We start from the raw sequence: 72,089 nt of genomic DNA, 5'->3' as shown, positions 1-72,089 counted from the left end.
ACATAGCAGCATTCCTCCCCCTGCAGGGACTACTAAAGATGAGTGCATTAACAACAAACAACAACAAAGCCTTATTCCCAAAATTTTGGGGTTGCTATGGATCCTCAACAAATTAGTTAGGGTTGGCCACAAGTATTCTTATCCTTTGTTCCATTTTATCTAAAGTCATACTCTCTATTGCTTTCTTGATTGTTAGTCTTTTTCTACCTTTTTTTTTTGTTCTCTCAACTTGGATCACTTACTCTTTCTTACTGGTGCATTAATTGTTCTCCTCTGAGACCGAACCATCTCAAGCGACTCCTCCTCATCTTTTCATCAATAGGGGTTACTCCTATCTTTTAAATGGATTTCCTCAACTTACTCTTTCTTATCTACATTCACTTTATGAATAGGTCACTTTATAAAAATTTTCCCTTTAACTTAATAGATATTCTACAATCAAAAAAAATTCCTAATGCACCTCTCCACTTCATCCACCCCACTCTTATCCTATAATTCACATCATCTTCAATCTCTCCGTCTTTATGAATTAGTGATTCAAGATATTGAAAGCTCTTACTCTTTACCATCTCTTGATCATCAAGTCTTACCACCCCCTTCGACTCTATAGCTACTCACTCAAAAGCCTACAAATTCTCTTTTAGTCTTTCTTAATTGAAAGCCTAAAAAGAAAGTCTTTCTAAGGGCTGCACACACAACAACAACAAATAAAAAAACCTGGTGGACCAAATGATCTGACCAACCCAGACTAGTTTAGCCAATTTTTATCCCCAATCAGTTTTGTTGAAAAGACAACTGAGATGGACCCTTTTTGCTATTTCTATGCGTTTGGCTAGTGATTAATTGTTGGGCTGGGGTGGGTTTTCTTTCTAGGTTTCTAAGGAAACTCTAGAGGTGAAAAAAGGAGCTTGTCGTTAAATAAGAAGAGTTTCTCCAGTCCAGTAGAATTATACTCTTTGAGTTTCGCTATCTCATTTGAGTCTGTCCTGCTCACCTCCACCTCGATTGGTAGCTTTACCCTATGGAGGAGCTCTCGAAGCGATGTGAGAAGCTACAACTCATGGAAAATGAAGCAGAATAGGTGGAGTTAGACGATGAGGAGGTGGCAGAGAGATGGGTCCTGGCGGGTAAATTTCCGTAAAAAATACGTATCAACTTGGAGGCACTAGTGAAGGCACTGAAGCCGATATGGAAGACAACAGAGAACTTTGAGGTCCAGGATGCCGGAGACAACACAACACTCTTCCTGTTCCAAAAAGAAGAGGATATGAACCGAGTGTTGTGGGCGAGCCCGTGGTCTTTTGATAAATACCTTCTTGTCCTCCACAAGTTTGGCAACGGGGACGTGGTTTCCACGTTAAGTTTTGACAGGACCCCCTTCTGGACTAAGCTACATGGCTTGCCTATGAGAAAGCAAACAAAAGAGGTAGCAGAAAAGATTGCAGGTCCAATAGGGATGATAGAGAAGGTGGATGTAGGATCCAAAGGATTTAGCATGGGTAAGTACTTAAGGATACGAGTAACTATTGACATCTCAAAACCTCTGTGTAGAGGTAGAGTGGTTCGCATGGGTGCCTTAGAGAAAGGATGGGTGGATTTTCGTTACGAACGCCTTCCCATTTTCTGCTACTAGTGTGGCAAATTGGACCATGATGACAGATATTGCCCACTTTGGATTGATAGCAATGAGTCCCTAGAGATTGAAGAGAGGCAGTATGGACCCTGGCTTCGAGCATACACAGAATGGCTCCAAAGGCTGTAGGTGGCGGAAGTCCCTACTCGAAAGAAAGGAGGTGAAGGAAAAAGCAAAGGGTGTGGACAACGTTGTAACAACCAGACCATGAGAAATAACCCAAGGATGCCAGGGGTGGTGCCTTTGGCCGACAATGGAGAAATCCTCCCTCCACCTAAAATGGCAACCACGATGTCAGGCTTGGTCATGGTGGATGTGACGCACTAGGAGAGTAAGCCAAAAGATTTTGAGGAGCAATTGAGGGAGATTGACTGCGCCATAAATGTAGCTGATATGCTACAGGAACTAATGGGAAATCATGCGCCAAAGAAGGAAAATAGAGTTGGCTCAAGCTTTTCAAACTTTGGCCACCCCGAGGTGTTGGGGATTGGAGTAGAAGAAAAAGCCAATATGACCCAACTACCAGCCCAGGTCCAATAGCTACCTCAGATGGCCTATATGGGCTTGCATGAAACCAAGATGAGGCCCAAAAATACCAAATACATATGGACTCGAAAGTAAAAGAAGGGGGCCGAGTTTTAAGAAGTAAGGGAAGTGAAGCAATACTAAAGGACCAAATACAAGTCCCACAACTAAAGTGTGAGAGCTTAGGTCAAAAAACGAGTACTCCCAAGAAACTTCCAAAGAAAAAGAAATTCTCAGAAAGCAGGGGAAAGGAAAATGAGCCACCCTCAGGGGCGAAAGAGATTCAGAATCAGGAAGTGAAAAGGCGGGTCAACCAAGGTATGTGGAAGTGAATCCAACAAGATGGCGATGAAGCAACAAGCTACATCGCCGCTGTGCCTGAAACTGGGTTGAAAAGGAAGGGGACAATGCCGCTTAAAGAAGTCCAGGACAAAACCGAATCAGGAAAATGGAGTAAGAAGGAGGAAGAAGTGGTTGTGGTAGGTCAACTTATGGCAAAGCACTTGGGATCAGCGGAGGCTACGGCACAGCCCCATCGTTATCAATGAGTACAATGGCTTGGAATTGTAGGGGGCTTGGGAACCAGCGTACAATTCGTGCTCTCGAGAAGGTAGTGTCTTTTGAAGATCCCAATTTTATTTTTTTTAATGGAAACAAAACTCAATTCGTGTAATCTTCGCGATTTGGGTTATAAGGGTCAGGATTATACTTGGAGTAGACGGTTGGGAAACAGAGGATGGGTCAGGGAAAGGCTAGATAGAGCATTAGTCTCAACAAATTGGGCGACTAGATTTCTCCAAATGTAGCTTCATCATAAGCCCAATTCCTCCTCTGATCACTGTGTACTGATTCTTAAGGATGTCCAGAATAACAAAAAGAAACGCCGTCAGAAAAAACTCTTCCGCTTCGAAGAAATGTGGCTAAAGGAAGAATCCTGTGCTGGGGTGGTGGAAGATGCTTGGGTTAGAGGAACGGTAAGGAAACTGAATCTCCTTTATTTACCTGTTTGGATGAGTGTAGAGCTTCCCTGACATCCTGGAATAATAATTCTTTTGGGCATGTGGGTAAAAAACTAGCGGCAATGCAAGCTAGGCTTAAGGTTTTAGAATGCAAAAAGGGGTCCACAGCCACCTTGGAGGAAATTGAATGCACAAGAATGGAGATAAACAAGCTATTGGATGTGGAGGAGGTCATGTGGCGTCTGTCGGGGGCGAAAAAGTTTCCTTCTCGACAAATAAGATTTAAGTTGGGTCGGAGGGTCTAAACCGAAACTTGACGATGGGCTTGATGCACGGCCTAAAGGCTATCGGTGAAGATCCAAGAAGTCCACTATATTTTATGCCTTGGGCTTAGATTGGAACTGTCATGAGTGGCCCATGAACAGTTCCTACAGCGAACACGTTAGCATAGTTGAAAAACATACTGTAAGAAATAAACCAGCAGTAAAGTATTTCTGCAGGAAATAGCCCAAAGGTAAAAATGTTTCTGCAGAAAAAGGCCTAGTTGTTAAGGTATTCTTGTAGAAAATAGCCCAGCAGTAAAGTAAAAAGAAACAAAATAAGTCTCCAGCCGTTAGTTACTTTACAGACTAAGGGAAATATCTATGTTTTCAGACTCATCATCCGTTAGCTCTGGAAAGGAGCCTTCTAATACAACAATATGATGGAAAAACTTTATAGTAATAGTCACATCATAACCATTGATAGTAAATGAGTAGATCCTGTATTTAGTCGATTTTGACAACCTCACGCAACTTTGTTTCTTTCTATTTTTCTTTGCTTCTTATATTCTTTTCTTTCTATCTATTTTTTATTTTTTAAATTGGAGGAGGTTGAATGGTCCGCATTTATGTGAATGTGGATGGAGAAGGTTTTTCTTCGACATTACAATGGGAGGCGAAGGGCCAATTTCTCACTAATTTTTATTTTTCCCCCTAATCAGCTTTTTACTTTTCTTCCATTTATCTATATATATAATAATAGATGAAACTGAGAGAAACTCAAATTAAAATTCCAAATTAGAGTTCCAATTTTGCGCCATTTGTCCTAAATTATTTATTCTTAAAGAGTTTTATTTCTTAATTTTAGAATAAAATGTGGGATCACATTATAAATATTCATCCAAGTGAGTTATTAAGTACAAAAACCAAAGAGTCTAAAATAAATAAATCAGAAAAAAAAAAAAAGTGCTTCACAATAATTTTAAAAAATGGACAATTTATATTTTATACCTAATAATATCCTTACAAAATTTTTTAAAGAGTTAACAAAATATAAAAATGATTATCAATAATATTTAAATTATATATATATAAGAATTATATTATGCATCTTATTGTATATCTTTAGGTGTATCCATGCATATGCATGGGATTACAAGTTAGTGTAGATTATAGGGAGAATTATCTCTAGTATTAGTATGGAACATTAGAAATTAATGTAGATAGAATGTGGATATTCCTAAAATTTCTTCTTGTGAAATAAGATATTAGAATTCAATTCTTGTCTACACATAAAATTAATTGGTGTTTTAACCTAATGTTAAAGAGCAATTATCAATAATGGACACCATAAATTAAAACTCTATTCTCTAATAAATACTCTAAATAAAACCAAAAAAAAGAGTAGAGGGAGGTGGACCAAATATCATAAATAGTAGTAGGTGTGATTATCAAAGTTAGGTATTTGTTAACACAAAATTTAATGCGACTACAAGTCTTTCCTTTGTAGATGAGATCCCTCATCATGGAGTTATTAAAATTTATGATCCTCGCAAAGGTTAGCATCAAAATTTTGTGCGAATGTTAAAAGTTTGTATTAGCTCACGTCCATGTCTGTTGTGGGATAGTAAACGACTATGATATTTATATATTAATTCTAGTTGTTACATATAAAATTTCTAGAACGTATTTAATCACTCACTCCAATGTATTAATCAATTAAAATTCCAAATCAAATAAGATTTGTGTCCCTAATAATCCTATTTATTCTTTGTATATTTACTCAAACAGTTTCAATCTATATATTACTAAAAACTGAAGCGTAGCGTTTAATACTATTATGCTCACGTTGAGCCACATCAGCATCCACATCATTATCCTTTTTCTTTTCAATTTTCCTATAATTGTACTTTCTCCAATCTTTCTCATGCATTTACCTTTTCATCTCCCTACTACCCTCAACCTTAATATCACTTTTCATCTTTCTTTATTTTGTCTCTTCATTTTTCCTCCCTTACCTTTTCATCTCCCCACTACCCTTAACCTTAATGTCACTATTCATCTTTTCATTTGTTTTCATTTATTTTGTCTCTTCATATTCACACTATCTTCTATAAATTTGTTATTCTCTCTTCCATTTTTTGCATAGTTTTCCATCACAAAAAGGTTGTTTCTCCCTCTCTCTCTCTCTCTCTCTCTCTCACATAATAATTTTTGGATTTTTTTTTCCTACATCTCTGCTAAAGTTGATAAATTTTTGTGTTTGTTATAACTTTACGTTGGGTTGATATGATTTAGTTTTGTGTTTTAAGTTTTTTTTTTTGGTTCTCTTTGATTGTTAAATATTATACTACTGTGTAATAAAAAAAATTAATTTATATATTATTAAAAGCTGAAGCATAGCGTTTAATGTTACTGTACTCACGTTGAGCCACATCAGCATTCACGTCATTATCCTTTCTCTTTTCAATTTTCCTATAATTTTTTTTTAACATTTATTTTTTTTTGAAATAATTTCACTTTCTCCTACCTTTCTCACGCCTTTACTTTTTCATCTCCCCACTACCCTCAACCTTAATATCACATTTCATCTTTCTTAATTTTGTCTCTTCGTCTTTCCTTTCCTTACCTTTTCATCTTCCCACTACCCTCAACCTTAATGTAACTATTCATCTTTCCATTCATTTTCTTTTATTTTGTCTCTTCATATTCACACCATCTTCTATAAATTTGTTATTTTCTCTTCCATTTTTTGCATAGTTTTCCATTACAGAAAGGTTGTTTCTCTCTCTCTCTCTCTCTCTCTCTCTCTCTCTCTCAATTATTTTTTCTTGCATCTCTGCTTAAGTTGATAAATTTTTGTGTTTGTTATAACTCTACGTTGAGTTGGTACGATTTAGTTTTATGTTTTAAGTTTTTTTTTGCTCTCTATGATTGTTAAATATTATACTATTACATTATAAAAAAAATTAAAAAAGATAATATATAAGAATATAATATATATTATTCTATTACATAACATAATTTGGGTAATTTGGTATTTATTGTTTTATATATATATATATATTATATTTTTACTTTTTTAATCTTTTCATCTTATTTTAGTCAATATTTAAACTCAGTCACATCCTCCATATAATTAAATTATTTATATTTTTTAATTAAACATATAATATTTTATGTAAATTTAAATAAATGAAATTGTACTCACTTTTTTTAACATTTATACTTTCTCCAACCTTTCTCTTTCTCTTTACATTTTCATCTCCTCACCACCCTCTCTCTTAATATCACTCTTCATATTTCCCTTTATTTTGTTTCTTCTTATTGTTATCCTTTTAGTATAAATTTGGCATTCTCTTTTCCATTATATGCATAATTTTTCTTCACAAAAAAATTTATTTCTCTCTCTTTCTCTCTCAATTTTTGGTGATATATATATATATATATATAATTTGCATCTCTTCTTTAGGTTGAGAATTTTTTGTATTTTTTAGAACACTACTTTAGGTTGATCCAATTTAATTGTGTTTTAATTTTTTTTTTTTTTTTTTGGTTGTTAGATTTTATCATATTGCATTGTAAAGAATTAAAGATAGTATATAAGAATGTAATATTTTAATATTACACAATATGATTTAAATAATTTGGCATTTATTGTTATATTTTTTATTTTTATTTTTTTCTTCTCATATTATTTTATTCAACATTATTATTGTTGTTGAATTAATATATTAGATTGTATATTTTTTAAAAGTCAATAGTATATAAGAATGTAAAATTTTAATATTACAAAATATGATTTAAATAATTTGGTATTTATTTAGAGATAATTAATCTGGCATTTATTGTTATATCTTTTATTTTTATTTTTTTCTTCTCATATTATTTTATTCAACATTATTATTATTATTGTTGTTGTTGTTGTTGTTGAATTAATATATTAGATTCTATATTTTTTAAAAGTCAATATATTAACTTGAAAGAAAATGAAAAACCAACTATCAACCAATAATAACCCAAACAATAATATTATCACGCGCAACGTGCGGGTTTACGACTAGTTATAATTAACCACTGCAACATATCTATTTTTGTTAAGACTAGCGAGGCTCAGATTGAGATTCTTGAGTATCCGTAAGAGGATTTATACTTCTAAGCAAAAGTAGATATACTATGGATCAAGTTTTAAGATATATTTGAACAAAGACCCTATATATTTAGAACTAAAAATTCGAAGACAAAACTGTCATAACAAGGGGCATCACAATGCGTCTCTTCCACAAAATTTTTGAAAAGTATAAAAGAGGCCAAATGGGCCTCCAATCGGATCTAATGAGCTCGGACGAGTGTGAAGTAAAAAAAAAAAATAAATAACAAGAGCTTGAATGGAATAGAAGATAGCACTCGTGACTCAAATATAAATGGGATGGGGCATTTGGTTCACTATGTTGTACTCTTGATGTAATGTACATTACGATGATGTGACATTAAGGTTTTGGTTTATTTTATTTTTTCTAACTTACCAATAATCTAAAATTACAAAATATATCACATCACTTTAATCTCATCATATTCCTAAATAATGTAATGTTGTATTTTTGTATTGAAATTACATTAATGTAAGTTTACAATAATGTAAATATTTACGGTATAACGTAACATCACGGCAAACCAGACGTCCCCATATAAGAATGTTTACAATTAATTTCGAAAATCAATAGTGAAAAAGCAAAATTTATGGAAAGTATATTATGAATAATACTTTGTAATACTATCATTATTCTTATGCTATATGAAATGAAGACTTGCAATTAATATGTTCATTAATACTACTGTATATCTTTGGTGTGATGGTCACTCTACAAGTATAAGTGCTTATGGAGTGTGGAGGGCAAGGATCGAGATTCAAGTCTTTAGGAAGGAGTTTCATACACACATACACTTAGATTAGATTAGAGTAGAATTTCTATCTTGTATAATATATTATACGGGAATTGGGCCCCTGATACAGGGTTTAGGCCCTTGAACCCGTGTTCCTCAGGCCCAAGCCCCACAGCACGTCATACAACCATCCTCGCACTTGGACCTTAAGCCTTGGCCCAGAGTCCTTCGAGCACAATTTGGGCCCGGGAACCCGAAATAAGACCGCAGTGAACACCTTAAGCATACCCCCCCCCCCAATCATTTCTGACCTAGATGGGAGAGTTCTTGCTCGGAGGTGCACCGTGCCTAGTTGCTCGGCTGTGCATTTAACAACGTCACTACCGAGCAAATGGCGGAAGTGGGAATCAGTTCCAATGCCACTCCCACCTTTCTGACGAAACGCCCACTTTGAGATGATGGAATTGGACCTCCATTCGCACTAAGAAGGAGAAGTAATCATAACTCCTCCACTCATCCTAGCCTATAAATAGGAGGAGAGAATGAGGAAAAAGGGGTTGGCAATTTTGGAAAGAATACTAAGGAAAAGAGTAAAACACTCAGCGAGAGCAAATGAGTGATTCTGTGAGAAAGAGAGAAAGGCTTAGGAAGATAGGAGTGTATTTGAGTATGCCGAGCATAGAACCACCCATAGTAGGAAACACGAAAGCCCACAAAACAAATAGATTATGAGCTCAAGAAGAGGTTAAGCCTAATAGCCAAATATTTTGGGTTCGAACAATTGGCGCCGTCTGTGGGAATCTCCTACGTAGCTGTGGTTCTGTCAAAACGTGCACGGGAGAATGTCTAAGTGTCAACCAGGGAGTTATGCTAAAAGTGGCTCTGGGAGGTCTTCACGGGGATCCACATGGCGGGAAAGAAGGCAAAAAAGGCGCGAAGATAGGGAGCATGAGGAGGAAGGTCAGTCTAACCTGGGAGAAGGGTCATTTCAAACGTACCAGACAACATCCGGTGCTTCGAGGCATAACCGTTTTGACAGAAGGGATGAAGAGCTTGAGCAAAGGGATGAGGAACTAGAGCGCCTATGAAGGTTGGTCAGGGATTTGGAATTGCAAGCAAGAGGTAGGCGTAAGAGAATGGACCACGGGGAGCGGAGGGAAAGGTCGGATAGTGTCGGGAACCACCATGGAACAGGGTCTCATTAATCTAGGTTTCATTGGCATCGGGACCGTTCACGGGAATATGCAGATCAGGACTCGATTTCTCCAGAGGAGAGGCGACCTCGGAATGTGGCCATGGACGCTTTGAGTCGTGCATTACGCCGAGGTTCCCGATCACCATTAAGAGGGACATTGAGAGGGCACCTATGCCAAGCAGATTTACACGGCCCCCGTTCAATTCTTACGATGGGAAGACGGAGCCAATGGAACATGTAAGCCATTACATTCAAATGATGTCTTTGCACACTCATAATGATGCACTAATGTGTAAGTGTTTCCCTTGAGTCTCGGCCCCATTGCTTTGAGATGGTTTAATGGGTTGAAGAAAGGCTTGATTCATAGTTTTTCCGAATTGATTCAAGAGTTTGGTGTATGGTTCATGACCTGTAGTCAAGTTCCACAACCCGTGGACGTGTTGCTTTAAATGAAATGGGGGCTGGGGAAACCCTTCACAGCTACACTAGCCGATACTGGGAACTGTACAACGAGATTAGCGAAGGTAATGAAAAGATCGCGACGAGTACTTTTCGGATGGGGTTGCCTGAGGATTCCGAACTATAGGAATTGTTGACGAGGAGGCCTCCCGAGGTTATGAGGTAGTTGATGAGGCGTATTGAGGAGTATAAGCGGTTGGAAGATGATCGGTTATGATAGGCCACAAACTAAATGACCCATTGTGATAGAAATTAATTAATTAATTAGCCAAGTTATTAATTAATCAATTTATCATGCAAGTGTGTGGTAGCACAAACAAATTACCAATAAACTAATTATGCAGCAGAAAATAAGTAACATGGTGATTTGTTTACGAATGGGGAAAACCTAACGGCAAAAACCCCACCGGGTGATTTTCAGGTCACCACTCCCGAAACTCCATTATTATCATAACAAGCGGTTACAAGTAAAGGAATCCAAGTACCTTACCAACTTACAGTTGAACCCTTACCCCAATACCCAATTGGACTTGTTCTATAGTGACAGTTCCCTTTTCAGATGCACGACTCCCAGTACGTGACTAATCAATTGCACGGATCCCAGTACGCGACTTTAATCACCAACTAAGAAGGTTGTTGGTTGCAAAGTTCTTCAATTCATCCACACGATGAAGATCAAGAAGATGCTTGGTTACAAAACCCTACGGTGCACATATACAACAACTTCTTTAAGAGAAAGAGATGAACTAGGGCAAGAAATTTGTCTCCGGTCACAATTTACTTGAACAGAGTTTGCTCAAAACTTGTGCAACTTATGAACTCTTTGACGGCCCTTAAACTGATCCTTTTATATGTCTAGGGTTAGGAGAAAAGAAAGCCCAAGGACACATTTACGAATCCCAAGAAAATCAGATTAGAATTCTGAGAATCTTAAACCTCAACAGATAGCAGGTGTTGAGCAGCTATCGAGCAAGTGTTGAGCACATCGAATGTAGAACAGCTTCCTTAAGCTTGATAGATGCAGTTGTCGAGCTTTAATGATTTTGCACTCTAAACTTGTTTTCTTGAACAGATTTGAAGGCTTCAATATTTGATCTTGAAACAAGGTTTCTTGAAGTATTTAAAGACATCCTAAATCTACCTAAATACAAGTAAAGTGCGTTTTGTCAAAGGATAAGCCAATTACATCAAATCATGATATATGTTCTTAACATGTGAAACACATATGTCCTAACAGGTTACAGAATAAGGGCAAAACCCCGGTCACAAATCATCCTCGGTATATCAGCTTCTAATCTAGACTCCGGAAGGATTTGAGGATTCAAGAGCCGGGGCCACAGATGGGAGAGGTGAATGTGGCCTTTAAGGAACCAGTGTACAGGATTGTGGATCGAATTAAGAATGAACCATATTTTCGATGGCCAAACAAGATGGGAGGAGACCCATCCAGGAGAAATCAAAACTTGTATTGCATTTACCATAGAGATAGGGGGCATACTACTGAGCAATGTAGGGTGTTAAAGGATCATTTAGAGCAGTTGGTGAAGGCGGGGTACCTGAAGGAATTTGTGATGGATCCGAGGAATCAAGAGTTCGGGCAGGGCACACGGCTGCGAGGGAATCCTCTCCCACCCCCGTTGGGAGTGATAGAAGTCATCCATGCAGCTCCAAGAAGCACCCAAGGGTCTAGAAGAAGGGGGGGTACTGGCCGTAGCACCGGGGGGGGAGTTACACAGGCGAGCAACCTTTCGAGAAGAAGTTGAAGTATACTTGGGAGCCCATTGCTTTTAACGACGATGATCTAGAAGGCACGATTGAACCGCACGATGATAGATTAGGGGAGTGGCGCCGAGGTGATGTATTCCGACCTGTACAGGGGGCTTGGTCTGAAGAAGGAAGACCTATCCAAGTATGATACGCCCTTGATGGGGTTTGACGGCCGGATGGTGATCCTAGAAGGGCAGATCTCGCTTCCCGTGAACATGGAAGGTAAGGAGACGATGGTAATATTCATAGTGGTCGCCTCGTTTTCTCCATACACGGCGATTCTTGGAAGGTCATGGATTCACGCAATAGGGGCAGTACCATCCACCCTGCATATGAAGGTCAAGTTCCACATCGAGCAAGGTATTGCCATAGTAAGAGGTAATCAGCAAGTGGCCAGGCAGTGCTTGGTAGCCGCGGTTGACCAGGGAGTTAAACCAAAGGAGTCGACTGAGAAGAGTCCCTTGTAGCAATTACAGGAGCCCCAAGACGAAGTAGGGGCTAGCCGTGTCGAGGATTTAGTCAAAGTAAGGATATTACCGTATGAGGATAGAAATTTTCTAATAGGATTAAGTGTAGCCGAGGAAGAGAGGGTAGAGATGCTGTTGTTTCTCCTATAGAACATAGACGTGTTTGCTTGGAACCCGTATGAGGTGCCTGGGGTGAACCTTGAGTTCATAGTTCACAAGCTTAATGTGGATCCGTTGTGCCCTCCCAAAAAGCAGAAACCGAGGAAAGTGGTTAAGGAGCATGTTGAAGCTGTTAGGTAAGAGGTTAAGAAACTGAAAGAAGCTGGAGCTATAAAGGAGATATTTTTCTTGGGGTGGCTTGCAAATACCGTAGTGGTAAAAAAGAAGAATGACAAATGCAGGGTCTGTGTTAACTTTACCGACCTTAACCGAGCATGTTCGAAGGACCCGTTTCCTATGCCAAAAATTGATTAGCTGGTAGATGCCACATATGGGCACCCGAGGGTGAGCTTTCTTGACGCTTTTCAGGATTATCATAAGATCGCCTTGGCTGTCGAGGACCAGGAGAAGAAGGCGTTTATCTCGCCCGACGCTAAGTACCATTACACCGTGATGCCATTTGGGTTGAAGAATGTTGGTGCCACATATCAGCGGATGATAACCAGAATGTTTATAGATAAAATTAGGCACATCGTTGAGGTCTACATCGATGATATGGTGGTAAAGAGCAAGTAGAAAATGCAGCATATTGGCGACCTCAAAGAAGTGTTTGAAGTACTTTGATGGCACAAAGTATGACTCAATGCCGAGAAGTGTGCTTTCGGAGTGAGGGCTGGCAAATTCCTGGGGTATTTGATCACTAACCAAGGAATAGAGATTAATCGCGACTAGATTGAAGCAGTGAAACGCCTTAAATTGTCGAGCAATCCAAAGGAAGTTCAAGTACTGATCGGCATGTTGGTCGCCCTTAATCGGTTCATTTCCAAGTTCGCCAACCACTGCCAACCATTCTACTAGCTTTTAAAGAAATGGAAGGGATTCCAATGGAGTGAAAAGTGTGTGAGAGCCTTTCAGGAGCTGAAAGAATATCTGGTGCGGGCACCAATGTTGATAGCCCCAGAACTCGGGGAGGATTTATTCATGTAGCTTTCAGTATCCGAACACGCTATAAGCGCCGTACTCCTGAGAGACCAAGGAGTACAACAACCAATTTACTACATCAATAAAACCCTAGTTGATGCCGAGACAAGATATTTGACTATGGAGAAATTGGTGCTAGCACTAGTGCATGCTATGCAGAAGTTACCCCATTACTTTCAAGCTCACACCGTTTACGTGTTGACCAAATACCCCCTGCAGTCATTGTTGAAAAGATCTTATTTCACGGGAAGAATAGTGAAGTGGGGGACTTGGCTGGGTTCTTTTGATATTAGCCATAGGCTAAGGAGCTCGGTGAAAGGCAAGGTCCTAGCTGATTTTGTTGCAGAGTTTACAAAATTAATTGCTTTATCATTTTTCTATAAAATATTTTTAAAGATAGTTCATAACCCAATACTCTTAGGACATTTGTTAACCTTTCCCTTTTAAATATTACACACTTCATAAAAAATTCTTAAAATCTTCTTGCATTAGCTCCTGTTTATCAAGTGATCCCAGATCACTCTCTCTCAAACAATTAAAGAATAAAACATGTAATAGTGATTGCGTCATTCTCACAATCACAAACATACAACTATCTCACCAACTTGCCATTAATTAGTTCATTAGCATAGTTGTCAGTATCGTATCGTGTATAAAAAGTTTTGTATCGTATCGATGTATCGTAAGTACTCATGAATCGTATGATGCAGTATGTGTATCGTATGAATCATATCTGTGGGAACCAGGTATGAGGCTGTTGGGCCTTAACTCACTTGGGCTCACAATTTATTTGTAGTGAGCTTGAGGATTTCCTACTCTAGGTCGTTCTCGGCAGAGAGACTCAAAACAACACTCAGTTTCTTCTTCTCACTTGACTGTTTTCTCTCTATTTTTCTGAACCCCTTCTTCCTCCCAAACTTCTACTATTTATAGCCAAGGTTAGTGGTGAGATTACGATTTTAGCCTCTGTTAGTGCTATTGAAGGTCCAATATTATCTGATTTAAGTGGATTTTTAGGTGAGAGTGGGGTGCAACAATTATGGCCTTGGAACTTGGTTTCAGCTTAGTCGATAGTGCTCGGTAACACAGTTTACCGAGCATATCATGATTTACCCGGACATGGTTAATGCGCTTGTTCGAGAAAGCTTATGCCGAGCACATATCAGAATTCAAGGCCCAAGATTAGTTTTTACGCTAAGGCAGATCCAAGAAGGGCTTAGGATAATGGGGCTGTTCCCGTTGGGCCTGGGTCCAAGGGCATATATGGGTCTTGGGATCTCGGTGCCATATATTAGCCCCCCCTTGATTCATACCCAGTTGCCGGGAAGAATCAAGGAGCTAGCCGAGCCTTTTGACCTCGGAGATTTTTATGGCCTGGGAATCATGGTTATGGTTCCTCATTAATGCTCATCTCAAAAGACGTGCCGTTTCGCGACGCCAGGTACAGTTGTCATTATTCCTTGACGCTTCGTGAACCGGAGCGGCGCGTGTACTAGTTACGTTTGGCATTTGCAGGGTCGTTCGTAAATCGTGCCCAATTACTGGTTGATTAAACGCTTCTTTGCCTCCCCTTTCTAACTCTATAAATAGTTCCCCACAAAACATTCTCTCATTTTTCCTCCACCTCTGATATTTCGCGCTTACTCTCTGCCGACCAACTCTCTGTGCGCTTACTCTCCTGCCCAGTGTTCCCTTCCTCCTTAGAACCCAAAGTAAGTTTTTCTTCCTCTTTCTATTCCTTCAGCTTATTTTTTCAAGTTCCCTTTCGTAGCATTAGGTGTTATAGATGGGTTACTCTTATCTTCTAGAGTCCCCGGATGCCTTGGCCACCTTTAGGAGCACATTTAGTATTCCCGATGACGTGGATGTGGCTTACTGCCACGAGATTGATATTGCTCTCCACCGAGGATCTGGTACAGCCTTTTTTCCTCTGATGGCAATCTTAGAAGGTGGGGTTAGGTTCCCCGTGGATCCCCTTTTGACCGATACACTTAGGTACTACGGGTTGTGTCCCGACCAGCTTCCCCCCAACTTTTACCGGGTAGTTAGCTGCGTTAGTAGGTTGAACCATACCTTCGATTTACAGTTAAATTACCATGACATTAACCATATGTATAGCCTCTGTGGGAACAAAGCTACCAACTATTACCTAAAGACACGAGATAATCGGGTACGGCTGATATCATGCCTGCCTGATTCGAACAAGAACTCCGCCGGGGAGTTCGTTCGGGTGCGCGAAAATTGGTTTGCCGGGGACGTCCCTTGCCCCCTTTCACGGCGTGAAGTGGGTTTGTACCAATCCCTTGATCTAATTGTTTTCCTCCGCTTTTCCTTTTCTTTTTAATGAAGTAAATCTTTATAATCAGATACTGATATGATACCTGTTCTTTTGCAGACGGCAAAGTGTTTGTTTCGGACATCAGAACCGTCCACGCCAAGGATTTGAACTTCATCCTTCGTTCCGAGATATACGTGCATTGGGACGGACAGCTCCGGGCTTCACACCTAATCCTCGGAATAGAGCCAGTTTACTCCACCTGGCAGAATTTTAAGCAGGCACTTCTAGTTGACAATCCCCTGCTGTCATACATAGACGTCCGGTACTCGAACTTCCTGCCGCCAAAGCTTACAACCGGGGAGGCGAGGGATTTTGGACGGCGCTTCACCTGCTCGGACGAGCTAGCCCCATTGTGAGACGAGTCCGCGGAACGGGTGTCTCGGCGCCTTAGGGAGTTAGCCCACGAAGCTATCCAACAAGAGGGCCCTGTTCAAGAGCAGCCGCAGCCCAAGAATCCCCCGGTCGAGACTCAGCAACCAGTGGTTGAAGCAGCTGCCTTGTCGGTTGAAGCTATCTAACCCGGCGGAAGGATGGTGTCAAGGAAGGTCATGACCATTGACCGTTTCGTGCCCGGTGCACGGCAACCCAACCAGCCCCCACCTTCTCAGGGCCGGGGCCAGGGGCCTCAGCCTCCACCCTCTTCTCAGGCTGGACGGGCCCGTAAGAAACAGAAGGTAACCGATCAACCTTCCACGGGCCCGGGGGATGCCGCCGTCCAGACTCCTCCCCAGCCAATAGGGGGAATCGTTATCTGTGAGCCGCCAACCCAGGCTGGTACGGGGGTCGCGTCCTCCTCCCAAGTGGCTCCAGCGTGGAAGCCCAAGTTCTTATTGGACGGCAAGCCACTGCCTTCAACTGCCTGTGTTCGGATTTGGGAGAAAGGCGAGGGTGGCCGTATTGCCCAAACTTTGGCCGAAGGTCTTCTTCTTCCTGAGGACGTGCACGCCTTCGAGGAGGGATCTGAGGAGTCTGTGGGGCACCGGTTAGAGTGGCACGCCATTGCGGTAATTACTTAGTTTATTTGTTTCTTCCCATACATTCACTTATGCTTCTTTATTAAATTTTGTGCTTGTTAGGCTGCCCAAATGGCTCATATAGTAGCTAGCCGGACACGGGATCTCGCCGAGGAAGTCGAGCGCGAAAAGGGAGTGCGAGAGTCAGTGGCCAAAACGGCGAAGGAAAAGCTCAAGGCAGCTGAGTTTGCCGAGAAGAAGGCTGCTGTCGCGGAGAAGAACAGGGCATTGGCTGAAAAGAGGTGTGCGGAGCTCTTAACTAAGCAAAATGAGACGGAGGTCAAGCTAGCTGAAGCCATCAGCCTTAATACTGCCAACGTCGAGGAGCTAGTCAACCTTAGGGCAGCCCTGGCGGCCGCCGAGCAAAAGTGGTATAACGAAGGCTTCGCTGATGCCGAGAAGTTTGCAGAGCCGGTAGTGGCTCAGGCTCGGAACCTAGGTTTTGAGGCCGGGTGGTTCGCCGCTCTCCAAGCACTGGGTGTTCCCGAGGATTCACATCTGAGAGACCCCGGCCAAATTCCCTTTCCGAGCCCTGTTACTGCCGTCCAGGATACCCCAGCTGCTATTGATGAGGAGGAAACGGCAAGCATGAGGGAGCTAGTTGAACAAATTGACGCTCATGCCGAGCCAGAGGACATGGAAGCCACTAGCATCTCGACTGTGCAGGAGCTTCTCGGTGAAGACTCGCGTTTCCCCCTGACCGACCAGCCAGAAGCGACGGACCCGGCCCGACCCTCTAGCTGATTTTCTTTTTGCAGTCCCTTTATGCTTTTCCTTATTTTTATCGCATTTTCAAATTATTGGTTTATTTGCCTATATCACCGGGATGTGGTGAACGAACAATTACCTTTATTTGTTTGATTGGTAAACTGCTTTCCTTTTCTGACTTTCGTTTTAATCTGTTGAATGAATTTCTATCTATCTGTATGTTTTGCTTGGATCATGCTAGTGTTTTAGCCATTTAATGGAATGATACCCCCAAAACCTATTGTGCGGTGCTTTGGAGAATCCGAGAGCGCCAATGGATTTAGCGTTTGTAAAGGGTTAGGGTTCCCGTATGTTCGGTGATTGTGATTCTATCGAGGGTGATGTTCTTGTTTTTTTTATCTTTTTATTCCTTGTTGGTGATAAGGCTTTCACCCGCTCGGCTAATTTAGATTAACCGAGAGCCAGGTTTCTATCCTTTGTGCTTTTAGTGATAAGGTTTCAACCTGCCCGACGATTTTAGTCCAGCCGAGGGCTAGGTCTCTGTCCTTAGAGAGATTAGTTATAAGGTTTCCACCTGATCGGCGATTTTAATCGAGCCGAGGACCAGGTTTCTGTCCTTAGAGATTTTAGTTATAAGGTTTCCACCTGCTCGGCTATTTTAATCGAGCCGAGGGCCAGGTTTCTGTCCTTAGAGATTTTATTTGCAATTCTCTTGGTGTGCAGTTACGGAACCAAAAATAGCATATACAAACAACTTCATCATAATCTTGATTTTAGCAAAATACAAGTTCTGGCTTACACGGATGGTCATGCGTAGAATTTCTTTAAGTTGTTGGCGTTCCACGGCCGGGGAAGCGGCCTCTCGTCAAGGTCTTCCAAGTAGTAGGCCCCTGCACCAGCGATGGCTGTAACTCTGTACGGTCCCTCCCAGGTTTGAGCAAGCTTCCCTGCTGCTATGTCTCGCATGTTTCCCACGACTTTTCTTAGCACCAGTTCTCCGGCACTGAATTCCCTCCCCTTTACATTTTGGTTGTATCTTTGGGCTAGTTTTTGCTGATACTCGGCGAGCCGTATGGTCGCGACCTCCCTGCATTCTTCTAACCAGTCCAAACGCTCCATCATCAGGTCGGCGTTCTGGACGGGGTCAAACCCTGTGACCCGTGCGCTGCATAAGCTCACCTCGGTTGGTATCACAGTCTCCGCTCCGTACATCAAAGAGAACGGGGTCTCCCCCGTGGATCTTCTGGGGGTCGTACGGTAAGCCCATAATACACTAGGTAGCTCTTCTGCCCATCTTCCTTTCGCCCCGTCCAACCTTCTCTTGAGCCCGTTCAAAATAGTCTTATTCATTACCTCAGCTTGGCCGTTGCTTTGTGGGTAAGCCGGGGTTGAATACTTGTTCCTGATGCCGAGTTCACTGCAAAAGGTCTGAAAAGCTTTGCTATCGATCTGTAGCCCATTGTCTTTTACTAGCGAATTTGGCACCCCAAACCTTGTGACTATGTTTTTCCATACAAACCTTTTCACGTCAGTATCTCGGATATTGGCCAAGGCCTCGGCTTCCGTCCATTTTGTGAAGTAATCTACAGCCACCAATACAAAACGGCGATTCCCTGTTGCTCGGTCAGAAGCTCTCTGACTTTTTCGGGATGTAAGCATAAAAGGTAAGGGCCTGCAAAGGACCTTCGGTATAATTTGTGGTTCGAAGACAGCCAGTACTGGGGAGCCACCCGACGAATCTTATTGGCCTTGTCTTCATCCTCCGGGACTTTATCCTCGGCAAAGAAATCTAGGATCGGGTTCATCCAACACGGATTGGCCACTGCTACGTTTGCAACCTCTACTCTGGCTTGGTCGGGAATACTCTTCACACTGATACTTGGCTCCCTTATAAGTTCTATTGTGACTAGCCGTGGCGTGTCCTCGGTAGCCAATGAGGCTAACGTGGCAAGTGAGTCGGCGTGTTTGTTTTGTGACCGAGCTACCTGAGACACCTTTACCATTCCGAATTGACTAATAATTTGCTTGGCCGCACTTAGGTAAGCTTTCATTCGAGAGTCCCGAGCCTCGAAGTCTCCTGCGATCTGATAAACAACCAGCTAAGAGCCCGAGTAAATCTCAACATCTTTTGCGCCCAGATGCAATACGACCCTCAAACCGACCAGTAGGGCCTCATACTCGGCTTCATTGTTTGAGGCTTTGAATCCCAATCTGAAGGAGTGTTCCAATCGTATGCCCTCAGGGGTGATTATGACAATACCAGCCCCGGCACCCATAGCATTTGAAGCGCCGTCCACAAATACCCTCCACGGGCGAATTTCTGCACTACAGATTACCTTGCCGTCGTTCTTGGGTGTGAATTCTGCGATGAAATCTGCGAGAACCTGTCCCTTCACCGAGCTTCTAGGTCGGTATCTTATGTCAAACGATCCCAACCGAGTCCCCCATTTGGCAATTCGGCCTGTGAAGTCTAATCTCTTTAACAGTGACTGTAATGGATACTCGGTGAGGACGAACACCGTGTGAGCCTGGAAGTAATGTGGCAACTTCCTAGTGGCGTGCACCAGGGCTAAAACTAACTTCTCCAGGGGCAGGTACCTCGTCTCGGCATCTACCAAGGTTTTGCTTATGTAATACACTGGCATTTGTACTCCTTGGTCCCTTAGTAACACAGCACTTACGGCATGGTCGGTGACTAAGAGGTAGATAAACAAATCCTCCCCGGGCTCCAGGGCCGTTAACCTTGGCGCCTTCGCCAAGTATTCCTTCAGTTCTCGAAAAGCCTCATCACATCCCTCGTCCCAACGAAACCCCTTCCACTTCTTCAGAAGTTGATAAAACGGCCGGCAGCGATCGGCAAACTTGGAGATGAATCGATTTAGGGCGGCTAACATTCCAGTGAGCACTTGCACCTCCTTGGGATTGCTTGGTGGTTTGAGGTGGTTCACGGCCTCTATTTGGTCGGGGTTAGCCTCTATTCCCCGAGTAGAGATCAGATAACCCAGGAACTTGCCAGCTCCCACTCCGAAAGTGCACTTCTCGGCATTCAGGCGCAATTTATGCCGCCGTAGTATCTCAAATACTCCCCGGAGGTCTTCCGTATGCTGTGACTCTTTTCTGCTTTTTACCCCCATGTCGTCAATATATACTTCAACCGTGCATCCAATTTTTTCTCGGAACATTCTCGTCATCATTCGCTGGTACGTGGCTCCGGCGTTCTTCAATCCAAACGACATGACCTCGTAGTGATAGTTTGCATTCGGGGATATAAATGCTGTCTTTTCTCGATCCTTGGGCACCAAGGCAATCTGGTGGTAACCCTGGAAGGCATCCAGGAAGCTCATTCTCGGGTGCCCATACGTGGCATCTACTAGTTGATCAATCTTGGGTATTGGGAATGGGTCCTTGGGACACGCCCTGTTCAAGTCTGTGAAGTCCACACAAACTCTCCATTTACCGTTCTTCTTCTTTACTACAACAGTGTTTGCTAGCCATCTCAGGAAGAATATTTCTTTTATGACTTCGGCCTCCTTCAGCTGCTGGACCTCCAGGTTTACTGCGTCGACATGTTCCTTTGATGCTCTTCTCGGTTTCTGCTTCTTCGGAGGAAATGATGGGTCCACGTTGAGTTAGTGGACAATGAACTCGGGATCTACGCCGGGCACTTCATATGGGTTCCATGCGAAAACATCCACGTTCTGCAAAAGGAACAACAACATCTCTACCCTTTCCCGGTCATTCATGCTTGTACCTATCTGGAAATACCTGTCAGTATCTGGAAGAATTCTAACCTTTAATACCTCCTCGGCCACGTCCGCCCCCGTTTCCCCTCGGGGCTTCTGTAATTACTATGAAGTTTCTTTCTCGGCCTGTTCAGCTTGTCTGAGCTGCTCATTTTTCCATCTAACCGCGGCGAAAAGACACTGCCTCGCCACTTGTTGGTTCCCCCTCACCTCGGCAACTCTATACTTAGTGGGAAATTTAACTTTCACGTGGAGGGTGGACAGAACAGCCTTCATGGCATGAATCCACGGCCTCCCCAGGATTGCGGTATACGGTGAGAATGATTGGACTACTATGAAGGTAGCTATAACTCCCTTGCCTTCCATGTCCACCGGGAGAGAGATTTGTCCCTCGGGAATTACGACTCTCTCGTCAAATGAGACCAGCGGTGTGTCATACTTCGCCAAATCCTGGGTCTTTAATCCGAGCCCTTCGAAGAGGTCCGGGTACATGACGTCAGCCCCGCTCCCTTGGTCGATCATTGCCCTCTTCACCAAGAACCCGCCTATCCTGACCGTCACCACCAAAGCATCGTCATGAGGTTGGACCGTTCCTTCCAAATCGTCTTCTCCGAACGAGATGATCAGCCGTTCAACCTTCTTCTTCTTCTCGGCTGAACCTCCTCACGTGTAAGCAACTGTTAATACCCTTTTTGCTACTGCCGTTCCTCTTGGTGCAGCATGGATGACTTCGATTACCCCTAGTGGAGGCGGGAGGGGGTTCCTTTTCTGTTGGACGCCCTGGCCGGCTTCTCGGTCAGTGGAGTCTACCACAAACTCTTTCAGGTACCCTGCCTTTACTAGCTGCCCGAGATGATCTTTTAATACCCGACACTGCTCAGTGGTGTGTCCTTTGTCTCTGTGATAGGTGCAGTATAGGTTTTGGTTCCTCCGAGACGGGTCGCCCCCCATTTTGTTTGGCCACCTGAAGAATGACTCGTTCTTGATCCGCTCCAAGATTTTGTGCACGGGTTCTTTAAACGCCACATTAACCCCTTTGATTTGCACCTCTGGTTCCTGCATTCTGAAGTCTTTTTTGGGTCTTGCCAGCACAATGCCTTGCCGAGATCTCCCAGTTACCGGAGCTTTCCCCCTGCTCTGCAGCCAGTCGTCCTCCAGGCGTTTGTACTCCTCTATGCGTCTCATCAGTTGCCTCATATCCTCGGGGGGTCTTTTTGTCAACGATTCCCGTAATTCAGAGTCTTCGGGGAGCCCCATCCTGAAGGTGCTTGCTGCAATTTTCTCATTCCCTCCACCAATCTTGTTGTAGAGTTTCCAGTATCGGCTGGCATAACTTCGAAGGGTTTCTCCGACCCTCATCTTCATGGAAAGTAGCGCGTCAACCGGTTGTTGCACTCGGCTGCATGTCACGAATCTACTGTCGAACTCTTGAATCAGCTCGGCGAAGCTACGTATAGAGCCTTTCCGTAACCCATTGAACCATCTCAAGGCCGTTGAACCGAGACTAGAGGGGAATACTTTACACATCAATGCATCATTGTGTGCATGCAAAGACATCATGTGGATGTAATGACTGACATGCTCCACGGGGTCCGTCTTCCCCTCGTAGGAATTGAATGGCGGTCGCGTGAATCTGCTCAGCATAGGGGCCCGTTCAATCTCATCGAAGAACGGCGACCGGGCAGCCATCCGTAAGGCTCGACTCATGGCGTCCATGGCGGCATTGTGGTGCTGCCATTCCTCGGGTGATTCTGACCCTCGGTCACCGTATTCATGCGACCGTGAACCATCCCGCTGATGACGTGTCTCTCGGGAGTGCCGGTGTGACTCTTGAGAGCGTGATCGGTCTCGAAATCGTTGCGTACCAGATCGGCTGGAACCCTCCTCGCCTCGATTTCTCCTTTACGGGGGGTTACGATTCCTTTCTTGGCGCCGACCCCTTGTTTCCAGCTCTAAATCCATTACCAATCTGCGCAACCGCTCCAGTTCTCGGTCTCTATCATCATACTGCTGATGCGCCGAGACGCCTGAAACCGTTCGATGTGTCTGGGCCGACCCTTCTCCCAATCCGGACCTTGCCTCTCCTCTGGGGTGCTCCCTATCCTCCCGCCGTTTCTGCCTTCTCTCCCTTCACGTCGATCCCCGAGAAGATCCTATGGAACTGCTTGGCACACGCCCTCCTGAACGCTCCTCGGACATTTCCCTTGTTTGAGTCTTAGTCGAACCATAACTTTGTAGGAGAGCCCCACGGTGGGCGCCAATTGTGGGAACCAGGTATGAGGTTATTGGGCCTTAACTCACTTGGGCTCACAACTTATTTGTAGTGGGCTTGAAGATTTCCTACTTTGGGTCATTCTCGGTAGAGAGACTCAAAGCAACACTCAGTTTCTTCTTCTCACTTGACTGTTTTCTCTCTATTTTTCTGAACCCCTTCTTCCTCTCAAACTTCTGCTATTTATAGCCAAGGTTAGTGGTGAGATTACGATTTCAGCCTCTGTTAGTGCTATTGAAGGTCCAATATTATCTGATTTAAGTGGATTTTTAGGTGAGAGTGGGGTGCAACAATTATGGCCTTGGAACTTGGTTTCAGCTTAGTCGATAGTGCTCGGTAACACAGTTTACCGAGCATATCATGATTTACCCGGACACGGTTAATACGCTTGTTCGGGAAAGCTTATGCCGAGCACATATCAAAATTCAAGGCCCAAGATTAGTTTTTACGCTAAGGCAGATCCAAGAAGGGCTTAGGGCAATGGGGCTGTTCCCGTTGGGCTTGGGCCCAAGGGCATATATGGGTCTTGGGATCTCGGTGCCGTACAATATCATATCATAAAATTGTACGTATCATATGATACATAGACAAATGTTTTAAAATGAGATTTTTTGTTAAAATTTGTACTTTTATTTGAATCTAACAAGTCGTTAGACTTATTTTAAACACAAAATTATTAGGTTACTTAACATGAACCTGGCATTTCCTTATCACAATATAAGATGACAAAATTTTTTACGACTATTCCTTAGAACAATATGAGATGACAAAATTTTTCACAACTATTCTACTATGGTGACATGACAAAATGTAATTAGAATAAAATTACTCTATCATATTTCTTTTCTTGCATTGATCTCACCGTATTATCTCAACAACTATAAAAAATATCATTAAAAAAAAAAAAATTGCGTATTGTATTTTTCTAAGTAGAAAACGTTAGCAGAAAAATACTAATATTTTGTACCAGTGTTCTATTGTGGTCCATCTGAACAAATTATACCATTAATCACCTCGGTTTTTTAAGGTGGTATATATAGTATTTCATTCTTTAACAGTATTCTTGAAATTCTAATACAAGATTTGCTGTTTTGCTTTTATTATTATTATTATTTTGATGACATACTGTTTTTCTTATTGAGTAAGAAACTAAGAACAGTGTGTCTGATATTGTATGGTGACGGTTGGTCAAATCTCAAATTAAGAGGCGTTTCAAAGTTGTATTTCGTTTTTCGTTATAAAAAAGAATAAAAAAAAAACACAAGCCAGTAGGATTAGTTGCCTTTTCAGTGTTCTCCGAGAATCTATGTACTTTACTAAAAATTCTAAATTGTTTGACAAGTAGGATATTTGGCGCTGTTGACCATGAACACCTCGGACCTCATGTGAAATCTATTGACAGTGGCAGACTTTTAAATAGTTGTGATTGCGCTTCAAGCAAAGACAAAGTGCATATATATATATGGAAACTGTTTAGATACATATAATGTACTTGAACAGCTAAATAAAAACAGACGTTCCTGAACAGTGCACTAATAAGGTAGCACTTGTGGATCTCAGACACTGGTCATTTTTAAGGTACCCTTTCTTTTATTATCTTCCTAGGCAATTTATCTTTCTCAAAACCTTTGTCGGATGGGTTTTTGTACTTTTGTTCATTAAAAGCTCTATCATGATGATTCTCAAAAAAAAAAAGCTCTATCATGATATAACTATGATAATTGAATGAAATGCTTATGGTTGTCTTGATTGGAAAGTTTAGAATTATCAGAGGTTCTAGAAGTTTTTGATTGGGAGCCACGGGGTTGCAGAGATCTGATCCTGCCAAAGCATAACAAAGTTTATTCATTCTACGTTGTTTGTTCCCTTTTTTGGACCCATCATGCTTCATGGGCACCTTTTTGAAGTTGGAATTTTTTTGGATGAATAACATTTTCTTCAGAACCAAAGAATATATGTTACTAACAAGTTGCAAAAACTGTTATTACAAGCTGCAGACTAAAATAAACCACACCTCTCTCTCTCTCTCTCTCTCTCATCTTTGTTATTTGTTTGCACTTCATGGGGAGCCTTTGTAGAAGAAAATTTGATACTATTTTGGTATGATCAAGATTGTAAAGATACCGAATTTGCATTGGCTGTGATTAATTTGGCTACATTCTCTAGCTGTATGCTGAATGATTAGAAACAATTTTTGTCTCTTCTTTTGTTTCTTCTGGTGGAGTAAAAACGAGGGCTTGATTGACATCTTTAGCTTCCTGCTGATTTAGTTTCTGTCAGTGTCTGCTTCAACCTTACTTATTCTGGAAATGATAATATCAATAGTCTAAATCAGTTTAGCTTCACTATTTGTAGAGTACTCTAATATTAGTTTAAGATATTAACATCTAAATCTATAGAACATGAACAATGATTTTGCATCTGAAAAGTTCAACATAAAAAAAGTACAATATTTCCCTTCCGTTTCTTTTTTGTGCTAAAATTTCCCTTTTGTTACTTAAATGGCCATTTTAGTTGAATTCAAGACAAAGATGCTAGGTCAATTCCCTGTTGTACTATTATCATTTTAACTTCTCATATATATATATATATATGATTTTATCGGTTAGTGATGATGCTAAGTTAGTATTTCTCTAAGTCCCACTAGTTTGAAATTTCCAGCTTGGCTTATAAGTTACTGATTTCAACCATTAATTGTGTGCTTCAGGGGCCATATAGATTCTGTTTATCCTGAATAAAGTAACTAAAAATTGCATTAGGATCTTGGATAAAATGGCAGTGGAGAATGGCTTGGACAGCCAAACAAATACAGATGCAGCCACCACATCAAAAAGCAATGCAGAAGAAGAGAAAACCTCCAGCATGAATGGTGATCAAGAAGACTCAAAGAAGAGCAAAGGGGATGAGAAAACTAACACTGTTCCATTTCGGAAACTGTTCTCATTTGCAGATTCCACTGATATTTTGCTGATGATCCTTGGCACAATTGGTGCCGTTGGGAATGGGATATGTATGCCCCTTATGACTCTGCTATTCGGGGAACTGTCCAATTCTTTTGGACAAAACCAGAATAGCCCCAACATGGTTGATACAGTTTCCAAGGTACAGATATTCTGCATAAGTTGTAATTGATAAGGTCCAACCTTTTGACTGAAAGATGTGATTTAAATTTTAAGACTTACGATTTTTTTTTTTTTGAGAAACCAGACCAGAAAGTCAGGGAATTTGACACTTTTTGAGAAACCTTTTTAGTTTCTAAGACTTATGATTTAAATACTTTTCAGAGATAAGAATTTGATATATTTCAGCTGCTTATATAATAATATACTGGAGCTTGAATTGAGTATTAACCTATGTTAAGGGATGCATTAGCAACCCAATTCTTTCTTTTCTGACATCTTAAAATTGTTACGTGAAGATCTTATAAATTGGTTTCCTCCAAAATTTTAGGTGTGTCTAAAATTTGTCTACTTGGCACTGGGTGCGGCTGTGGCAGCTTTCCTTCGTAAGTACATTGCATATTCCAATCACTTCAAAATTTTATTGCTTATTGTTCTTTTGTTCATCAGTATCAGTTGTTGAGTTGAGAAATATGTTTTGTTGTTTGCCAGAGGTGGCTTGTTGGATGGTGACAGGGGAGCGACAGGCAGCACGAATAAGGCGTTTATATCTGAAGACTATTCTGAGGCAAGATGTTGCATTCTTTGATAAGGAAACAAACACTGGCGAGGTTGTTAGCAGAATGTCTGGCGACACCGTCCTAATACAGGATGCAATGGGTGAGAAGGTACTAAAGTGCTGTTACAGTTACATCAAAAGCAATGATCCTGTATTTTGCGTATCTTTGCACAAGATCCAGGGGTTTAAAAATTGTGTTTGTGCAGGTCGGGAAATTTTTGCAACTGACTACTACATTCATCGGAGGCTTTTTGGTAGCATTTATCAAAGGGTGGCTTCTAACCCTTGTCATGTTATCCTCTCTTCCTCTTCTTGTGGCATCTGGTGCAGTTATGTCCATCATCATACCCAAGATGGCGTCCCGGGGACAAAGTGCTTATGCAAAAGCAGCAAATGTAGTTGAACAGACGATTGGCTCAATCAGAACAGTATGTCATGTTGTCATAACAAAATATGTGCCTGGGATATTTTGGAGTTTTATCTTGAAATAATGTGTTTGGTTCTGCTTTTAGGTTTTATAAAAATCATGACATTGAACTTGATTGTTGTCTAGGTTGCATCATTCACCGGTGAGAAGCAAGCTATAATTAGTTACAAGAAATTTGTTTTAAAAGCTTACAATTCAGGCGTTCAGGAAGGCTTGGCTTCTGGTTTTGGTCTTGGCACAGCTACGTTTGTAGTCTTCTGCACTTACGCTTTGGCTGTATGGTTTGGTGCAAAGATGATACTGGAGAAAGGATATAATGGGGGTCAAGTGCTGACCGTGATAATTGCCGTGTTATCTGGTTCCATGTGAGCTGCATTTCTTTTCTTGTTTTACTACTAATAGCTTTCATATGCTAATATGGTTATATTCTCATTGTACCTAATAAATGGAAATTTCCTCCTGTTTTTGTTTCATAAAAAGCAAGCAAAAAATTTAAACATTCAGATTGGTATTTGTACATCCTAGTTTCTAAATCATTCATCAGTCTCTCATTTTCTGATTCCTTATGGATATTTCAGGTCTCTAGGACAGGCATCTCCCTGCATGAGTGCATTCGCTGCGGGACAAGCTGCAGCATTTAAGATGTTTGAAACTATAGGGAGGAAGCCAGTGATAGATGCTTATGACACAAAGGGAAGGACGTTAAATGACATTCATGGAGATATAGAGCTAAGGGATGTTTATTTCAGTTACCCAAGCAGACCGGATGAACTAATATTCAATGGATTCTCTCTTTCTATCCCAAGTGGCACAACTACAGCTTTGGTTGGACAAAGTGGAAGTGGGAAGTCAACAGTCATTAGTCTGATAGAGAGATTCTATGACCCTCATGCTGGCGAAGTTCTTATAGGTGGAATTAACCTCAAAGAATTTCAGCTCAAATGGATTAGAGGGAAAATTGGTCTTGTCAGCCAGGAACCTGTGTTATTTGCATCCAGCATTAAGGATAATATTGCATATGGAAAGGATGGTGCAACTATTGAAGAGATAAGAGCAGCAGCTGAACTAGCCAATGCTGCTAAATTCATTGACAAATTGCCACAGGTTCTGATTTTCAGTCAACTTGATTACACTGTGGGACCTTGTGTTCATATTCATTATCAGAAAACTTGTTGATTTACTTCAATAATTTGAATTTCATTTCCAGGGGCTAGATACCATGGTTGGTGAGCACGGAACACAGATGTCTGGTGGACAGAAACAGAGGATTGCCATTGCAAGAGCAATTCTGAAAGACCCACGAATACTACTTCTTGATGAAGCTACAAGTGCACTTGATGCAGAGTCTGAAAGGATAGTGCAAGAGGCATTGGACAGGATTATGGTCAACAGGACAACAGTCATTGTTGCCCATCGTTTGAGCACAGTAAGGAATGCTGATATGATTGCCGTCATTCATAGAGGAAAGATGGTTGAAAAAGGTACCTAATAACTATAGCCATTGATTTCTTTTTTAAAATTTATTCTCATGTGGAACCAGTATCAAAGTGTGCATCGAACCCTGGTTTATAGTAAGTACTTGGTAATAATTTGTTATCATGACCAAAACATATCACAATCTCCCAAGTGTGAATTTTCTTTAATTGGAATGAGGATATATGTAGAAGCCCTCATCAATCTGTATTATGGGAATTGGTGTATGTCCTGGATATTGTCATCAAACATCAATTTTTCGAAATTCACAAATGATTATAGAAGTTGCATAATTGAAAAAAAATAAAATGAAAAGGACTATTTTTTTCTTTTTTTTTGAGAAACAGAATGAAAAGGACTTGCTTTCTTATACTATCATGCTTTATTTTTTCCTAATCAATTTTGGAATCTTAAACTAGTCTTCGTTACAAGTAATTATTGGATCCCAGATTTCACATACTGATGTGCAAGAAGATGGTTGACTTATACTGAGTAATGTTAATGTCACTTGATCAGGCGCGCACTCAGAACTACTCAAGGATCCTGAGGGAGCATACTCTCAGCTTATACGCTTGCAAGAAGTAAACAAAGGATCAGAACAAGCATTAGATGATCGAAACAATCCGGAAATTACTGTGGAATCATTCAGACACTCAACTCAAAGAATGTCAATCCAACGATCCATAAGTCGAGGATCATCTGGAGTGGGAAACAGTAGCCGCCACTCATTCTCTGTATCATTTGGTTTACCTACAGGAGTTAATGTACCAGACATTGCACGGGCAGAAACAGAATCCCCTTCAGTACCTACAGAAGAACTTCCAAATGTTCCACTCAGCCGCGTTGCCTACCTTAACAAGCCTGAGATTCCAGTGCTTATAATTGGAGCTGTAGCTGCAATCCTCAATGGCGTAATACTTCCAATTTTAGGATTACTAATTTCCAGCGCTATCAAGATATTTTTTGAACCTAATGGACTAAAAAAGGATTCAAAATTTTGGGCAATAATGTTTATGCTCCTTGGTCTGGCATCATTTCTGATCAGTCCAGCACGATCATACTTCTTTGCTGTGGCTGGGTGTAAATTAATCGGACGTATTAGAGTAATGTGCTTTGAGAAGGTGGTTAACATGGAGGTTAGTTGGTTTGATGATCCTGATAATTCAAGTGGTGCAATTGGTGCAAGGCTCTCAGCAGATGCAGCATCAGTGCGTGCTTTAGTAGGGGATGCACTTGGTCAGATGGTAGAAAATATGGCTTCAGCAGTTGCTGGGTTGGTCATTGCCTTTGTTGCTTGCTGGCAGTTGGCTTTTATTATCCTGGTATTGATTCCTCTAATTGGAGTTAATGGATTTATTCAAGTGAAGTTCATGAAAGGATTTAGTGCAGATGCAAAGGTATGCTTTAAAATTAATGCCTTTTCTATGTTACTATGTATGATTGCACCATGCTAAACATTCTTCAAGGACAGACTTGAAAAAAGTAGAAATTATATCCAAGAATGATAATGTTGTAGAATTCTTTACAAGTAAATTTTAGTATTTGTGTTAAAAAGAATTTATCACGATGTAAATTTTAATTTTTTCAGATGATGTATGAGGAAGCGAGCCAGGTTGCAAATGATGCTGTTGGAAGTATAAGAACGGTTGCTTCTTTTTGTGCAGAAGAGAATGTCATGGAATTATACAAAAGAAAATGTGAAGGTCCTATGAAGACAGGGATACGGCAAGGCCTGATTAGTGGAATAGGATTTGGGTTATCTTTCTTCTTAATGTATTCTGTCTACGCAACTAGTTTCTATGCTGGAGCTCGACTTGTTGAGGCTGGCAAAACAACATTCTCAGACGTTTTCCGGGTAAATATTCTTCCCACTTCCCATGTTTTTAAAGTTTTTTAGAAGAAATTTGGCAACTTTTAGAGAATGGTGAAATTTACTCATACAAAATTAACTTTGAAATTTTGTATGTATGCTCTACAGGTTTTTTTTGCCTTAACCATGGCAGCAATTGGAATTTCTCAAACAAGTTCCTTTGCTCCTGATTCTAGCAAAGCCAAGAACGCCGCTGCTTCCATATTTGCAATATTAGATCGGAAGTCAAAGATAGACCCAAGTGAGGAGTCTGGCATGAAATTGGATGATGTCAAGGGCGAAATTGAGCTTTGTGATGTAAGCTTTAAGTATCCTTCTAGACCAGATATTCAGATTTTCCGAGACCTCAACTTAAAAATTCATTCTGGCAAGGTAAAGTTTAATTATTGGATTGTATCTAAACTTCCATTTCCTTTTCGCAAGGAGCATTTCATTTAAAACGTACTGATCAAGTTATTGTTCTAAACATCTTTCAGACGGTTGCCCTTGTCGGAGAAAGTGGTAGTGGAAAATCAACAGTGGTCTCACTTTTACAAAGATTTTATGATCCTGATTCAGGCCATATAACACTGGATGGAATTGAAATTCAAAAGTTTCAACTCAAATGGTTGAGGCAGCAAATGGGACTTGTGAGCCAAGAACCAATTTTGTTCAATGACACTATCCGTGCCAACATTGCATATGGAAAGGAAGGAGATGCAACTGAGGCAGAAATTATATCTGCATCAGAGTTGGCCAATGCCCACAAATTCATTAGTAGCTTACAACAGGTTTGAGCAATACAAATCATTTTTCAAAACCCATCTCATTTTCATTCACGAACCAAGTCCCTCTATTAAGACACTTATGGTGGATAGCATTAACTTGCACATGTGCTTTATTCCTTGTCTCACAAGTTTGCAAAATTGCAAAATGCAGGGTTATGATACCATGGTAGGTGAACGAGGAGTCCAATTATCTGGTGGGCAAAAGCAACGTGTAGCCATTGCACGTGCCATAGTCAAAAGTCCAAAAATATTACTATTAGATGAAGCTACTAGTGCACTAGATACCGAGTCTGAGAAAATTGTTCAAGATGCATTAGACCGAGTCATGGTTAACCGGACTACAATAGTTGTGGCTCATCGATTATCCACAATCAAGAATGCTGATCTAATAGCAGTTGTTAAAAATGGAGTAATCGTGGAGAAAGGAAAGCATGAAACTTTGATTAATATCAAGGATGGATTTTATGCCTCCTTAGTGGCACTTCACACCAGTACTTCAACCGTTTGAATTATTTTCTAATTGTTCTCTTCTCTTATCGAGAAAGACGTGCAACATTTTTTTTTTTTTTTTTTTTGATAAGAGGACATGCAACATTTTAATTTTCAATGTAACAATTTTGTAACTAAATGTATCATACACTATCATGCATTTTAAATTGTATTTTGAAAAATCAAGTTAGTACAATTTTTATTTTGAGTGAAAAATGAGATTTTTATGTTTTATTTTTTATTTGAGAGAGAGAGGAGTGGAGATAATATCGGTTAACAGAATGGGTTGACAACCATTTATTATCTGTTTTAGGTTTAAAAAGATATCATTTGATTTCCAATCAGACGATACGTGTAGTATTTTGAAGTTTGGTAGGAGACAATATCTAGAAAAGATTACAACTAAAAATCAAAATATTCCTTCATTTTAGGTAAACCCTATCTTAAATTTAAAACAGATCTTTATTTAAAACTGAAAAAAATGAAAGCAAGCTGATCTGTCAAAACTCTCACATCTTCCTCCACTCCTAATCACAAAAGATGAAGAGAGTTTTTATCTTCACTTGCTTTTTGTTTACATCATTTCTAATAGCTAGTTCTGACCTTTCACCCCAGAGTCACCCTCATACTCACCCTCAGAGTCACCCTCTGGGGGTTGCTCAGATTTAATTTGGGATTTGGTAGATTGCATGTCTTATCTGAGTGATGAAAGTGAGGTGACAAAGCCTGGCCCTGATTGTTGCACTGCGTTTGAATTAACAATGAATACCGGTGCTTCGTGTATTATACAAGCCATAAAGAGCTTAATAGTGATGCTCACGTCTTTTTTTTTTGGTTATAAAAATTAATTTTTTGAGATTTTTTTTGGTATTGTTAGAAAAATGCAGTTTCCTTACTATCATTCAAGGCATTTTTTTTTTTAATAAAAAGATATGAGCTGCAATTGATTTTTCAAATAAAGGAATAAATCAACAGTGAAAGTTAGTAATATTTTATTAATTAACTTTTAGAGAAAAATAAAAATAATAATAACGAAAATTGTATTTGGTTTACAAAAATTAGCTCGTCAATCCCTCTCTCTTTGGGAATGCATTGTGCCTATACTGTTTTGATTGTGTGTAATTAACTCTCTTTTGAAGAATGAAATTAAAATAAATAAAAATTATACTAGTTTTGAAGCAGTGTTTTCAAATTCTTAAATTATAATATTATTATTTTCATATTTGATATTAAATTGTCATTATCAAGTTCATTAGTTTATGCAAAATTACTGATGAATGCTATACTGTGCGTTTAGGGTTTCCTACATCTGGAGAGAGAGAGTTTGCAGAAACCAAAGAAAATCTCTCTATAGTTTAAGAAACATAATATACTAAAATTAAAGAGAGAAAATTTTTGGAGGACAAAATATTATAGATAATTTAAAAGAATTTTGGTTTAATTCCTGAACACTGCAACTCCATAAAATTCATACTAATAATAATATTTTATGATAGCGCAGTTAGAATTTTGGTTCTTGAACACTGAATTGGAAATTGATTATATGAGTATTCAATGGTGAACAAAGTACTATATATTAATTAATATATAAAAAAAACTAACCTTGAATGCTATACCGTGCGTTTAGGGCTTCCTGCGTCTGGAAAGAGAGAGTTTGCAGAAACCGTGGCTTTATATTTCTTAACTTGAGAGAGGGGTAAGGTTGCTAGGGTTTTGAGGAGTTATAATGTTTTTATTTTTATTTTTTATTTTTTAAATATTATGCTGACGTGGAAAATTGTGCTAGAGAGAGAGAGTTTGCAAAAACCGTGGCTTTATATTTCTTAACTTGAGAGAGGGGTAAGGTTGCTAGGGTTTTAAGGAGTTATAATATTTTTATTTTTATTTTTTATTTTTTAAATATTGTGCTGACGTGGAAAATTGTGGTGCCAGCAGAGACTTCGGTTTTATATATAGATATATATAGATGTGTGATAATCCATTTGAAACCACCTCAAAGCTATAATGTTTAAAATACTATTTACCTTAAAAAAATCCTCTACAATATATTATAGAAATTAAGATTACACAAACATGCACATTTATTGTGATTGTGGATCTTACATAAAAAAAAATAGAACCCTTATAAGATTCTAAGTAGATAATGTGTTTAATTTCTAAAATGGAAAATTTTAAATTCAAATCAGTTTGGAAGAACTTATAAGATTCTGAGTAGATAATGTGTTTAGTTTCTAAAATGGAAAAAGTTTAAATTCAAATCAGTTTGAAAGAAAATTTTTCCAACCCACTGTATGGCGATTGATAAAACCTTTTACCATATGGCTTTATTAATTGCCACGTAGGTTGGAACTTGGAGGAGATTACTCCAAATTAATTTGGGGAAAAACTATTTCCTAAAATAATATAGCAACAAGTTGGGCTGCCTACAAGAAACAAGGCCCGTAGTTTGGACTTCTAGTAATCAAACCTTTATCTAGGGTTGCTACACACGCTGGTAGATTTGGGCCATCGTTGGTTTATACTGACTTTCGGGTTCTGCATTTATTTCAAACAACAAATTGCTTAAGTTTCCAAGTTGGGCTGGCCACTAGAAACAAGGCCCATAATAAACCTTTATCTAAAGTTGCTACCCACTCAAGCGGATTTGGGCCGTTGTAAATTAACATGTACTCTACATTCATTTCAAACAGCAAATTAAGGGTCTGTTTAGTACGTGTGTTTAAACAACAATTTTCAGTTTTTTTGGAAATACGTGTGGGTGAAAAAGTGTGTAAAAATATGTGTAATGTTGTTTAAAAACTGAAAACATGTGTTTAAACACATGTACCAAATAGGCCCTAATAATTTCTAAAATAAAAAGAACAGTGGTGTTTCTTTGTCAATGTGACTCTGTGTACAACACAATTATGCAATTAAATGTGCTGCTGGTAATAAGCACGCAATAATTAGTTTTTTTTATTGGTGTTATGGCAAGCACTACCTAAATATAGAACAGGTAGGATATGAATTACTTACAGATTAGAATGAGATGAGTTAACAAGGAGCAGCAAGGTGAAAAAGATGTCTTTGTAATTCTGTTAACAGTTTATTTTTAAGAATGATTTTGAGAATTTTTTATTTCTTTATTTTTTGGGTGGTAAGTAGCTTGTGCACACAATTTGTTTTTGCAATTTTGCATTTATTATTATCTGTTTTAGGGGAATAGAGGCACTTAACATGACTTTGTCATGAAAAATATGATTTTCCCATATTTGAAGCTACTCTTTATGGTTGCGGAGAATGGGGTTCAGAATTATGTAGTTAGGAAATTCCATGATGTCTTCATATTTATCTTAGTGCGATGACAAGTGTTGTCCACCAAAAGTGACATGTCGCATTTGAGTTCAGGAATCAGCCTCTAAAAAAAAGATATGGTATTAACGTTGCCTGCCTACCATGACCTCTCCCAGACCCTGTAAAGTGGGAGTTTTGTGCATTTGGTACAATCATTTGTTTTTAGATAAATAAAATCTTAATGATCATTGAGTAGTTTATTCCAAATTCTTGGAAGTTTATGATAGGGAGGATCTAGGGTGTTCGATTTGGTCAATTTTAGGGGAGCGGGGGTATTTCAAGCTAACAGCAATGGTCGTTTTAGAAACCATGCACCAAGACTGTTTGATCAAGATGGAGCTTGCATCTAATTGGTTTGGATTGGTTCAATCAGGATTTTGATTTTGGCCACATCACAAATAAACACAGAGAGAGGGAGAGGGGTTGCTTGTCGATGTGGGGCTATACTGACAACAAATTAGAGATAATTAGCTAGAGAGAGGAAGATACAGGTCTTACTAAGGTTGCTGATATGGGATTGTTGGCAGTAGGACAGCGAAGGGGTGACCGCAGGTTGAGGAGACTGACTGTGTCTTTAGGGTGTGAGGGTTAAGAGGAGTGGCTAACATTTGGAGAGAGAGAGATGAAAATGTTAGGGTTTGGGTGGATTTGTTTGATTGTTTCAATTTTTAATTTTTGGATAGGATTCGATGCTTTTGAAGGTGTACCCTCTTTGTGTGTGTGTGTGTATAATATTTAAAATAAAATATAAAATACAGTAGTGACTTGGTTGGTATTGGTGTGGTTAGGTCTAGCTTTTACTTAAACCACGTTGGCAACTGCACTGAAGATCTCAATTGTCTTTTATTTGAAGACTGGAATTTTTATAAAACTTCAGAAAAAGTGCGGGATACATCCTGAGAACATGCGTCCTCAATCAGATTGGGAGTTTCCTCCAACCATAAAACAAAATCACCCACATGTTTTGCAAATTGGGCTAAGATGTGGGCTGGTTTATTGCCATCCCGTTTGACATGAATGAAAGATACAAAGCAAAACTTATCCATTTGTGCCAATATGCTATCCGTGACTGTTTCTATAGATGCAGGTGCCTCTGAGGTGCCTGTCAAGATATTCTTGAGGGTGCTAGAGTCCGTTTCGAAGTAAACTTCCCTGAACCTCATCTCCCACGCAAATTAGATAGCAATCTCCATGAATTTCGCCTCAGCTTCTAACACCGCCAAAGTAGCTAGGAGTCTCTTGCTCATTGCTGCCAAAACCATACCTTGAGAGTCCTGTAACATCATCCCAGCACCTGTAGCTCACAGTTCAGTGAAAACCGCACCATCAACATTCATTTTGAACCGAGGGGGGGTCTGAAGGGTCATTTAACCTGCACCGCTGGGTTCATACAACTCACCCTTTCATTTGCTGCCCTATACTCCTCCATCAGGGATGCTGAGCATCTAACCATAGTATTGCCCACACGTTGTCCACCCCCGTTTCAAATTGTGTTTTTGTCCTTCCAGATTTCCCAGCATAATGACAGGAATTTTTCCATTAAACCTGAGCATATCGATCTGTGATGCACCAGTTGCCACACTACATCAATAAAACTCCACCTGTTGTCTATAGAGAAGGGGAACACCATCTTACTGTTGCTCCATACCTCCCTCGCCCTGTCACAAAACCAAAATAAATGCAGGCTAGTTTGTGTCCCTTTCCCACACTAAAGGCAGATATCATCCTTGGTGACTTGCCTCTTTTTCAAGTTAGATTTGGTTGCTAAGGCTTCGTGGCAAGCCCTCCAGGAAAAACTCAGAATCTTGTTGGGGAATTTCAAATTCCAGATGCTTTTCCAAACATGCTTCATTCCCGATCAATTAGAGCTTCCCTCTCATTGTTATCCCCCATCTCCCAAATACTATTGTAAGCACTGCCAATAGAGAATTTCCCATTTCTTGTGCCATTCCACACAATCCTATCCACGGGTAGCCTTAGGCTTAATGGTATGGTCAGTATCAAGTCTGCTTCCTCAGAGCTAAAGAGTTGCCTAACCACAACAGAATTCCACTCCCCAGTTTCTTCTACAATGAGTTCACTAACCTTTGCGTTTGCCTATGAGGCTTGCACTGGAGAAAGAATCCGTGGGTACGAATTAGAGGGTAGCCAGTCATCTGTCCATATGTGAATGCTTTTACCACTGCCCACTCTCCATCTTCTTCCCTTCTCTACTATGGCTTGGCCAAACATGATGCTCCTCTAGGCGAAAGATGGATGTTTACCAAGAGTCGCCTTAATAAATTCGCAATCCAAGAAATATTTTGCCTTGAACACCCTTGAAAACAGAGAATGAGTGGTTGTTTGTAGCCTCCACCCTTGTTTTGCTAGTAGAGCCTTATTAAAACTTTTAAAGTCCCTAAGCCCTATTCCTCCATTTTCCTTAGGTTGGCACATTTTCACCTAGCTAACCCAAGCCAATTTCTTTTCGTCTTTTCTTTGACCCCACCAAAATTGCCTTATTATGCTAGTGAGATCATCACAGATGTTATCTGGGAGTTTAAAGCAGCTCATAGTGTAAGTCGGGATGACTTAGGCCATGGCCTTGATAAGCACTTCTTTACCGGCAACCGATATAAGCTTTTCTTTCCAATCAGTCAACTTGTGAGCCACCTTGGACTTTAGTTAAGCAAAGGAATTTGTTTTGGACCTACCAATAAGAGAAGGAAGACTGAAATATGTTTTGTGTTGCTTGATCACCTGGGCACCGAACATTGTTTTGATCTTGTTCAGCATTTCCCCCCTTGTGTTTCCGCTGAAATATAATGAAGTTTTATGTTTTTTTAGCTGCTGCCCTGATGAGGTTTCATATACCTTGAGAATTCTAAGAATTTCCGACCCCTCTGTTTCAGTATCTCTCCCAAAAATTATGCTGTCGTCTGCAAAAAAGAGGTGGGAAATTTTCGATCCCCTTCTGTAAACTAAAACCCCTCTTAGTCTCTTCCCTTGCACTGCTTAATGGAGCATTGCCGATAGGCGCTCAGCACAAAGGAGAAATAGATAGGGCGACAATGGGTCCCCTTGGTGCAACCCTCTTGAAGGAATGATGTAACCCTGAAGGACTCCATTTATTCTAATGGCATAAGTAACTATGCTGAGGCATTTCAGGAGAAGAGCTACCCACTTGTTTGCAAACCCCACTTTTTGCATAATTCGCTCCAAGCATCTCCATTCCACTCTATTGTAGGCCTTACTTACATCCAATTTCAATGCCATCTCTCCCACCTTCCCCTTTCTTTTCTAGCTGATATGGTACATTGTCTCTGATGCCACCAAGACGTTGTCTGTAATGAGCCTTTCAGCCACAAATGCACTTTAGTTCTCACACACCAGCTGGGGAAGCACCTGTTTGAGTCTGTTGGCTATGGTCTTGGAAGCAATTTTATAAGTAATGTTACATAGACATATCGGGTGGAAGTCTGTCACCCTTTTTGGATCTTTCACTTTTGAAATTAGCACAATGTGGGTATCATTGAAATTTAGGGGAGTGATGCCCAAGTTTAAAAATTCTAAGACAGTTTTTGAGACAACAGGCATACCGTAGGCCAGAATTTCTGGTAGAAAATTGGGGGCATCTCATCTAGACGCGGAGCAGAGGTTGGGTACATTTGCTTCAAGGCAGATTCCACTTCAAAGGCCTGGAAATTCCGAGATAGGAGAACATTCATTGGGTCCAAAACCTTCCTGTGGATAGATTGGATAACTTCTTCACTTACTTCTAGGTGGGATGTAGTGAACAAGTTCGCATAATAATCCTTAAAGGTTTTGCCAATCCCCTCCTCCTCACTCTACCAACACCCTGTTTCATCCAACACTCCTTGTATGGTGTTACATTGGTACCTGCTTGAGGCTTTTGTATGGAAGAATGAGATGTTTTTATACCCATACTTCAGCCAGCTAATCCGTGACCTCTGACGCTGTTGAGGTACAAATTTCCGGGCCTTGATTTTATTAGCCCACTCACAAAATACCCACATGAGCCCACACATTATTCTAAACCCACATAAATATTCCCATATATATATTACCCAAATATTCTCCATGTTATTAGGCCTTCACAAAACTCCATACACAAGCCTATAAATTGCCATGGGCCCTTTCACAAATATTACCTATTATATCCCACATACCATCCAACTTAAATTCTCCACAAAATATGCTCATCATATTACTACCAAAATTGGGCCTCAAATTACACTATCCCCACACAAAGCCCAACATCATTTGGCTTGTGGGCAAAACTCAAAGAAAGCCCAAATTCCAAAAGTCCCACTACAATGTGGCTAATTCCAAATGTCCCACTACGATGTGGCAAATTCAAAGCCCACTACGATGCGGCACTATTTACAAAAACCGCTATGATGCGACACTATTTACAAAGCCCGTTGCTACACGGCAATACTTTACAAAATCTCAAAATCATTTTTACAAAGCCCAAATTCTTATTTGGCATCTATTTTCACAAAACCCAAATACTAATTTGGCACTATTTTATAAAGCCCAAATATTATCTTGGCAATTCTTTCATAAAGCCCAAATACTAATTTGGCAATTATCTTTACACTATTTTTATAAAAGCCCAAATGCTAATTTGGCATCCATTTTACAAAACCTAAAACCATTCTAGCAATTATCTTACAAAGCCCAAAATGACATTTTGGCAAAAACAATTACTTTATACTCAAAGCCCAAATGTTAATTTGGCACTTATTTTTGCAAAGCCGAAATAATCTTATGGCAACTATTTCATGAAGCCTAAATGCTATTTTGACACATATTTACTAAATTCAAATATTATTTTAACATTTGTTAAATCCCCAACTCATGGGAAATACAAATTATTCATTTCTTAAAAGAAATCTCTTTGACAAAATTTTATGGGAACTATGTCTATTATTTCCATAATCAAACTATAAAGCCCATGAATATCACCCATGGCAAAACTACTCATTTTGTAGGGTTAACAAAGCCCAAGCAAGCTTATCAACAAAGCCCAGCTGGGTCAGACCAGCCCACACACAAATCTCAGCAATTGAAGAACACGTGAACTGGTCAGCCAAATTTCAGCAATAATTAAACAGCTGGAGCCCCTTCCCATCAGGTCCCAACATGTCTAATCAGATCAGAAAACAAACACGTGTCTACCAGGGGATGAATCCTTTCTCCACAAGCTGAAATCCCATCATCTCTCAAGTGACATAAAGCTGAAGGTGATGTGACAAAAAGTTGGGAAAGTTGGGAAAGCTGGGAAAGCTTCAGCCAGCTGTTACTTCTTTCTCCTTCAGCTCATTCAGTCAAGAAACCAAAGCTGCCATGACTAGACCAGTGAAGCTCTTGAAATAACACAAAATCAACTCATTTTCATACTAAAAATATGTATTCTCTGGTTCATGAACCAAGCACATGAACTCCAAATGGGGAAACTTAGGGAAATATGGTTTGGAGGGCACCAAAGGGGATCCCAACAGAGTTCTCAGCAAGGGCTCCAAGGTTGACACCTGGCTTGGGGTGGTCCAATCTACCCTAGGGAACTCTGATTCTAGTTGCAGCATATCCAAGATCATTAGCCTAAAGCATGCTCTAATCCCATCAGCCAAGGCTAATCAGCATTCAATGCTAAAGCCAAAAACCCAACTGTGATTGCCCAAAACAGCAGGAACCTTCTAAAGTTAAGCTTACTACTCTTAGCTAAAAATCTTAAGAACGATTCTCCAAGAATTTTCTGGAGATTGAGGAAGATTTAGCAAAGATTATTTGCTAATCACCCCCTGAAAAACCTAATATAAATGGAACTCTCTATTAATGCTTCAACGACCAACAACACACTAAAGCTTACACCAGAAAAGTTTATGCCTTAACCTTTCTGTTTAAGCTTTCTCTAAGCTCTGAAAATCCTCTGAGTTCTTAGTTTCAAGCATAGAAACTAAGTCTCCCAGCTCCTAACTCACAAATACTTTCTCATAGCTCTACTCTTAAATACTTACTTGCCCCAGCAGAACATTCCAGCAGTACCACTATACACTCTCACTCATTACTCATACTACTCACAAATGATTCTCTCTACTCACTACATATATTATATTCATGAGCATGCCATGGCACCATAATGATCTTGCTGCGCTAACTGGGATCTCTCTCTCTCCCTTCATCTCACACTAAGTCTTCTCCATTATTTGCTATTATGGAACATATGATATTTATCTACTCATTTACTATCAATGGTTATGATGTGACTATTACTATAAAGTTTTTCCATCATATTGTTGTATTAGAAGGCTCCTTTCCAGAGCTAACGGATGATGAGTCTGAAAACATAGATATTTCCCTTAGTCTGTAAAGTAACTAACGGCTGGAGACTTATTTTGTTTCGTTTTACTTTACTGCTGGGCTATTTTCTGCAGGAATACCTTAACAACTAAGCCTTTTTCTGCAGAAACATTTTTACCTTTGGGCTGTTTCCTGCAGAAATACTTTACTGCTGGTTTATTTCTTACAGTATGTTTTTCAACTATGCTGACGTGTTCGCTGTAGGAACTGTTCATGGGCCACTCATGACAGTTCCAATCTAAGCCCAAGACATAAAATATAGTGGACTTCTTGGATCTTCACTGATAGCCTTTAGGCCGTGCATCAAGCCCATCGTCAAGTTTCGGTTTAGACCCTTCGACCCAACTTAAATCTTATTTGTCGAGAAGGAAACTTTTTTGCCCCCGACAGACGCCACATGACCTTCTCCACATCCAATAGCTTGTTTATCTCCATTCTTGTGCATTCAATTTCCTCCAAGGTGGCTGTGGACCCCCTTTTGCATTCTAAAACCTTAAGCCTAGCTTGCATTGCCGCTAGTTTTTTACCCACATGCCCAAAAGAATTATTATTCCAGGATGTCAGGGAAGCTCTACACTCATCCAAACAGGTAAATAGAGGAGATTCAGTTTCCTTACCGTTCCTCTAACCCAAGCATCTTCCACCACCCCAGCACAGGATTCTTCGTTTAGCCACATTTCTTCGAAGCGGAAGAGTTTTTTCTGACGGCGTTTCTTTTTGTTATTCTGGACATCCTTAAGAATCAGTACACAGTGATCAGAGGAGGAATTGGGCTTATGATGAAGCTGCATTTGGAGAAATCTAGTCGCCCAATTTGTTGAGACTAATGCTCTATCTAGCCTTTCCCTGACCCATCCTCTGTTTCCCAACCGTCTACTCTAAGTATAATCCTGACCCTTATAACCCAAATCGCGAAGATTGCACGAATTGAGTTTTGTTTCCATTAAAAAAAATAAAATTGGGATCTTCAAAAGACAGTACCTTCTTGAGAGCACGAATTATACACCGGTTCCCAAGCCCCCTACAGTTCCAAGCCATCGTACTCATTGATAACGATGGGGCTGTGCCGCAGCCTCCGCTAATCCCAAGTGCTTTGCCATAAGTTGACCTACCACAACCACTTCTTCCTCCTTCTTACTCCATTTTCCTGATTCGGTTTTGTCCTAGACTTCTTTAAGCGGCATTGTCCCCTTCCTTTTCAACCCAGTTTCAGGCACAGCGGTGGTGTAGCTTGTTGCTTCATCGCCATCTTGTTGGATTCACTTCCACATACCTTGGTTGACCCGCCTTTTCACTTCCTGATTCTGAATCTCTTTCGCCCCTGAGGGTGGCTCATTTTCCTTTCCCCTGCTTTCTGAGAATTTCTTTTTCTTTGGAAGTTTCTTGGGAGTACTCGTTTTTTGACCTAAGCTCTCACACTTTAGTTGTGGGACTTGTATTTGGTCCTTTAGTATTGCTTCACTTCCCTTACTTCTTAAAACTCGGCCCCCTTCTTTTACTTTCGAGTCCATATGTATTTGGTATTTTTGGGCCTCATCTTGGTTTCATGCAAGCCCATATAGGCCATCTGAGGCAGCTATTGGACCTGGGCTGGTAGTTGGGTCATATTGGCTTTTTCTTCTACTCCAATCCCCAACACCTCGGGGTGGCCAAAGTTTGAAAAGCCTGAGCCAACTCTATTTTCCTTCTTTGGCGCCTGATTTCCCATTAGTTCTTGTAGCGTATCAGCTACATTTATGGCGCAGTCAATCTCCCTCAATTGCTCCTCAAAATCTTTTGGCTTACTCTCCTAGTGCGTCACATCCACCATGACCAAGCCTAACACCGTGGTTGCCATTTTAGGTGGAAGGAGGATTTCTCCATTGTCGGCCAAAGGCACCACCCCTGGCATCCTTGAGTTATTTCTCATGGTCTGGTTGTTACAACGTTGTCCACACCCTTTGCTTTTTCCTTCACCTCCTTTCTTTCGAGTAGGGACTTCCGCCACCTGCAGCCTTTGGAGCCATTTCGTGTATGCTCGAAGCTAGGGTCCATACGGCCTCTCTTCAATCTCTAGGGGCTCATTGCTATCAATCCAAAGTGGGCAATATCTGTCATCATGGTCCAATTTGCCACCCTAGTAGCAGAAAATGGGAAGGCGTTCGTAACGAAAATCCACCCATCCTTTCTCTAAGGCACCCATGCGAACCACTCTACCTCTGCACAGAGGTTTTGAGATGTCAATAGTTACTTGTATCCTTAAGTACTTACCCATGCTAAATCCCTTGGATCCTACATCCACCTTCTCTATCATCCCTATTGGACCTGCAATCTTTTCTGCTACCTCTTTTGTTTGCTTTCTCATAGGCAAGCCATGTAGCTTAGTCCAGAAGGGGGTCCTGTCAAAACTTAACGTGGAAACCACGTCCCCCTTGCCAAACTTGTGGAGGACAAGAAGGTATTTATCAAAAGACCACAGGCTCGCCCACAACACTCGGTTCATATCCTCTTCTTTTTGGAACAGGAAGAGTGTTGTGTTGTCTCCGGCATCCTGGACCTCAAAGTTCTCTGTTGTCTTCCATATCGGCTTCAGCGCCTTCACTAGTGCCTCCAAGTTGGTACGTATTTTTTACGGAAATTTACCCGCCAGGACCCATCTCTCTGCCACCTCCTCATCGTCTAACTCCACCTATTCTGCTTCGTTTTCCATGAGTTGTAGCTTCTCACATTGCTTCGAGAGCTCCTCCATGGGGTAAAGCTACCAATCGAGGTGGAGGTGAGCAAGACAGACTCAAATGAGATAGCGAAACTCAAAGAGTATAATTCTACTGGACTGGAGAAACTCTTCTTATTTAACGACAAGCTCCTTTTTTCACCTCTAGAGTTTCCTTAGAAACCTAGAAAGAAAACCCACCCCAGCCCAACAATTAATCACTGGCCAAACGCATAGAAATAGCAAAAAGGGTCCATCTCAGTTGTCTTTTCAACAAAACTGATTGGGGGTAAAAATTGGCTAAACCAGTCTGGGTTGGTCAGATCATTTGGTCCACCAGGTTTTATTATTTGTTGTTGTTCTGTGTGCAGCCCTTAGAAAGACTTTCTTTTTAGGCTTTCAATTAAGAAAGACTAAAAGAGAATTTGTAGGCTTTTGAGTGAGTAGCTATAGAGTCGAAGGGGGTGGTAAGACTTGATGATCAAGAGATGGTAAAGAGTAAGAGCTTTCAATATCTTGAATCACTAATTCATAAAGACGGAGAGATTGAAGATGATGTGAATTATAGGATAAGAGTAGGGTGGATGAAGTGGAGAGGTGCATTAGGAATTTTTTTTTATTGTAGAATATCTATTAAGTTAAAGGGAAAATTTTTATAAAGTGACATATTCATAAAGTGAATGTAGATAAGAAAGAGTAAGTTGAGGAAATCCATTTAAAAGATAGGAGTAACCCCTATTGATGAAAAGATGAGGAGGAGTCGCTTGAGATGGTTCGGTCTTAGAGGAGAGCAATTAATGCACCAGTAAGAAAGAGTAAGTGATCCAAGTTGAGAGAACAAAAAAAAAAGGTAGAAAAAGACTAACAATCAAGAAAGCAATAGAGAGTATGACTTTAGATAAAATGGAACAAAGGATAAGAATACTTGTGGCCAACCCTAACTAATTTGTTGAGGATCCATAGCAACCCCAAAAATTTGGGAATAAGGCTTTGTTGTTGTTTGTTGTTAATGCACTCATCTTTAGTAGTCCCTGCAGGGGGAGGAATGCTGCTATGTTTTATAGCTAGAATTTGGGTTGAACATTTAGTTAAGAAAGAATGAGGACTTTTGAAGGGTCTTTACAGAGACTGAAATCTCAGTTTGTTGGGTCATTTTTCTATTGGTTACTCCCACCAAATATATATGATTTCTTCAATTCCTTGTAATTGTAATTTGGCTAAGGGAACCTTTGTGTATGTAACCAGTATATGCCATTGATTTCCAATGTGTCATTGTACCCTTTGTGTTAAATGAAATAATTATTATTCCTTATTGAAGTAAAAAAATTCCTGCATTTGGGTGCCCTTATTTTCTGCAATGATGTGTGATCTCATGGGATGTAGCCTTTATTAGAAAGACAAAAGCCCAATATTTGAATTAAAATTCTAGAGAGCGATTCATCAGAGGATCGACTGCAGGACTCAAGAATTAAGGTTCATCAATCCTCTTAGGTTCATCAATGTGTGTTCTCTCTCTCTCCAGATGTAGGAAGTCCTAAACGCACAGTATAGCATTCAAGATCTACAACACACGGTATAGATTTTAGCTTATAAAGTTCAGCTTTTGTAAGGTTAGTTTGTTTATATATTTTGATAGAGAAACATGTTCAATGTGGTACGGCTTAATAATCGCATTAATAGCCAATAGTTAATACCATTTGCAAATTCAGTTCTATGGCTTGAAGCACTTGCATTTTAACAAATTGGACATGTCTTTAAAGTCTTTTTATTTCTTTCGGGAAAAAAAAGAAAAAAAAAAGGAGAGGATATGTTAAAACTTGGCATCATCAACTTATAAGAGAGGATATGTTCTTAGATGGTAGGAATATGACAAAATGGTTACACGTTTGTTACGCCTGACTTGCAGAAATTGCTCATAAAGATGTATGCACATGATCTACTTCCCTTTGCTTTTAGTGAAAGATTAAATGCACGCCAATGTTGAGATCAACCATTCTAAAAAAATAGTATGTGCAATCATAAAATATTATTATTAGTATGAATTTTAAGGAGTTGCGGTGTTCAGGAATTAAACCAAAATTCTTTTAAATTATCTATAATATTTTGTCCTCCGAAAATTTTCTCTCTTTAATTTTATTATCTATTATATTTTGTCCACTGTTATGGACTAAATCAACTTATTCTCCAGTCACCATCATTAATAAATGAGAAATCAAATCAATGTTATAGTTTTTCTATTTGGTTGCTAGGGTTTTTGTTCATGAAATTGCTATTTTCTATTTAAAAATTGCACCTGTGGATCAATATTTATATTTCTTAACTTGGCATTTTGCACCTATGGCTAAAATTTGTGTGGATCTTTGGAAGTTCAAAAATCTTTTCTCCATTCACCATGGTTTTTCATTGAGTAATTTCTTTCTCTCTTACTCCTCTTGACGAGTTTTGTTTTTGACTAGAAGAAAGCTTTTTTGCTTTGAAGGTCATGTAGCACCTGTCTCATTTTATTTGTCCTCACCACAAGGAAAACATCTAGGTAAGGCAAATAATCTATTTTAAAGTTTGAATGGAAACTACCAAGTACAATAGGTAAATCTTTAAGGGATGAGCTTAATTGTTTCTTATTTTCAATAATAAATCATTTTATTGCAATACCGGTAATTGTTTGAGAAATCCAATACGTTCATATCTCTATAAAATAGAGATAGTAGAAGCCAATTTTATTGCAACTACTTAAATTGAGTTGACTTAATTCCTTACAATTACAAAGTATAGAATGAAAGATAATGGAATTAATTGTTGTAATTTTTATTTTCTTTCCATGTTTTGAATTTCCTCTATATTATTATTACAACTGAGCAAAGATTGAGAAAGTAACATTACTACTCTAATTTGAAGTTTAATGCATCATTCTCAAGTCATGGTCTTTATTTATATACTAGTCGCATACCCGCGCGTTGCGTGCGGTAATTTTTTTAGGATGGTCTCATTAAATATTTTATTAATACTATAATTTTAGTTATTAACCATTTGATTTTCATTAGTTTTTAAGTTAACAAAAACCTTAAATATACCTTTTTTTTTTTTTTTTTTTTTTACCTTTACACACACACACACATATAGTGAATCTTTACACATACCTTTAAAAAAACTCTATATATTCCACTTTTTTGGATGCGTAAAATTATAGACTACTACTCCATAATGATAGTGGCTAATTAATTTTATATTTTTTTTTAGTGATCTTCATTTGTAACGCTTCTTACCATTATCATATATTTACTAACTGATGATTTGCATAACAAAGACGATAAATGAGAGGTAGCATTGTTCATTAGATTTTCGAAAGTAATAGTGCATGATATATATATATATATATATTATAAATAAGGTTAAATGAAATGTCAAAAAATGGATTTTTAAATTTTCTAACTTTATTTCTTACTCAATTTCTACTACTATCAGAGAACATCTCTTTTTTAGTTATGATTAATATGGTTTCCATAGTTAGAATTTGATTAGTTTTAAATTTAAATTTAGTACTATGATTGTATTTAATTATTGATTGTTGATTTAATTTTTTAAGTAAATTAAACGGTTTATGTTACTACACTGTAAAGTTTTTAATGTTCTCCACACGGTAATCTCTATTTTTTTTTTTTTACTTCTCCTAACAACCTCTTTGTTTTCCAATCAACGATTACTAATTGACGTTTGGTTTTTTTTTTCTTTATCTACTCTTTATTACTTTGTATTGGTTTTTTTCTATACCATCTCTCTCTCTCGTCTCTCTCTCTCTCTTCTCTCTCTTTCTCATCTCCTCTCTCTCTCTCTCGTTCTCTCTCTCTCTCCATTGGCAACCTATTGTTTTTCAAAATTTGATGATGATTCTATGACATTAAATATGCATTATTAGTTATTTTATTTTATTTTATTTTATTTTATAATTTAGTGTTTCTAACTTGATTTGTTTTGTATTTCATTCTTCCTTTGATGCATTGGGTGTGAGAATGAGTGTTTCCCTATCATTACTCCACTTAATGTGGACAATTTTATTTATTTAATTTAGGCAAAATATTATATTTAAAAATTTTAAAAATAAAAAAGGAGTGGAAATATAAATAATTTAATGATATATATGGGGGATGTGGTTGAATTTAAATGTTAAATAAAATGATATGAGAAAAAAAATAAAAATAAAATACATAACAATAAACACTAACTTATCCAAATAATTCTATGTAATATAATAATAGTACATTCTTATATACTATTTTTAATTATTTATAATGAAATATGATAATATTTAACAATCAAAGACATAAAAAATAAATAAAAAAACTTAAAACACAAAGCTAAATCCCATAAACCAAAATAGAGCTCTAAAGAAAACAAAATTTTATCAGGCTAAAATAGAGATGCAAGAAAAATAAAAATAAAAATCTACCAAAAAATTGAGGGAGAAAGAGTGGGAAATACCCACTTTTCTGTGAGATAAAATTATGTAAAGAATAGAAGAGTGAATGATAAATTTATACTAAGAGGATGATAATATAAAAAAAAAAAAAAATAAAGGAAGATAAAAGGAAAGAGGAAGAGTGATATCAAGGTAGAATTTTTGGGGAGATGAAAAGGTAAAGAGAATGAGAAAGGTTGAAGAAAGTGTAAATGCTAAAAAAAATGAGTACAATTTGATGAGCACAATTTTCTTTTATTTGAATTTAAGTAAAATATTACATTTTTATTTTTTAAAACAAAAAGAGAGAGAAAATATAAATAATTTAATGATAAGGAGGATGTGGTTGAATTTCAATATTGATTAAAATGGAAGAGAAGAAAAAAATAATAAAAATTAAAAGATATAACAATAAACACTAAATTATCCAAATTATGCTATGTAATGGAATACTATTTTATTTTTATCTACTATCTTTAATTTTTTATAACGTAATCGGATAAAATTTAACAATCAAAGAGCAAAATAATAATAATAATAACTTAAAACACAAAACTAAATCGTATGAACATAATTAATTAGAGTTCTTAAAAATACAAAATTTTATCAATCTAAAGCGGAGATGCAATAAAAAATAAAAATCCACCAAAACATTGAGAGAGAGAGAGAGAGAGAGAGAGAGAGAGAGAGAAAACCTTTTTGTGAGAGAAAACTATGCAAAGAATGGAAAAGAGTGACAAATTTATAGTAAGAGGAAAGAGATAAGAAGAGACAAATAAAGGAAGAAGAAGAGAAGGATGAATAGTAATATTAAAGTAGAGGGTAGTGGGGAGATGAAAAGGTGAGGGAAGAAGAAAGGTTGAAGAAAATGTAAATATTTAAAAAAATAAGTGAATGTAAAAAAAAATTATAGGAAAATTGGAAATAAAATATATATATATATATATATATAGATGTTAAAATCGACAAAGATGAATATGTAAAGTCAATAATTTATTTATATATATATATATATATTTGTAAAAAAAAGGAATAAATATTAATTATATATAGATGTTAAAACCGACAAAGATGAATATGTAAAGTCAATAATATATATATATATATATTTGTAAAAAAAAATAGGAATAAATATTAATTATGTGGCGAATGACGTAGTGATGTGGTGGCGCAACAGGAGCTCAGTAGCTATAAATGCTTCTACTATCTTTAATTTTTTATAATGTAATTGGATAAAATTTAACAATCAAAAAGAAAAATAATAATAATAATAATAATAACTTAAAACACAAAACTAAATCGTATCAACATAAATTAGAGTTCTTAAAAATACAAAATTTTATCAACCTAAAGCGGAGATGCAATAAAAAATAAAAATCCACCAAAACATTGAGAGAGAGAGAGAGAGAAAACCTTTTTGTGAGAGAAAACTATGCAAAGAATGGAAAAGAGTGACAAATTTATAGTAAGAGGGAAGAGATAAGAAGAGATAAATAAAGGAAGATGAAGAGAATGATGAATAGCAATATTAAAGTAGAGGATAGTGGGGAGATGAAAATATGAGAGAAGAAGAAAGGTTGAAGAAAATGTAAATATTTAAAAAAATAAGTGAATGTAAAAAAAAAATTATAGGAAAATTGGAAATAAAAAAGAAATATATATAGATGTTAAAATCGACAAAGATGAATATGTAAAGTCAATAATCTATTTATATATATATATATATATATTTGTAAAAAAAAAAAGAATAAATATTAATTTTATATAGATGTTAAAACCGACAAAGATGAATATGTAAAGTCAATAATCTATCTATATATATATATATATATGTAAAAAAATAGAAATAAATATTAATTATGTGGCGAATGATGTGGTGATGAGGTGGCGCAACAGGAGCTCAACAATTATAAATGCCACGCTTCAGCTTTTAGTAATATATTGATGATTGATGGGCCATTTTGCCCCTAATATAAAGCATTGTACTCTTACTTTGTTAATTAATGAAATACACTCTTCATTTTTCTGATATTTCCCGCTCTCTGCTTTATATATAAAAGAAGAGACCAGTTATTGCATCATATATTGTACGCACACATCCAACAGGTTTTACGCCATTGACGGAATCTCAGCTGGTTTTCTTGTTTTTATTCTCGAGGCTACCAACCCGGTACCTTCATTTTTTCCCTTTCAAGATCTCTGTTTCTGTCTTTTACGATTTAGTTAATGGTCTCATTTTTTTCTGTTCAAGAAAGGTTCTTGCTCGCTAAACCCCATTAGCTATAATCTCTTAGCATATCCGGTACCAATGACTGTATGGCACTACATTGCCTGCAGTTGCTTCAAAGCGACTGAAAATAAACAAGAGTATAGAGTTGCTTAAAAAGTCCAAAGATCATGGACAAGATTCGTACCTGTTAGAGATTAGGGAGATTTTCTATGTTATTTAGAATAAAGTCGTTTACTTTCTCTGCATTTTGTTTTGTTTTCCTTTCTTGGAATTCTGTAAGAGCCAAAGTATTATCATGTTTTAGTTGACCAATTTTTTTTTCTCGAACTTAGTTATTAGTTTATTGCTTAACAAAATCAGAGAACTCTCATATTTTTTCTGTTCAAGAAATGTTTATGTTTGCAACTCTTAGATGTCATTAGCTATAATCGGTTAGCATAACCAGTAACAATGTGTCCATGCCAAATTTTAGCGACTGAAAATAAACAAGAGTATAGAGTTGCCAAGATCATGGACAAGAGTGGTACCTATTAGGGATTAGGTAGTTTTTCTATGTTATTTAGAATAAAGTCGTTTACTTTCTCTGCATTTTGTTTTGTTTTCCTTTCTTGGAATTCTGTGGTGTAAATTCGTTGTAGAAGTATTATCATGTTTTAGTTGGTGAAAACTAATTTTTATTTCTCGAACCTAGTAATTAGTTTATTGCTTAACAAAATCAGAGTGCCAAGAAAGGTGGGGCATTTGCATGTGTACAAGCCCTTAAGTACTGCCATGTTTACATAGCTTATATCCAAATGCCATTCAAGTTCCAGGTGCTTTGTTTGTGGCTCTAAAAGTAAATTATTCACCTAAAAATAAGAACAATTGTGTACTTGTAGCTAAGTTAATTTGCTTCCACTTGTAGCAAAACCTTACCCTCTTTCGTTACTATGTTAGTGGCAATTAAAATTTTTATATAGGATTAAGTTCGGTCTTTATATTTATACTTCATTTCTTAATTTGTATACTCATTTTTTTTTTTTTTTTTTTTGGTTGGTGACATGGTAACCTGGGTGCTTAGGTAGTAGGCATTTGTGCAGATGGCAAAAGCGTTTAAAAAGTTTGAACTCTTACTCGAAGTGGAGGGAATCGTTGGAGGAATAAAGTTAGTACCAGCTGGGGGGTGGAACCCCAGCAATGCTTACCGAATGAAATTTGAGTGCGCGAAGTGCCGCGTAGAAACAAGGATGTATTCTTTTTCAATGGACAGAGTAAAGGAATCAGGGGGCGAACGGAACATTCATGTCCTTCATAAGGTAGTATTCATGTTTGTCTAAATCTAGTTGGTATTGTGTCTATTTTATTTTATTTTATTTTTTGAGAATCAGTTGGTATTGTGTTGTGTGTTAAGCTTTGGACATGATGATTTTGAAGATTATTAATTGAATTTACCAATTTGAATTTAGAAACTTGTCTGTTTAGGACTTAGTATGGATTTTGAAAATCATTCCAATATTTCTTACTTTCTGCCCTGCCTTTCCATATCTAGAGAACTCTTACATTACTCCAAGGTTTTCCAAAGCAATAAATGTTTCTATTTTATTTGCAGTGTCAATGTAAAAATATTGGCATGATGAGAATCTTAAATTTGTTGAATGGACATGAAACTAAGGGTGACAAGATGAGGATTATGAAGATTGAGTGTAAAAATTTGCTGCCAATGAAGGAAGTTCTATTTGACTTTCCTTGGATTGTCATAAACGTAAGTAGTAATACTTTTTTTTTCTTTTCTTTATATATATATATATATATATATATAAATAATCTGTTTTTTTTTTTTTTTTCTTAATATACTCCATATTATTTTGCAGTTATATGGATTTTGATGAACCCTTCTTCCTTGTTACAGGAAAATGGAAATGGATCCGATTGTTTTAATTTTTTTGCCGGTGTAAAACCGACCTTTCAAGGTCGTAATATTGGTCTCTCACTTTTGAGTCTAAAGAGTCACCTCAAGGTAAACAAGTACTACCATATAATGCCATGATTTTATAGACTAGGGCATGATGAAGGAGTTCTGTTAAACTTTTATAGGCTGAGCAACTCGAAGCGAAGGCCAGCATGGTATACTCTAGTTGATGAGGAGGAGGACTAAAGGAGATGGAGCTAACTGAAGGTTAGCAAGCCATAATTGCATAGCATATCTTCTTACCCCGTTGTACTTTTTTACTGTTTCTTAGTCAGCAATTATATTTTTCATTCAACTGTTTTGAAGCTGCAATTACCGACCTTGGTAAATTTCAGAGTTAATAGCATCTATATGAAGATCATACTACTCTGGGCTCAAGTTTCTTTCAAGGAATTTCTTTTATTTGACAAGTTCTTTGTATTTTACTAACTTACTCTTGGATAGCAGGTCATTACTAACCTGGCAGTGGGAGGTGCAAATAACATATGGAGGCCAATGGACATGCTGATCGTTTGGCCAAGCATGGAAAAAATCAAATTGAGCTTAGCCTTTTTTGGGACTGTACTTTTCTACACCACATGATGTGAAGATGGGTTTAGTGTAATATCTAAAACTTAAGGTTTTTTGTTGTTTGTGAAGTACTCTCAACTCTTGGTTTTTGTTCTGTTATGTTTTTTGTTGGATAGGCGATGTTGGGGCCTTTTTGGTACGGTGTCTTTGTTGGGTCCTTTATTTTTTTGAGAAGAAAAAAAAGGCTATGTTGGGTCTTTTAACAAATCATTCACATTATTTGCGCAAATGCATAGAGTCAACACGCATTAGTAAAACCCAAACCACAAGGAGTAATGAAGGGAAAGAAGCTGTGTTAAAAGTTTAAAACAATCTTATTCAATATATGAAAGTCTTGAAGAAAATTGACTTTACAACAATATTTATTCAATTAAAGTCTCATTCCTCACACCTCTAATAATATGTTAACTGAATGGGATGTACAATTTGATGATCACCGACGATGATTGTGTGGGAACCAGATGGCAAGACAGCATTACCATTGGAGTCTACAATGCCCAACCCCAGGCAAATATTTATGGCAAAATGAATCAGCTTACTCGCCATAGCTGCAACAGAAACCCTTTGGAGCTTAATCAACTGCTTAATATGAGTTACAAGAATACCAAGTGGGGGCTGTGAGTAAATCAACACAATTTCATCTCCATCTCTGTTACCCACATTTTTTTTTATGACATCTCAAGTCATCTTTTAAAATTGCTGGGCAGCTAGGCTTGATGGTTCCATTTTTATATGGTAGGTCACGGCAGTGTTGAAATTTGCTTAATTTTGTCAGCAGTTTTGATGGCGCGGCTTTTAGTGTATAGATGAATTTTGTGTAGCTGAGGCCATAACCATAAGGGAAGACAGTAGGGGCATCGTAGAATTTATATGTTCGACCTGGGTAGCCTTTGCTATCATCTGGCCTTAATTGCAAGGATGTTAGGGGTACCTTGTCAACATAATCAGCTTGATACCAAGTTAAGAGGTAATCTTCCTCCTGAAAAACATAGAAAATAAGGTGTAAATAATGATGCAAAATCTTAGAGATAAAAGATTTGCATTGGTGCAAGGAATCAAATTAGATGTTACCTGGATTGTATTTTCCAAAAACAGCATCTGCAATGGCTTGACCACCTTCTGCTCCAGGATATCCAGCCCACAAGATGGCATGGATTTTGGGGTTACTCTTGGCAAAGGAGATATCAACACCTCCAGCCGACTTGATTACAAGTAGGGGTGGCAAATGGACGGGTTGGGTCATAGATGGGTTAGGTGTATAATTATCCATTTATCCATTTATGATCCGTTTATATATAAATTAATTATCCATTACCAATCTAACCCATTTAATTAGTATTCTACCCATTTAACTCAATATGACCCAAATACCTCTAAAACTACTTGAATACCCTTTTGACCTCCAAAACACCCATAAATACCTAAAATGATGCAAATACCCCTAAACTTCCAAAATTACCAATATACCCTTGGACATCCAAAATTATCCCAAAAATCTCTAAAATTATACCAAAATACCTATGAAACCTCTAAAATGACCAAAATACCCCTGATATCTCTAAAATCACCAAATATGCTTAAAAACCACTAAAATAACCGAAATACCCCCCAAAACTCAGAAAATGACCAAAATACCCTTGAAACCTTAAAATTACCAAAATACCCCCCAAAACCTAAAAAATGACCAAAATACCTCCAAAACCTAAAAATGACCAAAATACCCCCCAAAACCCAAAAATGACCAAAATACCCCCCAAAACCCAAAAAAGACCAAAATACCCTCAAAACCCAAAAAAATGACCAAAATACCTCCGAAACCCAAAAAATTACCAAAATACCCCTGAAACGTAAAAACAAAATACTTCCAAAACCCAAAAAATAGCCAAAATACCCTTGAAACCCAAAAAATGGCCAAAATACCCTCGAAACCCAAAAAATGACCAAAATACCCCGAAACCTAAAAATTATCAAAATACCCCCAAAACCTAAAAATTACCAAAATACCCTCGAAACCTAAAAAATGAGCAAAATACCCCCAAAACCTCAAAAAATACCAAATACCCTTGAAACCCGAAAAATGACCGAAATACCCTCGAAACCTAAAAATGACCAAAATACCACCGAAACCTAAAAAATTACCGAAATGCCCCAAAACCTAAAAATTACCAAAATACTTCTGAACCATAGAAATTTACCGAAATAACCCTAAAACTAAAAGATAACAGAAATGCCCTCATAACCTAAAAAATGGCTAAAATATCCTTAGAATCTAGAAGATAATGAAAATAACCCTAAAACCTAAAAAATTACCGAAGTTCCCTCGAAACCTATAAAATGAATGAAAGACTCTTAGAACCTTTAATTTGTCAAAAATATCCTTGAAACATCCAAAATACCCTGAAACCTCTATTTCGGTAATTTTAGATGTTTCAGGTGTATTTTGGTCATCTTACCTGTTTAGGGCCATTTTGGTCATAATTTGGGTTTCAGGGGTTTTTTATCGATCATTTTTTTAGGTTTTGGGATTATTTTGGTCATTTTTTTAGGTTTTTGGGGGTATTTCGATCATTTTTTAGTTTTCAGGGTATTTGGGTAATTTTTTTAGGTTTCTGGGGTATTTCAATTATTTTTTAGGTTTTAGAGGTATTTCGGTCATTTTTTAGGTTTAGGGAGTATTTTGGTAATTTTTTAGGTTTAGGGTGTATTTTGGTAATTTTTTAGGTTTAGGGTGTATTTTGGTAATTGTTAGGTTTTGGGAGTATTTTGATCATTTTTTTAGGTTTTTGGGGTATTTTGGTCATTGTAATAGGTTTTGGGGTTATTTTAGTCATTTTTTAGGTCTTGGGGTATTTTAATCATTTTACAGGTTTCAGAGGTATTTTGGTCATTTTTTAGGTTTCAGGGGTATTTTTGGTAATTTTAAGGTTTTAAAGGTATTTCAGTCATTTTTAAGGTTTAGGGGGTATTTTGGTCATTTTTTAGGTTTAGGAAGCATTTTGGTCATTTTTTGGGTTTTTAGGGTATTTTGGTAATTTTTGGATTTTGGGGATATTTTGTACATTTTAGCGGTTTGGAGGGGGGGTATTTTGCTCATTTTAGAGGTTTTGGAGGTATTTTTCTCATTTTGGGGGTATTTTGGTCATTTTTTGGGTTTTGAGGGTATTTTGGTCAATTTTTGGGTTTTGGGAATATTTTGGACATTTGAGAGGTTTTGGGGGGGTATTTTGCTCATTTTAGAGATTTTGGAGGTATTTGGTCATTTTGTGGGTTTTGGGGGTATTTTGGTCATTTTTTGGGTTTTGGGGGAATTTTGGTCATTTTTTTGGGTTTCGAGGGTATTTTTGTCATTTTTTGGATTTTGGAGGTATTTTGGTCATTTTTAGGTTTTAGGGGTATTTTGGTTATTTTTTGGGTTTCAGAGGTATTTTGGTCATTTTTTGGGTTTTGGGAATATTTTGGTCATTTTTTTGGGTTTCAGGGGTATTTTGGTTATTTTTTGGGTTTTGGAAGTATTTTGGTCATTTTTAGATTTCGAGGGTATTTTGGTCAGTTTTTGGGTTTTGATGGTATTTTAGTAATTTTTAGGTTTTAGGGGTATTTTGGTCATCTTTTGGATTTTGGGGGTATTTTGGTAATTTTTAGGTTTTGGGGGGTATTTTGGTCATTTTTTGGGTTTTAGGGGTATTTTGGTCATTTTTTTGGTTTTGGTAGTATTTTGGTCATTTTTTAAGTTTTAGGAGTATTTTAGTCATTTTCTAAAAATTTAGATTTTATGTTGTTTATTTAAATTTTAGATGGGTTTAGTGGGTATTAGTGAGATTATCCATTTAGACCCATCTAATTAAATAACCAAATGGGTCTTTACCCATTTAACCCAAATATTGAAATGGGTTGGGTTAAGACTTATCCAAATAAGGTGGGTAATGGGTAGGTTCATGGATATGGATAAAAATTGCTACCCCTAATTACAAGAACTACTTGGCCTTTGGCAGCATCAACAACTTGGTTGATAAGATCAATTTGTTTTCCAGGAAGGAGGATATCCAACCTGTCAAGGCTCTTTGCCTCAATTGATAAATCTATCCCCACAACAATTATGGTGGCATTTGCTATTTTGGTGGCTTCCACAGCTGTGCCTATCAACTTCCCATCAGCACATTTAACATTGGAGCATCCTGCTGCATAGTTCACACTTCCATAACTGGAGAAGCCATTAAGTGTAGTACTGTATCGACATGGAGAACCTTTATTATATGTGGCAAATGCATACTTTCCAATCATGGTAATGGAAGCATTAGCATGTGGTCCAACCACTGCTAGGGTTTCGTTCCTTTTAGTAGCCAATGGCAAAACTCCATTGCCATTCTTCAAACGAACAATTCCCTCCCTCGCTGCTTCTCCTTTTTTTTTTGATTCTCAACTTAAAATTCATTAAATTGAAAAGGACTTCATACAGATTACATCATGCTGCACTTATGCAGAAACTATAGGCGGGATATCTTCCACCCAAATGACCCTATCTATTACAAACTTGGCATTTCTTGCCAAAATATGCGCTGCAGAGTTTGATTCCCTACAAATGTGAGACACATTCCACGCTTCGAGACACATTCCACGCTTCAAAACATCGAAGATCCACTCCAATGCCTTCTATTACATGTTGGATGCTACTCGGTACCAAGCTTTGATCACAAATCGAGCTGACCACAGTTTACGAATCACTTTCAATAATAATCCGTTTGAGGCCGGGGTCCTATGCAAGCTATTTTACAAGATATTTCAATAAAATATTCACTCTTCTCAATAATAATGCAATAACTTATTGTTGAATTCATATTTTGAAAATTCAACCATTGGATTACATGTTTTATATGGTCTTAACATGCATGCCAATTTTCTTGCCAATCAGATGTAATTCACCATTTGATCTTTAAACTCATCTTTTATGCGTTATTTTAAACTATAAAAGCTTGAATTTAGATAATTAATTGATCACATGCCTATTAATCTTTGATCACCTTGAAATTTTGTAAGCAAGAAAAATATATGAAGATAATCTAATCTAACGGTAGATTTATCAAAATTCATATCGAATTAAGAAATATAAGGTTGGGTTTCAATTACACCTGACGTAATTCTAAAAACTGTTACATTAACCAATAACTTATTGTTGAATTCATATATTGAAAATCCAACTGTTGGATTACATTTTCTATATGTCCTTAACATGCATGCTAATTTTCATGCCAATTGGTTGTAATTTACTATTTAATCTTTAAACACATCTTTTATGCATTATTTTGAACTACAAAAACTTGAACTTGGACAATTGATTGATGACATGCCTATTAATCTTTGACCACTTTGAAATTTCGTAAGCATGAAAAATATATGAAGATAATATAATCAACTGTATATTTTTCAAAATTCACATCGAATTAAGAAATATTGGGTTAGGCTCAAGTTACACCTGATGTAACTCTAAAACATATTACGTCACCCAATAACTTATTATTAAATTCATATTTTGAAAATCCAATACATTGTTGTATTAATGTTACTTATTTTTGCAATACCCTAGCAGTTCACATACTGCAATGAACTTTGAAATTAATATGTATTATTTTTTAATGTAAATAATATGATTATTTTTTACGTAAACGATGCGAATAATTTGAAATGATTAACAAACCTATTTCATAGGATGTCATTCAATGCATTTTATCTTTACTATTGTCTTCATATTATTTAAAGATAAATCCTCATATGAAAATTGTTTTGCATGTATTGTTAGTATTTCTTGTATAGGATCATGTTTTTTACCATTCTTGTCATTGAATTTTTTTAAAGAAAATATTAAGATAATGGCATTTTGTGAGATAGTATATACTGTTTATAAGAATTTTTTGTTATTATAAATTTTAGAAATATACATTTGCCAATTATTTCAGCAACCTTAGGGATCTCAAGATTTATATACATTTTTGTTGCACTGGTCGATGGTAGATAATTTGTCTGTGTAATTTGCGTAGAACATTATTAATAGACAAAAGCATATTGAATTGAAATTGGGGAAAAATGAAGACATGATTTCATGAAAAGGAGGTTTTCTAGAAGTATCATCTATATGTGGGGGAGGAGGAAGAGAGTTTGTAAGTGGGTAAGAGTTTTTGCTTTGATTTACACATGGGAAGGATTAAACTTAGGTCATAATATGTAAGGTAATAACTGAACTTAAGTTTTTCATAAGGTTTGGTCTACTTTTAAAAGGTAGTCCATTTTGTGAGAATAAATTTTGGTCTAATTTTCAAGAATAGCCCATATTTTATATAATAGTAAAAAGAAGTTACTATGAGCTATTGGGTAACAGTAAAAAAAAAAAAAAAAAAAAAAAAAAAAAAAATGCTACACTTATATAATAGTAAAAATAAGTTACTATAATCTGTTGGGTAAAAAAAAAAAAAAATTAATGAAAAGAGATAAAAACGGCTAAATGCAACATTAGAGTACCATGTGGCAGAACCGCATGCACTTTTTACATAATAGTAAAAAGAAGTTACTATAATCTATTTGATAACAGTAAAAAAAACTTAATGAAAAGAGATAAAAAAAACTAAATGCAATATTAGAGCGCCACGTGGCAAGACCTTATGCACTCTCACATGCATTTAACCCGCGCAATGTGCAGGATCATTTTATGAGTTAGAAAAAAATCAACTTAATATATTATACTTAATGTGATGGTAAAATATGGAAGGGGGTGGATGGTTAGTTGTTCAGATAATGATGCTAATGTGCAGGTGTTCTTCTAAAAGACAAACATAACTTGGCATCAACACATGATCTGGAAAAAATGTTAATTGAAATCTCATAAGTTATAACTAATTGGTTCAAGGATTTTTTAAAGGTTGTGGGTTCGAGAGAATATAGTTATTGAACACAAAGATTTGCATGATCAATAAATATTTTCCTCTTGTATTAAAAGTTGTCCTAACAACATTTATTTGAAACTTAATCTCTTCCCTTGGTATCTCTGTCACATAAGATTAAAAATTCTTAAGTTAGCTAGCATTCATTGTTCCTAGAACTAGTCCAATATTTTCCAACAGCTTCACTCTCAGTCATCACAACCCAAACTTTGGTGGTATTTAGAGAGGAGGCTAACAAATTACATTGAAATGAAATAGACATACCTTTTCACGATTACTTGGAGCCAAACAGATTAACCTTTAATGCAATATAATCGTAATCATGTTGAAATAGTCTTTGAAGGCAAGAGTTATTGCAAGGTTGAATTTATTCAATCATTAGTTGGCTTTATTATGTGCCAAATTTTCTTGTAATTTAGCATTTAGAAACCCTGTATTTAAGTGAGAATCATGTAAAGGTAGTGTGTGAGAGAGTGTGAAGAAAAGCTCAAGAGTGTGCACTCAAGAAGGGTCTCGCGACTGGATCTCGCAACTGGCTCACGACTGGTAGTCACCAAAGGTGGCACATGTGTGAAGCATGTAGGGGAGCTGAAGGGTCATGCCAGCTGTTGCACTACAGGACAAAACATCCAGTCTGGCCAGCCAATTATCTTGCGACTCAAACTCATAACTCATGGGTTTGTCTCCGGTTTGTGCTGGGTTTGTCTCCGGTTGGTGATTTTGTTTGGTCTGGATTGAGGATTTGGGGTTTTTTTTTTTTTTTTTTTTCTATTATGGACAGCTAGTGGTGGAGGATGTTTGTGCTGTGTGGTTGTGGTGGAGGATGTTTGTGCTGTGTGTTGGTGGTGGTGGTGGTGGTGATATATTATTTTATTGTAGTAGAAATATTATTTTATTGTGATGAATATATTATTTTATTGTGTTGAAAGCTAAAATAAATCCACTGCTGCAACATGTGTGTAGGTAAAATAGATAAAGTCACTTTTGGTGGAGCTAAATTGCTAAAAATTTAGCTCCACTGCTATGGATGCTCTAAGTCTGTCTTGCCTTTCACTCTCTATCTCGCCTCTGACTTTCTCTTCTTCTTTTTTCATTCGTTTTTCTGTTTGGTTTTGGACTACTAGGTTAGTGGGTTTACTCTTTTTTTTTTTTTTAATATTTACATGAGCTCTGGGCTAGCCAACTGGGATCAGTGGGATGGTTCATGATTTTGGAGGGGGTGCCTGAGATACAAAGTAAGGAGGGGCCCAAGTCTTTTTTTGGTTGGGGGGGGGGGATTTACTTACTAATTTTTTTTTTTTTTTGGGTCCAGGGGGTCCCGGGCCTCCTTAGGCCCCCACCTGGATCCGTCCCTGACAATAGGGTTGAGTGCTTTTCAAATAAAAATAGAGTAAAATATATAGGGATATAATGAGAATATAATTCAGAGATCATTAATTTCATTCTTCCATATAATTCTTAAAACTTATACCTTTTAAGAAAACTAGTTGATGACCCGCGTGATGCACAGTGCATCTTAAAATATTTTTTTAACAACTTTATCTTATAGCCTATGTACAATATTTATTATGTGTATTAATAATTTGGAAATCAATTTCAATTATATTGTATGTCATTAGACTTCCTTTCAATTGTTGTGAAAACAAATAAATTTAAGCAAGAATATGATATTTCTCTATGCATGGAAAAAATGTGTAAAGGTGTAATCCATTTATACATAAAAATAAGTGCATGCTATGTAGAGCATATATCACCACATATTTGATAAAAGATTACAAAAGTTGGAAGAGGGTTGGGAGGAAATCTCAATAATGTTTTTAAAAAACCCTTTGGGCATACTAGTAGGTTTATGTTTCTCAAAATTTTCCTGTATAAACAACTAAGGTAAATCATTACTTGTTGCAGATTTATTAAACCATGTATAACACTAAACCTTAAATTTGTTTTAAAATAAACATGAAACATAAAATGTCATATCCAAGAGAAATGTTCAAACGTTTTTATGGTAGAGATGTAAATAATTTAAAGAGCTACCTTTCTTCCAAATGTCAAAAGAGTTTTATAATGAACTTATGTTCTACCAAATGTCAAAATGAGTTTTATAAAAAGCTACTATTCTTTAGGCAGGATTGGATCTTTCTACAAATGGTGCTGCAAGAGGAACTTGAAGAACATGCTATATAATTTCATAGAGACAATGTAAAAACCAAAATGCAAACGGCGCCATATCCCTAACATATCATAGTAAAAAAGGATAGGTATAAAAAAGAAAACACGTAAATCTCATTAATGAATCAGTCATAAGAGTTTGAAAGCACTTCTATCTCATTATGGAACCTCAAAGTACATAGGTAGCAAGTGACTAAAAAAAAAAAAGGAAGCAGATTAATTGGGAACTCATTCAAGAATAAAGCACCACCCTAAAAAATAGCAGGAATCAAACTCTGCTTGGATACAGGACCATTGAAAGACACTCAGAAAAAATTCATTTTAATATGAGGTTGGCTAGCTTCAAATATCTCAAACCTCCATTGAAATGTATTCAGAAGCAACTCTAATTTTATTCATTTTCCTTGCTCTAAATTTCCCTCAATAACCATTTCAATATCTATAAGAAATTAGCAATTTCTAGGAACCTTGTTGTCCGCCATCCACTCTTGCAAATCTTTCAACCCTTTCCTTGATAGCTCTTTGCAGTCTAGTTCTTTATGTTTCACTACAGGCTATTTGAAACAAGCTTGCACCTCTTCTTTAGTCAACTATAATATGCAGCCAAAAACCCACAAAGTAGTTAGCTCTGTTGAAACTTTAGCCCAAAAAATAATGTTGACTGTGTATTGCTTTATCATGTCTTAATGCATTGAATTTATCAAAACTATGTGATACAATATTATCGGAATTCAAGAGTTGCCTCAAGTGACTATATGATACCAAAAGAATGTATTATATGAGATTGCAGATGGTTGTGCTTGGTAGTATTGCAAGATAGGGATTGACCATTATGATTATAACTAAAGTCCATTCACCTTTTTCCCAATTCAAGAAATGAATTGCAACTACATCTTCAATTAGAATTGCTTAATATTTCAATGAGATTCATCAAGTACATGCTGCATTACTACAATTTTTCATTGACATAACATTTTATTGTTGGCTCCTTAAAAAGGAAGCAAAACCTTTTCTTAGAAGTTGAAAAGGGTTAGCACTATTTGCCACTGAGCAAAAACAGAAAGAAAAAAAAAGTTGGAATTAGGAAAGTACTAACTGCATATGTTGCTTGTGATCTATTTCCAGTGTTTAAGATCATTAAGCTCCACCACAGGCAATTTATTTGTACAGAAACAAAAGAAAAAAAATGAAATGAGAATAAAACTGAGGCCTAGTGTTCTCCAATACCCAACTCAAATTTGTAAGTAATTCTAAATTGTTTCAATTAGCCAAGGAAAGTAGGGAAAGAACTAATATAGAACATAAAAATTATTTGCCTAATTGTCAGAGAAACCAAACAGAGATTTTTTTTTTTTTTTTTTTGTTATAAAAGAATTTACGATAGAAATTAACATTCCTTTCAGAAAAGGAAACCAATAAACTGCAGAAGAAACTATGGAGGAGTTTCACAAGCTAAAGAAAACAGATATATATAAAGAAAACAAGTTGAACAACATCAACATGCAAAGCTATTAGGACATATGTGATTCACTTGTTAGGAACATATGTCACTACTTTATGTAATTGGCTAATCCATTGACAAAATGTACTTTACTTGTATTTGGATAGATTTAGGATGTGTTTAATACTTTAAGAAACTTTGTTTCAAGATCAAGTGTTAAAGCCGTGCAAGTCTGTCCAAGATTCAAGCTGAAATGTGCAAGTTCATTAGAGCTCGACAGCTAACCCAACAACTAGCTATCTATCGAGCTTGAAGAGCTATTCTAGCCTCGTGACTCAACAGTAGCTCGACAGATAAGGTATCTGTCGAGGTTTATGAAAAATAGAATTTCACATCTGTTTTGACTCTAATCCGTGATTATGTGTTTGGGCTTTCTTTTCTCACAACCCTAGACATATAAAAGGATTATTTTAAGGGCCATCTAAGGTGGAACAAGTTGCACAAGCATTGAGAAAAGTTTGTTTAGGAAAATTTTGACCAGAGTGTTAGGACACATATGATTTACTTGTTAGAAACATATGTCACTATTGTATGTAATTGGCTAATCTTTTGATAAAACGCACTTAAGTTGTATTTGGGTAGATCTAGGATGTTTTTAATACTTTAAGAAACTTTGTTTCAAGATCAAGTGTTTAAGCCATGCGAGTCTGTCCAAGAAACAAGCTGAAGAAGTGCCTGTCATTAAAGCTCAACAGCTAGCATCGATTGAGCTTGAAGAGTTGTTCTAGCCTCGTGGCTCGACAGCAGTTCAACAGATAGACATCTGTCAAGGTTTATGAAAAATAGATTTTCAGTTCTGTTTTGACTCTAATATATGATTATGTGTTTGAACCTTCTTTTCTCACAACACTAGACATATAAAAGGATTATTTTAAGGGCCGTCAAAGTGGACACAAGTTGCACAAGTGTTGAGCAAAGTTTGTTCAAGCAAATTATGACCGGAGACAGAATTTGCCCTATTTCATCGTTCTTATGAAGAAGTTGCTGTGTTTGTGCACTATAGGGTTTTGTGACCAAGTATCTTCTTGATTTTCATCGTGTGATGAACTGAAAAAATTTGCAGCCAACAACCTTCTCTAGTTGATTATTGAAGTCGCACATTGGAATCTGCGCAATTGGTTAGTCACGTACTGAGAGCCGTGCATTACAAGAAGAGATTTTCACTACAAAACAAGTCTAATTGGATATTAGGGTAAGGGTTCAACTGTAGGTTGATATAAGATACTGAGATTCCTTTACTTGTAACTGATTGTTGTGATAATAATGGATTCTCAGGAGTGGTGACCTTAAAATCACCCGATGGGGTTTTTGCTGTGTTGGTTTTCCCCATTCGTAAACAATTCACCGTGTCAATTTATTTTCCGTTGCACTTAATTTAATTGGTGATTTGTTTGAGCTACCATGCGTTTGCATGTTAATTTGATTAATTAATAAACATGGCTAATTAATCAATTAATTCATCACAAGGGATCAATACGTTTTTGGCCTATTAAGTGGTATTAGAGCAGGCACACTCTGATTAGGGTTTAATCTTTGTTGTGTGATCCATTGACCCCTGTTTGTCATGGATAGAGGACAGTCTCTCATTATACCTTCTTTATTTGATGGTACTAACTATGCATACTGAAAAGTACGCATGAGAGTTTTCTTGTAGTCTCTAGATGAGAAGGTGTGGCAAGCTATAGAGATTGGCTGGACCAAGCCAAAGGAAGTGTCGGCCGATTGGGACGAAGCCAAGATCAAGGCAGTAAACTTCAATAGCAAGGCATTGAATGCTTTGTTCAATGCAGTCACTAATGAGGAGTTCAAGAAGATATCCTCTACTGAAACTAATAAGGAGGCATGGACCATTCTCCAGACAACCTATGCAGGAACCAAGGCTGTAAAAGATTCAAAGTTTCAAAGGCTCACTACAAGCTTTGAAGAGATCAAGATGGAGGAGGATGAGTCGTTCGATGAGTTCTATGAGAAGCACAAGGACATAGTGAACTCAGCTTTCAATCTTAGGGAAACCATTCCTAAACCCAAGATTGTGAGGAAGTGCTTAGATCTCTACTTAAGAGATTCCATGCAAAGATAAACGCGATTGAGGAATCAAAGGATATTGACAAGATTCCTTTGACAGAGTTGGTTTGTAATCTATAGACCTACGAGCTAGGGTTAATAAGAATTGGTAAGTCTGGCAAAAGCAAGAGCATGGCTTTGAAGGCCAAGAGCAATGGCACAAATGAGTTTTCAGATGATGAAGATTCTAAGATGAAGTCCTACATCACCAGGCAATTCAAGAAGTTCATGAAAAATGCAAATGGGAAGGGCTTCGACAAGGACCATAGGCAATCCAGTTCTTCTTAGTTCAAGAACCAAGATAAAGGGAAGAAGGATGATAGGGATGGCAGTCAGTACACTATTCCCTCAAGATCGAAATGCTTCGGGTGTTAAGGTTTTGGTCACATGAAACAGGAGTGCTCCACATATCTCAGGACCATTGGTAAGAGCAAGGCACTTGTTGCTACCTTGAGCGACACAGAGCTTGAAAATGATTCTGACAATGAGGATGACGGAATCTTGAATGCCTTTACTGCCACTGTTAATCCAACTGAGGGGATTGTTGAAGATGTGGATGAAGAAAAGGACTTGGTGGAGTCCAAACTTGAAAAGATGGATGATCAAGATAATATCCATACAGCCTATGAGAAATTGTACTAGCTTTTTGAGAAGCATGAGAAACTTTATAGGCTGGCCACCAAGAAGCTCAGTGATGTGGAACTTGATGGTGAAAAGCTTTCTACAGACTTTGATGAAGCAAATCAAACAATTGGAGCACTGAGATTTGAGAATAATTTCTTGGCTGAGAAGATCAAGAAGCTTGAAGTGGAGCTGTTCCAAGTCAGAGCTCAATTGGAGAGGACTTCAAGTGCAAAGCTTGATGAGATGCTCAATCTTCAGAAATCTGCTTCTGATTGAACCGGTTTAGGGTATGATTTCTCTTCTCCTAGTATTGCTGCCACTAGTACTACTGTTTTTGTTCCTCCTACTAATAATGTTGAAATTGAGAACAATGTTATTAAAAATGAATTAGCTAATGAGAACTTAGACAAGGGTAAATTTATCTTAGGAGCACCCATTAAGCAAGATAAGAAAGAAGGTAAAAACCCCAGGGCTAAGAAGGCTAACTCTCAAAAGACTAAACAGAAGAAGCAGCATCTTTGTCATCATTGTGGAGTTGCCGGTTATACATGACCAAATTGCTATAAGTAGTTAGTCACTCAATAGAGCAACGGTATGATAGCATCTAGAAGCCAAAATCAGCTTCAACCCTCTCTTGCTCTCCTTGGAGATCTTCTCAAAGCTCTCATATTTCTTTTGAACTTGAATATTTTTAATTCTTCCCCCTCACCACCGGTTCAAGGGTTTAATCAAAGGAAATGTTCTTCTAAGGTATGGAAGGAAAAGGGCTCCAAGTGATTCTATCACTTTTTTCTCTCTCTTCGTGTTTTTGTTTTTGCATAACTTGTGTGTTTTTATTTTGAGTCCGTCTAGTTTTATGCTTTGCTTTGTTTAACATGTTTTTGTTTGTTTGTTTTTTTGTTTTTGTTTTTGTTTTTTTTTTTTTTTTTTTTGTTTTGTTTTTGTTTTTGTTTTTTTCAGTTTGATTATTTTTTTTTTCATATAAAAATATAAAAAAAATTGAAAAAAATACAAAAATAATGTGTGTTTTGTGTACATTGGTACTTATGTACCTTGGATGACCATTAAAACAAAGTTTTCTAAACTTTGTATCTTTTGTAGTTTAGATGAGCATCTCTTTGCACAACAAAGTAAGTGAGCTATGTGGTTGATATTTGTGATGAGTAATTAAGTTATCTCTTGTACTTAACGCTCGTATCACTCTTTTTGACGGGAAGGACTAGAAAATCCTAAGAGAAAGACATAAATAACCATCTCACCACTGTTGCCCACCAATCATAAAATGACATCTGTATGCTTCAACAAGCGAAAGTACAATGTCAATGACATCTATATACTTCGGCATAGCAAAAGTGTAATGTCAAAAGCTTAACTTCATTGGGTATTTATTTTCTCTCTCTTGTATGCCCATGTATGATTTGCTTAAAATTATATATATATATATATATATATATGCAAAGAAAAATATAAAGCAAAAAGAATCAAAATACTTTAAATATGATTGCAAGTGTGTCTTCTAAGAGATGTGGGAATTATAGGATGTACTTCAAAGGTGATAGTCCCCATTAAACAGTTATGATTGTGTGTGAGTTAAAGTGATTTTCTCATATCTCAAATCGTCATAACATGTTGACACCTTATGCAATCTTGTGATATTTTTCACACACAACACACAATATTCTTTACTACTCTTGATACATGTGTAGGTACAATGTGATTTGACCATCACAAGGTTTACATGTGTTAATATATGCTCACTAAATTGACTTGACTTATTTTTGAAGTATAAAATCGGTTAGACTTGTTTAGTGTGTGTGTGTGTGAGTGTTTTTGGGATCCATGTGCTTAAAATTGTTGTTGAGAGATGATTTTGAGAGTCTAAAATGTTGATTGGATCATTGGTTGAGTTGCATGCTTGATTGCATTCATATCTGTGTTTTTCCCTCTTGAAAAACCGTTTTTAAGCAATCTCGACAGCTTCTCGACACCTGGCTATCTATCGAGCTTTTCAACTTCGTTTTATTGCAATCTCGATAGCTTCTCAATAGCTAAGTGGATCGATCAAGATTTCTTCTGGATCCTCGATAGCTTCCCGACAACTGGTGAATCGATCGAGCTTCCTTTTAGCCTTTTGTTGAATTGACCCTCGACAAATCCTCGACAACTGAATCTGTCGAAGCCTTTTTGCTCGACACCTAGTTTGACACTTGTCTCGACACCTCTTGACACCTATATTTGTCGAGATTTATTGGGCTCCTATTTAAGTGCGAATCGCAATTTCCTTCTCATTCTTTCTCGATCTCTCTCTCGACAAACTTGTCTTCTCACCTCTCAAAACACTCTCTCTCACTTTAAACCTCATTCCCAAGTGTTTTTCAAGCTTTTTCAAGTTTTTCTCTTCACTTGGTAAGTTTCTTTTCTCTCATTTACATGCATTTCATGTTTTGAAACTTAGGTTTTGGGGTTTTTGAAATATTTTTGGGTTTTTCAAAATTGATGAGTTTTTGTTGAAATTTTGGGATGGGTTTTTTGCTTAAATGAGTTTAACATCTCATGCATTGCATCACATAAGCATTATAACCGTATTATCATGCATTTAGATGTGTGCAAATTGATTTTGTACTGGTAGGATTGGATTGGGCTGAGCCCATGATGTTTTTTTATTGCTTGTCACATGTTCATGCATTCCTATGCATACGTACTCTTTATTCAATATATTTTGATATATTTGAACTGCTTGAGACTTTTCTGATTGTTTTTCTCTCTCCCTCCTTTTTCTATTTATGTTAGTCGTGTTTATGGCACCTAAACGTAAGTCTACTCCGTCCCAAAACCCTCTTCATTTTGTTGCATCTTCGTCTTCTAATCCTACTCCTTCTCATATTTGGTTCCATGATGAGGATGCCCAAAAGGCTTTCTCGGAGAACTTTTCTCAATGAGGCGTTCATTCTGAATGCCAAGTCATCTTGGCGGACTTCACTAACATTGACTTACCTGATGTCATTCATAGTCAGGAATGGGAGTCACTATATGACGTCTCAGTCACATGTCCATCCATGCTGATCTAAGAGTTTTACTCCAACATGCATGGACTTCATTTTTCAGTACCTCATTTTCTCACTCGCATTCGAGGTATGCATATTGCTGTCACACCGCAGATTATTGTGGATGTGCTCTATGTTCCTAGGGTAGAGTTTCTTGACTACCCAGGTTGTGAGCGTCTGAGGACTGTGTCCAAAGATGAGCTCAAATCTGCTTTCTGTGAGTGCCCTTTTGATTGGGGTGAGCGTTAGTTCACTTACTGTTTGGGCTTTGCAAAGGGCCCTCGATTTTTGAACATGGTGATGACTTTTGTTCTCCATCCTCTCTCTAACTCTATCATAGAGCTTTATGCTCAGTTTTTGTTGTTCTTTCTTGAGCATCTCACTATAGATTTCCCTTCTCACTTTATTCTTTCTATCATAGATGTCCATAGGATTTGACGTCCCATGATAAGCTCATTTTCCCTTCAGCTATCACGAGGATCTTATGCCATTTTTCTATTCCCTTTCCAGTGTCCAACCATTTTTCTTATATGTGTGCCATAGACGCCGCTACCGTTAAACGTAGCGAGGCGCAATTTAGGTTGAGGTAGTCTAGGTTAGCAGCTCCTCCCTTCCGCTCTGCTCCATCTCGATCTGCTCCATTCACATATGCTCCCTCCTTTTCTACGAGCGATGTGTCACTCAGAGACATCATGGTGTAGCTTTAGCACATGGATGCTCGCCTTGATACACTCTTTACAGAGCTATATCAAGTGAACATTTGTGTCAGCCATATTGCACGGCGACAGGCTATTATGGGTGGCTTCAATTCTGAGGCTTCTCCTCCACCTCCTCTAGTGGCTTCTGATTTTGAGGTTGAGGATGATGATGATGGTGATGACAATGATGCTTCTCATGATGATGATGATGGAGATGCTAGCTCTACCGATGAGATGTCTACTTGACACTCTTACCCTTTCTTACTCTTGACAAAAAGGGGAAGTAGTTTTGGATATGAGAGTAGTCATTCTTAGGGGAAGAGTTAGTATAGGACATTTTTGTTAGGGTAGTGTTGATATCTGAGGGATGTAGTGAGGATTACTTGTATCTTTTTCTTTTCTCCATTTTAGATACATTTATTCTTGTACATGGGTCTTGTGACCATTTTTGACATACATTGTACTTATCTTCTTTATATGTTGATGTATGTTTCTTTCACCTACCCTTACATGTGTTGTTTCTTTTCTCTCTTTATGCACATTCTTCTTATTACTTGTATGCAATCTATTATTTCTGTTTTACACAAAGATGCCTTGATGGGTTTTGTTTAAAGTGTTTCAGAAATACAGGTTATCAAAGTTTTCTTGTCATAAACTCTCTTCTTGCAAAAATTTTCAAGAGTTTGTGTTAGGATAGATTTTATTATATTCAACAAGTGAATATGAGTTAAGTGATTCATGGCTTCTCTTATATCTCATTTGTTTGTTGTGGTTTTGTCATGGATTGCCAAAAGGGGAGATTGTTAGGACATATGTGATTCACTTGTTAGGAACATATGTGATTCACAACTTTATGTAATTGGCTAATCCATTGACAAAATGCACTTTACTTGTATTTGGATAGATCTAGGATGTGTTTAATATTTCAAGAAACTTTATTTCAAGATCAAGTGTTAAAGTCATGCAAGTCTGTCCAAGTTTCAAGCTGAAAAGTGCAAGTTCATTAAAGCTCGACAGCTAGCTATCTATCGAGCTTGAAGAGCTGTTCTAGCCCCGTGGCTCAACAGTAGCTCGATAGATATGGTATCTGTCGTGGTTTATGAAAAATAAAATTTCACATCTATTTTGACTCTAATCTATGATTATGTGTTTGGATTTTCCTTTCTCACAACTCTAGACATATAAAATGATTATTTTAAGAGCCGTCAAAGGTGGAACAAGTTGCATAAGCATTGAGCAAAGTTTGTTCAAGCAAATTGTGATCAGAGAGACAATTTTGCCCTAGTTCATCATTCTTGTGAAGAAGTTACTGTGTTTGTGCACCGTAAGGTTTTATGACCAATCATGTTCTTGATCTTCATTGTCTGGATGAACTGAAGAATTTTGTAGCCAACAACCTTC

General features: G+C 37.7%; 1 protein-coding gene and 1 pseudogene across 1 annotated transcript; one reads left to right on the top strand and one right to left on the bottom strand.

Annotated features, from left to right (window-relative positions):
• Positions 1-24,911: 24,911 nt before the first annotated feature.
• LOC115970739 (ABC transporter B family member 11-like) lies at positions 24,912-32,098 on the top strand. The gene is made up of 13 exons (XM_031090346.1): positions 24,912-24,941; positions 26,071-26,465; positions 26,814-26,868; positions 26,975-27,150; positions 27,248-27,469; positions 27,595-27,833; positions 28,047-28,572; positions 28,676-28,949; positions 29,458-30,338; positions 30,530-30,796; positions 30,920-31,183; positions 31,288-31,581; positions 31,730-32,098. The coding sequence occupies exons 2-13, from the start codon at positions 26,136-26,138 to the stop codon at positions 32,084-32,086; spliced, it is 3,885 nt and encodes a 1,294-aa protein (XP_030946206.1). The 5' UTR covers positions 24,912-24,941; positions 26,071-26,135; the 3' UTR covers positions 32,087-32,098.
• A 21,954-nt stretch (positions 32,099-54,052) lies between these two features.
• On the bottom strand, positions 54,053-58,197 carry LOC115970614 (annotated as a pseudogene).
• Between the last annotated feature and the right edge of the window lie 13,892 nt (positions 58,198-72,089).

The sequence above is a fragment of the Quercus lobata genome, chromosome 12, assembly GCF_001633185.2.
Source record: "Quercus lobata isolate SW786 chromosome 12, ValleyOak3.0 Primary Assembly, whole genome shotgun sequence".
Lineage (NCBI taxonomy): Eukaryota > Viridiplantae > Streptophyta > Magnoliopsida > Fagales > Fagaceae > Quercus > Quercus lobata.
The sequence above is the reverse complement of the archived record's forward strand: the minus strand, read 5'-3'. Positions and strand labels throughout refer to the sequence as shown.

Excerpts from the sequence above, each read along its gene's own strand:
- LOC115970739 (XM_031090346.1), top strand. The coding sequence starts at position 26,136 with ATGGCAGTGGAGAATGGCTTGGACAGCCAAACAAATACAGATGCAGCC. Across the intron at positions 27,151-27,247 it reads AGGATGCAATGGGTGAGAAG|GTCGGGAAATTTTTGCAACT; the intron begins GTACTAAAGTGC and ends GTGTTTGTGCAG. Across the intron at positions 30,797-30,919 it reads CATTCTCAGACGTTTTCCGG|GTTTTTTTTGCCTTAACCAT; the intron begins GTAAATATTCTT and ends TATGCTCTACAG.